Consider the following 72,089-nt stretch of genomic DNA (forward strand, 5'->3'; position numbering starts at 1 on the left):
CAGTCTGACAGCAAAATGACATTTCAAAGGAAAAAAAGTCATTTAAAACTACTCGCGGTTAGTAATGAATTGCTGGTCTGACAATACACATAAAAGTTCATTGATAAAAACGGCATGGGAATTCCCCACAGGGGAACCCCAAACCAAAATTAAAGAAAAAAAATGACGTGGGGGGTTCCCCTAAATTGGATATTAAGGGGAACCCCGGCCAAAATGTAAAAAAAAAATGGCGTGGGGCCCCCCTCAAAATCTATACCAGACCCTGCAGGTCTGGTATGGATTTTAAGGGGAACCCCGTGCCAAAATTTAAAAAAAATGGCAAGGGGTCCCCCCAAAAATCCATACCAAACCCTTATCTGAGCATGCAACCTGCCAGGCCGCAGGAAAAGGGGGGGTGAGAGAGTGCCCCCCCTCCTGAACCGTACCAGGCCACATGCCCTCAACATTGGGAGGGTGCTTTGGGGTATCCCCCCAAAACACCTTGTCCCCATGTTGATGGGGACAAGGGCCTCATCCCCACAACCCTTGCCCAGTGGTTGTGGGGGTCTACGGGCAGGGGGATTATCGGAATCTGGAAGCCCCCTTTAACAAGGGGACCCCCGGATCCCAGCCCTCCCCCTGTGTGAAATGGTAAGGGGGTACTTTACCCCACCATTTCACAAAAAAACTGTCAAAAATGTTAAAAATGACAAGAGACAGTTTTTGACATTCTTTTATTTAAATGCTTCTTCTTTCTTGTATCTTCTATCTTCTTTCTTCTATCGTCTATCTTCCTTCGGTTTCTTCCTCCATCTTCTTCTTCTTCTGGTTCTGGTTGCCGCGAACACCCCAAATTGTTCGCTGTTCATTGAACTGGCAAACAGCCAATGTTCGAGTCGAACATGAGTTCAACTCGAACTCGAAGCTCATCCCTAGCCAAGACCCTGAAACTGAGCTTCAGCATGGTGGCCAAGACCATAAAGCATGTTTAACAAGACAGATTCCACTCAGAACAGGTCTTGCCATGGTCAACCAAAGAGGTTGAGTGCATGTGCTCAGTGTCATATCCAGAGGTTGTCTTTGGAAAATAGATGTATGAGTGCTGCCAGCATTGTTGCAGAGGTTGAAGGGGTTGGGGGTTCAGCCTGTCATTGCTCAGACCATACGCCACACACTGCATCGAATTGGTCTTTATGGCTGTCATCCCAGAAGGAAGCCTCTTCTAAAGAAGATTATTTTGAGGGGACAGCAAATTTACACTGTTATAAAAGCTGTACACTCACTATTTTACATTGTAGCAAAGTGTAATTTCTTCAGTGTTGTCACATTAAAGGATTTAATAAAATATTTACAAAAATGTGAGGGGTATACTCACTTTTGTGAGATACTGTATATTACAGAGAAGGAAGGTTAGTCCCAAAGTGGCACAACAGGTAGACCATATACACAAAAGCATAAGTACCAGCAATACAGTTCAATGTATAATGGACACCCAGAGGAAGGTGGGGGGTAACCAATAACGTTTGGGGTAAAGACTCCTTTCACAAGTCAGATCCCACCTGTCACAGTATGGCAATATGTGTGTTAAAGTGCACCCCAAAGGTGTCAGAACTCCTTAGCCTCTTACCTTTGACTGGAGTGATGTCACATCCAGTGCTGGATGTGGCTCAATTGTGATGTCACTTCTAGTTCGCACTGCCTCAATTGTGATCTTCCATATACAAGAGGAAGTTGCTATCCTTGGGTAGAGAGACTGTTTGACACTAAAGCCACGTACACATGATCGGACTTTCCAACGGGAAATGTTCAATGACAGGCTGTTGGCGGAAAATCCAACTGTGTCTATGCTCCATCGGACAATTGTCGGATTTTCCATGAACAAATGTTGGCTAGCAGGTTTTCAAATTTTCCTTGGACAAATGTCTGTTGTCGGATTTTCTGAGCGTGTGTATACAAGTCCGTTTGACAAAAGTCCAAAGTACAAACACGCATGCTCGGAAGCAAAGACAAGCCAGAAACAGTCAGTCTTGTAAAACTAGCGTTCGTAATGGAGATGTCACATTCGTGACGCGGCAAATTATGAAATCTAGAAATGCAGCGCACCTTCTCTTCTTCTTTATAATGGGATAATAATGAAGCTGCTTTGCTGGGGATATTGACAGAGTTCTGCCAAACGTATTTCAAATGGCTTTTTTTTCTAGTGATATCCAGAATAATATTTTTTTTTGTTTTATTTTGGGACAAGTTACCACAACACCATTATTATCTCGTAGTTTTTAAGCTCAAAGATACAACTATGTTGCTGTCCCTTGTTAATTTGACATTGTATTTTTGAAATGTACCTGCCTACTTACAAACAAACTGTCCTTTCTTGCTGCAGCTTCAAAACGGTCTGGTCCAGGATGGAAAATTGCTGAGCAAGGGAGGTGAACATCTTGTACATCTCTGCGGACTCCATGAGTGTCAGTTCATTATGTAAGGGCTTACCTTGGTTGGAGTCCATAGTGCAGAGATGTATGCTCACCCTTGCAAATACACACAGCCCACAGTAACAAGGTAAAAAGCTACCTGGGCTGTGAATCTGTGCACGGGGGCTTGACAGGAATTTACCAAAGGATTGTCAAGGTGAAGTTGTAGTCAAGGATAGCAGAAGTCAGAGTAAACGATGAACAGAGCCAGGGCCAGAAGCCGGGGTCAGCATTTTGACACTGCAACTTGAAAACAAGAGCACAGGAACCTTTGGCAATACAGGAGACAATGAACTGACACAGCCCTCAGGGTGAGGCAGTGTTTTATACCCAGCTGATTTGATAAACTGCCTCAGCTGAACCAAGAGTGACAAGTCCTAATTGCAAAGCAAGATCCAGAGTATAGCCCTCAGTGCTGCATGCAGGGCAAGGCATAGCTGGAAACCAGGCTGAATAATGAGCCGAGGTGTGGCTCAGAGGCAATACAGCAGGAGCAGTATACAGAAAGTCACGGGTTCAATATCTCCTTGAGCCACTTGGGGCATGGCCATGCCTGGCCGTTTGCATGGCATGGTAGGAACCATGACAGATCAGTAACATTTTGTTGCAACGCCACTGCCCCACTACCTACAAAGTAGTCAATATAATGTTGCCGGACATCTTGGGCAGTTTGGGAGGGCAACCCAGCACAGCCACTTTCCAGAGCCATCATCACAGCAGGATCAGCTGGGCCAGACACAGAAAAGTCAACCTCACTTGGAAGTGAGGCAAGGTAGCTGCTTGCATTCCTGCGTAAGTAATTGTGCAGTATACAGCAGCACAATAGTACATAGTTTAGCTTGTATTTGGCCAGGTTAATTGCTGTTAGAAAAAGTCTGAACTGACTTGACAGTATTCCAAATGCGTTCTCTACAACCCTGCATGAGACAGCCTATAGTTGTATATCTTCTGCACTGGGGTGAGGTTCCTCATGGGAAAGGGCCTCAAGAGATGTTCGAGCAGAGCAAAGGCTTCATCTGCAACAAATACAAAATTGAGGCTCTCGACATTGTCCTCAGGAGGTGCCATTTTGTAGCAGATGGTAGAATTCGGTCTGTGCAATCACTCCTCCGTCTGAGTTGCGGACATTCTTTCCAACGTCCAGGTACAGGAACTGTAATTTGCAGACACTACTGCTAGCATCACTATGCTGCAAAAGCCCTTATTATTATAATAATAAAAGCCCGAGTTGGGTGGTGGGACAATGCAGACATTCCTGCTGAAGGTGGATTTGGGTTGCAACAGCCTGCCATTCCTGTGAGTTGGAGGGAAACTGTGGAGTCAAACAAGAAAAAAAATACTACTTTTGCACATAACATTGCAAGCAGATTTGACACAAACATTCTTGGCTAACATAAGTATAACATTTATTTAAATGAGTATTTAAAGACAAAAGTATAAGGTCAACTTATCAGATTCCTCACCCCCTCAGATTCCTCACCCCCTCTGGTGGCCCATTCTTAAAATGTTATTGTGGGGGGGAATGGGTAGATGTTTTGGGCAGGTAACCCTCTCTACCTCCATGAGAGCTGAATGCCTAAATAATGTGTGATACTTTGGCCAGCCCCTCCTTACTTACACTATTGGAAGTCCACTGGACAGGTAAGAAGTGTCATAATCCAAAAATATGGATACACACTGTCCAAATTGAAGCATATTTTTACATTCATAAATTACCTATGAAGCTAATAGGAGACAAAAACTTTCAACAGTAAGATTTGAAGTTATTGAGGCAGACCCTTGCACTACATGCTTTGGTGAATTCATCCAGAAATATGACCACAAAAGAGGTATAGTGTGTATGGATTTTGTAAAGTCAGCAGATAGAGTATTGGTATCATTTGACTTAGCATTTGGGGGTGTGGGGTTCCAAATGAGTTTGGGTCCCAAAAAAATGGCCTTTTGCCTGAATTTTAGGACAGCAATAACATTTGTACACATTTTAGGGGTGTTTAGGGTAAGCATAAAAATTAAGCTGACAAAATACATTGTTACGTTACTAGGCTAGGTGTGTATGGGCCCAGGATAGCATGCTGGGGAGGTTAGTGAAGGTAAATATGCATGAAGGACAAAAAATGAGCATTAAAAGCTTACAGCATGCATGAGGATAAAGAGGACATTCACAGCATATTACAATAATGGTAATTATGGAATGAAGAAATTAATACAATACATTAGCAAACATTAAATACATGGAATTTGATGTTAGAGGCTAAAACTTACCCAAATATAGTCCTTCTGCAGGACTTGGATGATGGCAGAACAGGTCTCTGGAATAATGATTCCCAGAGCCTGAGATCTCAGTTGTGAACTTCAGATCCTGGAGACTTCTCCCCATGGCCAAGTACCTCAAGGTGGTGACAAGCCTTTGCTCGGGAGTAATGGCTTGCCGCATGCATGTGTCCTGCTTACTAATATAGGGGGTAAGCAAAGCCAATACACGGTGAAAGCAGGGGTCCATCATCAGGAGATAATTCCTGAAATCATCAGGATTATTCTTCAGGAGCTCCCGCAATAAAGGCATATGACAGAATTGGTCACGATTAAGCAACCAATTCTTGGCCCAAGAACTCCTCCTCCCCATGTTGCTGGACTGTACTTGGGTCAAAGCAATAACTCCAAGCCCAATAATAGCATGATCTCTTTGATGAGAATGCCACATGGCTAGTAGATGAACGGCTGTCCAGAAAAAAACTGAAAAAAACACACTTAAAATCAGAAACGAACTGACAAGCATGCACAGAAAAACAGAAACAAACAGACAAGCATGACCTGAAAATCAGAAACGAATTGACAAGCATGAGCTGAAAAGCGTGAATCGACACTCACCAAACTTCACTCACTTCTACTAACATGAAAGTAGAAGAAGGAGCCCAAAAGGTGGCGCATGATTATTGAACTTCCTTTTTATTGGCTCGTAGTAGGTCTAGTACGTCACTACGTTTGTAATTGTTGGCCAACAATTGTGTGGCCGTGTGTATACAAGACAAGTTTGAGCCAATGCCCTTCAGACAACATTCCATGGTTTTGTTGGCCAACAATCCGATCGTGTGTACGAGGCTTAAGAGAGGCAGAGTAAGTAATCATAGCAACGGTAAAGGTCACAGTGAAACAGAGAAGTAAATCTTGAACACAAATCATTTATAATCAGGGAAGAGGTCTTAGACCATGCCAAATAAACCTGAAATAGAAAAAAGAGCATGGTAATAAGGGTGTGCATTCTCCCACTAACCTCACTCACTATCCATGTCTTTCTCATTACTGGGTGATCTTTAGGCTTTTTTCTCTGCCTATTTCTGTGTACAGTATCTAAGCAATAAAATTATATACAATTAGAGTGTCTATTGTAAACCATTTGAAACCATGGTAGGAATGGAACTGTAAAGGCAAAAGGTTTTTTATCTTAATACATTCTATGCATTAAGATAAAAAGCCTTCTGTGTGCCCCCCCAGCTCCCCCTAATACTTACCTGAGCACATATTTATCCAGCGATATTGCAGGAGAGACTCGGCTGCCCAGGACTCTCCCTCCTCATTGACTGAGACAGCAGCGAAGCACCATTGGCTCCCACTGCTGTCAGAGTCAGTGAGCAAATGAGGAGAGAGAGGGGACAGGGCCGAGCCATGGCTCCATGTCTGATGGCTTGTGTACCCCATAGCAAGCTGCTTGCTGTGGGCACTCGACAGGAGGGAGGGGCCAGGAGCACCGAAGAGGGACTGGAGATGAGGAGGATCTGGGCTGCTCTGTGCAAGGTACAGTAGGTGACCGCGATATTGTGTCAATCTCGCCGCACTTCTCGGCGAGATTTGACACCTACAAGCCCCATCGCAGGAGCCAGCGCCGAGATGGCTCACTCATCGGGAAAGGAAAACTTTGTTTTCCTTTCCCGATGAGTGACAGGCAGTGCTGACAGCTGTCTAGTATGAATCCTGAGGCGGGAACACCGCGCCAAATTTTAAATGAAAAAACCGGCGTGGGTTCCCCCTCGGGGGCATACCAGGCCCTTAGGATTGTAAGGGGAACCCCCTATGCCGAAAAAATCGGCGTGGGGGTCCCCCCCAATCCATACCAGACCCTTATCCGAGCACGCAGCCCGGCCGGCCAGGAAAAATTTGGCGCGGTGTTCCCGGTGTTCCCGCCTCAGGATTCATACTAGACAGCTGTCAGCACTGCCTGTCACTCATCGGGAAAGGAAAACAAAGTTTTCCTTTCCCGATGAGTGAGCCATCTCGGCGCTGGCTCCTGCGACGGGGCTCGTAGGTGTCAAATCTCGCCGAGAAGTGCGGCGAGATTGACACAATATCGCGGTCACCTACTGTACTGTAAGTGTACAATGTTTGTTATTTTTAGGCAAAAAAACAAGACTTTAGTATCATTTTAAGCTAAGTCCCATAAAGATTCCATAAATTGGTACATATTTAGGAACAACAACAAACAGTGTGCTGAACAACAGTGGTCAAATTTGCAAAGAAGGTATGAGGAAAATATAAGACATACCAAAAAAACAATGTAAAGGAAATAATTGCATGGAATTCAAAGAATCAACGATTTGTAAGGGCATCTTGGTTTGAATGGTAACCTGTCACAAGAAGGGGAATTGGGGAAATTGTGAATTAATGAAGTCATGGCTGGATAAGGTCATGTGCCTCCATCCCTATCATTACAAGAAAAAAGCAGCAAAAAGGGTGGGACTTTATATGAAGCTCATGATAGCAAATGAATAGAAGGTGGATAATAAAATATTTACTAATCCATAAATACATGTTTACATACATTAAATTTCATATATATAGAAATGCACACTTTCATAGTGTCAATTTCTGAAACAGTAATATCTGGCAATATTATATTTATAAATATTAATCACATGATAAGTTTAAGGGATCCAACAGGATAGCATTTGCATAGTCTATGGTCTTTCTGATCCCTATCACAATATAAAATTGTATATACAAGGGCACATATCTTAAGCTTCATATAAAGTCCCACCCTTTTTGCTGCTTTTTTCTTGAATGGTAACCTGTCTGGGAAGAAGTAGATAACAGAAGACACAAACCTAAAAAGGTAGTATGTTTCTGATAGGCTTCATAGAAAACCCTACATTATCCTTTCATGACCAGGCTTGATACCCAGGCCAATTTTACCAACATTAACTTGTGTCAGTTAATTTGTCTATTAATCATTTGCATACCTAAACATTTTTTTGAACATATTTTTAAACTACCACTATACCATTGTATTGTATATATAAAAAAAAAACACAGAGGAGGTGGATGTATATTTTTGGAGATTTTAGGGGTGGAAGAGTGGAGGCAGTTGCTGCCACTTGCCTAACCACACGTGCACTCCTATAAGTTGGGAGTTGGGACTATCTTGGCACCCATTAGTAACAAGCAATTCAGGGAAATTATATAAAAAACATATAAACTTTAATAATTACAAAACACATTTGCAAAAAATGCTATACATGGAATGGAATGCTAAAACAAATTAATACACCACACTTAACACAAGCATAAACGGGTATAACCATAAGATTTCTTGTGGAGAGGGGTATCTAAGATGGTTCCTCAACCGGTTTCGCGGTTAAGACCACTTCTTCAGGAGGGATAGGTCTAAAACAATAATCTTTAATTTAGACAATTGAACAAAAACAGCAAGTAAAGATAATAAACACCATACAGAGTAGTAACAAAATAGAAGACTGGCTCACCAACTCAAACTGGTTGAAAGGGATAGTGGAACCCCACACAAATCCCCCCACGGCGGAAAGGAAGGAATATCTCAACCAACCTGGACATCAGGTAGTGAGGACGTACAACATTAAAATAATTGTATAAGCCAGTGAGCACTCACCAACACGTTGGCTAGTCAATGATACTGCATGAGCTGCCTAGCTCAAATATAAGATATAGTATTGGTAGGTAGTTGAGATGGATCCCAAGAAATAAGATTGGATAATACAATTTGGGGATGCAAAAAGCAAACCCATGTACCATAAATATGACTCCCAGATAACCACCAGATCTGTAATATAAAAGAGGATATGGTATGAAACCTCTGGAGGTCAGCAGACAGCAGAGGGGAATGGAGCAGAAAGGTAGAAGTAAGGAAATAGGACCAGAGAGCAAAAAATAATAAAATAAAAGACAGGGAAAGACCCCTGATTCTAACCAGAATGAGTGAACACCTGAAAGAGAAATAGCAGCAGAAGGAAGGAGATAAATTGTAATTGGAGGGACAAGGAGAGAGTGTGCGGGACGATAAGACTCATCCCAGTAAAGTAACCAGCCCAAGATAACATGCAGAGTAAAGGAATAGAGCAAGGTGTGGAGATGACATAGAGTGAAGGAGTCCACAGCCATAAGGCAACCGACCTTGAGAGGGAGGAGAATCACATAAGGCACCCCAGCAGAAGCGTCCATTAAGGCTCAATGAGTGGTCCCGAATAGGGCCGCTAGAAGAGCTCCCCAACCCGGAAGTCAGACGCACGCTGCCGCTGGCGGCGTCTGACGTAGCCGGATCTGTTTACCCACACTGCGCAGGTGCACAGGGATCTGCTACTGCGCAAGCACGCGCTGACGTCACAAGGATCTGAGCGATCCAAGACTGTACAGTGCAAGCAGGCGATTGAGCCTGCCAGGGTAAACACGTGTCCGCCGGGGGGAGAGAAGGCAAAGGATATCACACCATACCAAGGCCGCTGAGCAGAGGGGGAGGGAAGGGGGGGAGGAAGGGGAGCGAGTCTTCTGTACAGCAAACATGTACAACATAGATTGAAATAAACATAACAAAAAACACTAAATAAATTCGTAGTATATGAAGTTCTGGAGGTAAGGGAAATACCAGAATGTCACCAATCCTAGCATACATGTGGATCATTAACCTGGATGAAATGCCCAAAAGAGGATACCTGGATGTGAAATAATAAGTGGTGTGAGAATGGGGGCAGGGGAGAGAAGGGGAGGGGGGGAAGAAGGGTGGGGGAGGAAGGATGGGGGAGAAGGAAGGGGAAGGGGGGGAAAGAGGGGGGAAAAAAGGGGGGAAGGGAACAAGAGGGTAAAAAGGGGGGGAAAGGGAAGGGGAGGAAGGGGAAAAGGAAAAGGGAAGGAGGGGTAGACCACGAGATCATAAAAAAGATCTGTAGGATATCATTTAGTTGAGGCCAGGGGGACAGGTGGCATTCAGCCGTTCTATCCATAAGGTTTCCCTCTGAAGGACTGTACGATCCCAATCACCTCCCCTAGGATTGGGTTGCACCACCTCAAGAACTACGAATTGTATGACAGAATTGTCAAATCTATGGTAGAGTCCAATGTGTCTACCAACTGTCGTCAATTTACCATTCTCGGAGTAGTAGAGGTGGTCACCAATCCTCTGTCTTAGTTCTCGAATGGTCTTTCCAACGTAAAAGGCTCGACAGGCACATAGCATCAAGTAAACCACACCTCTGGTACCACAATCCGCAAACGCTCGTGGGGTGAAAACTTCTCCATTTGGTAAAATAAATCGTTTCCCCTCACGAACCCAAGGACGGGGGGGAAATCACCACATCTAAATGTACCCTTCGGTCCAGTCCTAGGAGATTTTTCAGAAGTGTAATGACTGGAAGTAAGTTGGTCCCGCAGGGAACATGCCCTGCAGAACATCACTTCAGGAGTGTAACGAAAATATTTACCAAGGATGTGATGTTCGGTCAGGTGATGCCAATTATTAGATAGGATATTGCGGAGTACATTATGATGTGCTGAATATGTGGTGATGAACCTCACGGGTTCGTTGGAAGATGGAGATTTTTTATGATTAAATAATAAAGAGTTGCGGGATTATGACCAGGCTCTATTGAATGCCTTTCTAAGATTAGTGGAAGAGTATCCTCGCAGTATAAGACGTTCACATAACGCCTTGGCCTGAATTCTGAAGTCGCTGTCCAGTGTACAGTTTCTACGTAAACGCAGATATTGTGCGTAGGGTATGCTACGCACTAGAGAACTGGGATGGGCGCTAGTAGCATACAGTAGGGTGTTACCAGCCGTAGGTTTACGGTATAAATCCCTGCCAAGGGTGCCGTCTTGTTGTTTAATGATATTAAGATCTAAGAATGAAATCTGATCGGAGTCAATTTTGAAGGTGAACTTAAGATTAAGATCGTTATTATCCAACTCATGGAGGAAATTCAGAAGTTTCTCTGTAGGTCCTGTCCATACTGGGAATAAATCATCTATGAAACGATACCATAGTAAGATGTCATCTAGAAATTGTGTGTATCTATCGTCCGAGTGGACCAGCCTCTCCCAACCCCCTAGATAGAGATTTGCGTAAGCTGGAGCGCAAGATGTCCCCATGGCCACTCCTTGTATTTGTAGAAACAATTGGTTGTTAAAGACAAAGTAATTTTTAGTTAAGATAAATTGTAATAATGTAAGTGATTGAGAGGCCATGTGGTGGTACCCTGCTCAAAAAGAAAGGAACCAGCCGTCCGTACGCCCTGCTCGTGGGGGATACTGGAGTAGAGCGCCTCAATATCAACTGCCACGAGCAGGGCGCTCGGAGGGATCTGGATTCCCTCGAGGTGCTGCAATAGATCGGTGGTATCCCTAATGTAGGATGGGAGGCTGCGTACGTGAGGCATCAAAAATGCATCAACAAACTTGCTGGCATTATCGGTTAAAGAACCTATCCCCGAAACAATGGGCCTTCCTGGGGGGGGTATGAACATTTTTGTGGGTCTTGGGAAGGGCGTAGAAGGTGGGGACATGGGGAAATTTGGGGATCAGGAACTCCAACGTGTCTTTGTCAATGAGGCCTGAGAAAAAGGCCTCAGTGCAAAGACTCTGGAGTTCCTGTGCAAAGGATGACACATGGGATTGGGTAATAGATTGGTACCAAGTGTGGTTATTGAGAATGGCCAAACACATGGATTGATATTGATTGTGTGTCATGAGGATGATGTTACCGCCCTTATCAGACTGTTTAATGACGACATCGGGTGTCTCCGCAAAGATTTGAGAGCTTCAATTTGACTAGGGCTAAGATTAGAAGAGAATTTGGGCCATTGTTGTTTTTTAAGGTCTCTGATAGTAGCTTGAAGGAAGGCCCAGATCTCTGGACAAGTGTTCAGATCAGGGAATCTACGTGACCGTAAACGAAAGGATTTCAGTTGTAATTCTTGATTGCGTGTGACGGTAGGCCCCAAAGCCTTGGGAGGGAGAGTGTGGCGGGGGGGTCCCCAAAGGCAGAACTACCTGAGGGGAACCTGTGGAAGGTTGGATGGCCGGGGAAAGGTCTAAGTCCCCGGTATCCCCCTCGTCATACAGGAGCCCAAATATCCTCCATACTGAAGTGTCAGGTGCGCTCCATGAGCTCATGCTCCAAGGTATGGTTAGTGCGGTCAGTGTCAAAAATGAATTGATGCTTGAGATTGCGTGCAAACAAATAAAGGTCCTTTATAGTCTCGGTGACTTTGAGAGCATCAAGGGGGCAAAAGCCCAGACCCAGTTGTAATAGTGAAGTTTCCTTATTAGTCAACATGTAAGGACTGAGATTTATAATGTTGAAGTTGGTGTCACATGGTAAGTGTTTTGTGAGGTTTGTGTGGGTTTCAGGACACAAGTGTCTAGATTGCCCTTTTGCTTCTTTATATCTAAAAAAATTAGATCTTTGTTGATCTTTGTATATTTGTTTGTCATAAGGGCTGAATTAAGAACTTTTGGAATGGTACCATGTAGTGAAGAGTGGCCCACAGCCCCTTCAAGAGGGGTAGTGATATCAGTGGCAGTGTGTGCGGGGGGGGGCACGTGTAGATTTAGGGCCCTTAGGGCCTTTCTTATCCTTTTTGGAAGTGGCTGGTGGAGTATCTCCACCAAAGCGTAGTCTATTTCGCGAAGAAGTATTGGTGGGTATAGCAATAGAACAGACATTACTCTGGAGGGAAAGAGTGGAGGATAGGGATGAATCAGATTCGGTATCCACAGTGGAGTTCCTAGAAGTATTAGTCCGGGGGGGCCCCTTCTACCTGGGTTTCTCCCGGACCAACGGTACGCACGGCCCTCAGTGAAGGCTGTTCTATCTTTACTAAGTTTAGTTTGTTTTTTGACAATGATGTCTTTATTCATTATCTCTAGACGTTCTTTAAGCTCTTTCCACTTAGTTTTAAATACTGTATTATCAGCTAGATGGGAATAATCAGAGTTGAGACGTTCTATGTCACTATCGAGAGTAGTCATATCCTGGGTGTACTGGGTAATAAGTAGTCTGATTAAATCAAGGCTGCATTTAGTTAAAGTATTTTCCCACATTCTTTTAAAATCGACCGATGGGTCTTTTATAGTGGGGAAGATTTGCCTTCTCAGGCCAAGAGGGCAGATGTTTTCAGTGACATACATTTTGAAGTATTCAATGTGCCAATGCAGGTGCGACTTACGTTTGAGCAAATTGAACATCTTGGCAAAGAACATTTTGATGTCATCCTCAATTTGTGATCATTTAAACAAGCTGTTTTAAGATTAGTCATAAATCCTACTCAATCGGTGCCTCCACACCTCCACCCCTAAAATCTTTAGTTGTTCCAACCGGGATGATGGCACTGATTACTGAATTCTGTCATTATTGATTTAATTGAGGCTATACTCACTTTATATGGTATATTTTTGGAGTGTAGTTTTTAAACAGCAAATCAGAAAAAAACACTCAGGCAGTCAGTAAATGACTGTGATCTGTATTGTCACAGGGTTGCTCAATTCATAGTTATGATGTACAATCTGAGGCAATCAGAGTGGCACTGTACCTACTCTGGTGCAGTGTGTTCTGGGTTCCTCCTTGTGCACAACAATACCTGGCCTCACGTGGCAAGAGTATGCAGCCAGTTCTTGGAGGGTGAGAAAATTGATACCATTGAATGGTCCCCATGTTAGCCTGACCTAAATCCAATAGAACATTATGTTTTGGTCCATCCAACGCCACCAGGCTGCACCTCAGTCTGTTCAGGAGTTCAGTAATGCCCTGGTTCAGATCTGGGAGGAAATACCCCAGGATACCATCCGTTGTCTTATTAGAAGCATGCCCTGATAATGTCAGGCATGCACGTGGGGGCCATACAAACTACTGAGTACCATTTTGAGTTGCTGCAATGAAATTTTAGCAAAATTGATTAGCCTACTGAATTATTTTTTCACTTTGATTTTCAGGGGGTCATTGAATTCAGCACTCTAAAGGTTCATAATTTTCATTTCCATCAAACGATGTGGCATCCTTTCATATTGCCCAGTCCATATCAGTATAGGTATCCAGCATGATATTTTTCCCCATTGAGGTCTTATGTGTTTTCAAAGTGTTCCATTAATTTTTTGGAGCAGTGTATGTACAGTGCCTTGAAAAAGTATTCATACTTCCTAAAATTTTCCACATTTTGTCATATTACAACCAAAAACAGAAATGTATTTTATTGGGATTTTATGTGCTAGACCAACACAAAGTGGCACATAATTGTGAAGTGGAAGGAAAATGATAAAAGCTTTTCAAACTTCTTTATAAATAAATATCTGAAAATATTGTGTAAGTGAATCTGCTCAGGTTTAGATCTCCAAGGGTTCAGTGAAGCCTGTTTGAAATTTGGTGAACTCAAATGTAGCCATAAAAACATTGTTGTTGTATGACCTCTTCAATTAGCCAAGTTAAACAGAAAATGAATTGGTTTCTCTCAATAAGACAGGACAGAATTCCTCAAAGACTCTGCCTCTAAGTTCAAACAGATTTGGATGCCGTGGGTTGATCATTATGCCCCATATTGTTTTGATTGCATGCTGTTGGAACTCTGATGAAGTAGTTATTAATCTCAACAACCACCCAACTAGGATCCAACTAAAACATGCACCCCTACATCACCTGTTTTTAACATTCCTAGCTAGAACCTTCTATAACTCCTAACTCTCTTCTGTAATTTTACAGTCCCTCCCTCCTCCTTTTTGCTCCCTCAGGAACCTCTTTGATTAACTGATAATTGAATTCCACAAAATACATGCATACATGACAGATGATCATTTATAATTGTTTTATTTTTAAGGTGGGTGATTTCAATCTTGAAATAATTCTCAACAAGAAGCCTGGAATAATGTACCAATGTATTGTGCTGCTCTATCTCATTGTATGTTTAGAAAGAATCTTCAATAAAAAATTTGTGAAACAAAGATACACTAATGCTTTAAATAACATAATTGGATTAGGCCTTTAAGATGTATCTAGTATTATTATGGCTCAGTGTGATTTTTACTGGCAGTCACAGAGACAGCACATGTTTGGCTTTGGAACTGATTTTTTTCTTTTAAAATAAATTGGGGTTATGTATAACTGCAGCACCCCAGTATGGTTCATTTCTCCTTTATAGAAAGGTTTGTTTTCAGATAGTTTTAGCAGCAATATCAAGCAGTAATAGGTCTACTATGACTGACAGACAAAACATTTCCACTAACTTGCTGAGGCTGTCCCTGTTCTGACTGATGAAAAACTGTCCTGCCACTTGACAATTTCTATCAAACTCTCAGTAAGAATTAAAAGACTATAGATGGAACAGTAGTGCATAACTGGCCAGCAGCAATACATTTTAATGAGGCAGAATTGGCCAAAGTGAACTAGAGACAAAGAGTACTGGCAAGGGTTTTAGTAGAAGAATTAAAAAAACTTTAGAGAATACAGGAGTGTAAAATTGGCCAGTAGCATGAAAGTTTTAATTAGGCACAATAGGCCTAACCACTGTAAGCCTAACTTTTATTTTATCAACTGGAATAGAGGTATGTAGTGTGTGTGAGATAATGTCAGGAGGTTTGGGTGCACACTGTTCTTGCACTTAGTTTTATTTCTTTCAAATGATGCATCTGTGTACTGAAAAAATACAACAGCTCTACTAACAATGTTCAGTAAATACTACTACTACTACTACTAATAATAATAAGTAAATGGTGTACTTTAGGCACTCCAAACTTATAAGCAACTACCAACATAAAAGAAAAATCAAGAAAATCCCTAAAAATAAAACACAAATTTTTTTTAACAAACCTCACTTTTTAAAAGAAAACATTTGGAGAGTGTGCATGTGTGGGACTTCCAGGAAGACGCAATAGCCGGGAACTCTGACCTTCTCTGGCCTCACTAAAGCCCCCACACCAGCAGACACGAGTGGGACCCCCGAGACTGACCTCCCCAAACACCGGACACTATAGAGCATCTGCCCGCATGTCGGGCGATCACCCCAAGAAGGAGGTCAGTCGCCACTCAGATTCGGCCTATCCACCCCAGAGCCTTTCAAGATGGCAGCTGCGGCTCCTCCATGCGGAGACACAGGAGACCAGGACTCGATCGCAGACGCACCTCCAGCTCTCCAGCCAGCATGTAACACACTGGCAACTCCTGTGAATAACATCTATAGCCATGCTGTTTCCCCAGCTGCCACCAAATCACTCCTAGGCAGGACTATGGAAGCCCTCCTCCATACCCCCATGATGAGCACTCCTCTCAGCCAAGCAGGCTCTCAACAGGCCTCACCTCTGCCTCAAGGCCATCTCCCTGACATGGCCCAGTTGTTAAATAGCTTCTCTGAAATTCTGGCTGCAGGACTAGTACAACATGCTATACAGATCACATCTTCTATTAAGGACCTGCAGAGCCTTGGGGCTTGTATGGATGCCATTGAACAAGCAGCGGATCATACAGCCGCACATGCTAACCAGAACACAGCATGCATTCGAACGCTGCAAGACGAACTTGACATCGCACTTTCTAGATGATTTGGAGAACAGAAACAGGCGATACAACTTTCTCATTAGAGGTATCCCGGAATAGGTTCTGGACATCCAGGGAACTGTTAAATCGTTCATGAAAGATATCATACCAGACATTCCAAACCACAGGCTTGAACTGGACAGAGCCCACAGAGCGCTACAACCCCTTTGCCAGGTCGGGCTACCAAGGGACATTGTAGTTAAACCCTATTACAATGGGGTGAAAGAGGAAATAATGAGAGAATCTCGTAACCTGGACAACCTCTCTATACAAGGAAATAATATCCAAATATTTCCAGATAAATCCCCGGCCACAATCCAGAAGCGGAGATCCTTTAAACCTCTCCTAGAAATATTATCCCAGAAATCAGTAAAATACCGATGGTTCTTCCCTTTTCGCCTACAGTTCCAGTACAGAGACAAATCGTATGGATTCACAAGCTTCCAGGACGGTGAATGATTGCTCCTTCAGCTCTGGTTTATCTCCCAGGAATTTTCACCCCAGCAGACAGCGAATCGTCCAAATTTCTCCAAGAGGCCACCTCCAAGCAGCCCCTAACACCGCTGTGGAACAAACAGCAAACGAAGAGGCACTGAGACTCCATCCCACCGAGATGAGACCCCCAGCTGATTGACCCATCAGGGATTGTTGTCTCTCTTTCTTCCGACGGTCAATTCCTCCAACTGTGTAGTTGATTCTTCTACACCTCCTTGGTTCTCTGTTCAGCCCATTGGACTATTTTTCCTACTCCACCCTTACCCCCCAACCTCTTATCTGACTCGCTTGAGGTGCAACCACTTCTACAAGTTATTCTCCCTCATGGGCTTACACCCCACAAGCCAGTGATTGAGATTAAATGGTATGGTAAGGTTGTGCACTTTGGAAGCTCCCTATGGGGCGCACATAAAGCGGTAATGAGGGGGAAAATTATCCAGTTTGCCTCACGATTGAAGCGTGAACAGTAGGTGGATGTAGCAAACCTAGAGAAGGAATTTAAATCACTTAGCATGGTGCACAAGCGCAAACCCACGGCGGATACAGTGGCTAAACTGGAAACTGATAGAATAGCTCTAAACTTGGCTCTTACCTCTAGTGCAGAAAAACATTTAAGATGGGTGAGTGGCCGGTTTTACCTTCGTAGTTGGTTCACAACTCACAGCCAAACTATCCCCTAATAGCTGTTGGTATTCAAGTTAAAACAATCCGCCCCTACTTAAATTCCATGAATAAGTCAGTTTATGACGAAACATGTCGGGGGCGTGGCTGTATGACATTCTTCACCAGTGACATGTGATACTTGAAGCCGAACGAGGAAGTGCTGATTCGATATAGTGGCCAGGCACTGAGGAGGGGGTGAGAGCTGAGACTTAACGCCTGGGTCCGCTGTGACCGTATCCCTACACTGTGTGATCCATTTGTTTAGCGTGCTGTGATTTGTAGCTGTTTTTGCTGGCTTGGATTTTGTGAAATGTGAGTGGAAAGGTTGAAGATTGGTAGTGTTTACAATAAACTGGTTTATACTGTTTTACACTATTGGAGCACCTTTATTATTTTACATATGGAACAATTTCTGCATACACAATTGGATAGCGTTTCATCGATTTAACCCTTTCTGTATGGTTTTAAAAGTGCTTCAGCCTTGCACGCAAGTGTAGGCATTTGGAGTCAGTGAGTGCATTTCTTAAGGGAGTGGGATCACTAAACACTTTGGTGTGGTGGAAGAAATAAGAAGACACAACTAGTCAAGGACTCTTTTTGAACATCAATTTATGGACTTTTTGTTGATTTATTCACATATGAATTTCACTTGTCACAGGGTGATTTAATTGTTTCATTATAATATTTATACACATTTTTTTCAGTGTTGTCTAATTTTGGACAATTCTGTCTTAGTTTAGCGCCACTGTTTTTTCCTTTTTTTTTTTTAGTCACTATATAGTTATTAATATAAGGATAAAACACCACTTACAAACTATCCCCTAAGCATCGGATTTATTCCTTACCCAAAATGAAATCCCTGGCCGGATCTCTGACTCAGAACCCCAAACATATTCTAGAAGCCTTCCACTCATTCTACTCTAATCTATATACCGAGAACAGCCTAGCAAACCTCATAAACTAAATACCTATTTAGAAGACATTCCCCTCCCTAAACTCTCAGATCCCTATCGCTCCATATAGACTCCCCTATACTAGAAAATTAAGTCCATGAAGTCATTAAAGACCTCAAAAAGGGCTCGGCCCAAGGCCCAGATGGCTTTTCAATGCACTACTATAAGACGTTTGCTGATGTCCTCTTTCCTTATCTGGTCCAATTCTTTAATTCCCTCAGAAAGGGTTCTCCCTTAGACTCTTCAGCAAATTTAGCATATATTTTTGTGAACCCCAAACCTGGCAAAGACCTAAGTGAAATAAGTAACTACAGACTGATCTCAATAATGACTTGAAAATAATTACAAAAATTATATTAAATCGGCTAGCATCCTTCATAGGGTTATATGTTCATAAGGACCAGGTGGGATTCATTCCAGGGAGACAGGGTCTGGACCAGATAAGGAGGGCAGTAGATGTCATCTCCCTCACGAAGACAGGCTGAAATGGCGGGCCTCCACAGGAGGGCTATCTTCCATCCATAGACCTCCAAAAGGCATTCAACACTGTCACCTGGCCCTACCTGTTCACTACACTGGAAAAATGGGGCTTTGGTCCTAACTTCCTCAAATTCTTGGAGGCCCTCTACTCTCACCCTAAGGCACAAGTCAGATTTCAAGGGCACTACTCAGACCCCTTCCCTATAACAAAAGGAACAAGGAGGGGATGGCCCCTCTCCCCTCTCCTTTTCGCAATTGCCATAGAAACCTTAGCTATAGAGATCAGACTGTACGCAGACATTCACGGAGTCCAATGTGGTCATGTGCACTATTTGCAGATGATGTCCTTCTATTTATGACATCTCCTCTTATTTCGACCCCTAATATTCTCCAACTATTAAACAAATTTGGACGAGTCTCTGGCCTTCAAGTCAATATGCCTAAATCTATAGCCCTCAATGTGTCAACCCCCAACCCTGGTAGACAGACTAAAAAGTCACTTTCCATTCACTTGGAGCAATTCCTCCATACCGTACCTGGGTATTCACATTGCGGCCACTATAAGCATAATTACCCGCCCATGTTCAAAAACTAGCGGCAGACCTTGCTTAATGGTCGCTGTATAGAATGTCATGGATAGGAAGAGTAAATGCGATCAAGGTGACCCTTTTACCGAGAATTCTTTACCTATTCCACTCCCTCCCTATCCCAGTCACCAAACTGCATATAAACAGTCTACAGTCAGCAATAATTTGCTTTATCTGGGTTAAAACAGGTCACTGCCTCTCCAAAAAAGTCCTATTTATACCTAGACTGAAATGAGGATTGGGACTACCTAACCTCTGGTGGTATTATTTAACCTCTTCAATACAGGGCATTTTCACCCCCTTCCTGCCCAGGCAGTTTTCAGCTTTCAGTGCTGTCGCACTTTGAATGACAATTGCATGGTCATGCAACACTGTACCTAAATGAAATTTTTATAATTTTTTTTAGACAGATAGAGATTTTTTTGGTGGTATTTAATCACCGCTGGGTTTTTTATTTTTTGCTAAAAATTTTTTAAAAAGACCAAACATTTAAAAAAAAAAGTTTTAAAATAACAGTTTTTAAATAACAAAAAAAAAAAACAGGAGACGTGAGGGAGTGAGGGAGTATGGTCTCGGGTGGGGGGACAGGGGGGGTGGTGGGCGGTGGTGGAGGGTGGCTAGTAAGGAATTAATGGTTTATGTTGAAATAATGGGGGGGGTGTAATTCTCGAATATGTGTGTTAAGAAATCTCCCAATCAATGCAATAGTTTAAAGCCATAATGATGTGACGGAAAAAGGGAGGTATTTTTCTTGATCGTCAACTTGAAAAAAAAGTTACTCCCATGGTTCATCCCTTCGCTGATGTGGCAAAAAAAAAAAAAAAAATAAAAAAAAAAGTTTTTCTTAGTTTCTGTTAGAAAATTTTGTAAATAAGTAATTTTTCTCCTTCAATGATGTACGCTGATGAGAGGACACTGATGAGGTGACACTAATATGCAGCACTGATGGGCACTGATAGGTGGCACTGATAGGTGGCACTGATAGGCACGCACTGATATGTGGCACTGATGGCACTGATGATGCAGCACTGATGGGCACTGTTGAGGCAGCACTCATGAGGGGGTAATGATATGCGACTATGATAGGTGGCACTGATGGGTGGCACTGATGAGCAGATACTGGTGGGCACTGACTGGCATCACTTCTGGGCACTGTTGGGGCTGCACTGATCATCAGGGCACTGATGATCGGTGCCCTGATAATCTGTGCCAATCTTCCCTTTGAGCAAATGCCGCTTATCGGCTTTCCTCACATGCTGTCGGCGTGAGGAGACGAAAGCCGATAACTGGAATTTCCTTGTTTACATGTGATCACAGCTGATCACATGGGTAAAGAGCCTCATTATTGGCTCTTTACCAGGCTGCGTGGTGAGACTGAAACAATGTCATATGACTTCATCCCAGAACGAGAGAACCACTCTGCCACCATCATTATACAATACGGCAAGTGGGAGGTGGTTAAAAGTAATTTAATTCATAAATAAATATGACCCTAATATCTCCCTATGCAGTTTGTCAGCTTTCAATATCCTTACCCTAACACAGTTACATAAGCATTGACACTCTGACTGATCTGTTAGAAAAAACGGCAAACAAAAAACTATACTGTATGCTGCACACTGGTAGTCACAGGGTACCCATAAATATTTCAAAAGTGGCTTCTAAGAAAATAATAGAAAACATTTATTATGTAACCAAAAATAAAAGTACACAGTCACAATAAGAATCACAGTTATTGCAAGAAAACACACTCTTATGTGGATACCACACAGGTCTCTTCCAGCCTCTGTACACTTGGATAAACCAGCACTTGTAATGAGGTTGTAGGTGTGTAGTCACATACTAGCCGGGAAATCCAGAAAGACACGCCAGGGAATGGCTGCTGGTGTCATATGAGGAGGGCAGCCCTCAATCCTGTGTGTGGACGAGTGGGAACCCACCAAGCTGATGGGCACTCAAGGGATCTACACGGCCCAGAAAATATGTAATCTGTAGAGCTGCTGGCCAAAGAGATGACACTGATATGCCAGCAGCTGTCTCAGGAGCAAAGGAGAGGAGAGGAGAGTGTGGACCACGGTGTGCTTATCCACCAATAGGATAATGCATTTCACATATGTGAATAGACAATAATATTTTCACAGACCATATATTCTATGGTAATAAAAAAAGATAGGAAAAGGGGGCAGGAGGCGGAGCCTAGCAGAGCAGACATGCATTGTTAGAGCTCCACACCGCTGAGGAGAGAAGAGAAGGACAAAGCGGAGACCGCAGGCTCAAAAGGTATCCATTTAAACCTTTTTGCCCCAGGGAACAAACTGTGAAAGTTTGGGCAGGAAATATGGTACTGGGAGGAAACCGTGGCAGAAATAAAAATCACCTCACAAAGAGCTCACAGGCACTCACTGCAGCTGAAGCAGCTCCAGTCACCTCACAAGATACAGCATCAGGGCGCTCTCACAGACAGAAAATGTCACAGCAAGACTCTCCATTTGAGTCAGATACAGAACAAATCCTCTCACAAACTTCTCCACAAGCCTCCTCAGTATCCCCAGTAATATTATTACAATTTGAAAAGATGCTTCATAAGGCTTTAAAACAAACCTCAGACCAAATAACAAAAAGCCTAACCAAAGAAATAAGAGAGCTGGGAAACCGCACCGCAGCTTTAGAAATAAAAATGGATGAAATTGAAATTACAACCCAAGAAAATATAACAGAATTGGAACAATTAAAAAAAGAGAATTTAATACTTCAAACTAAGCTCGAAGATTACGAAAATAGAGCCAGACGTTCAAACTTACGCATAAGGGGAATACCTGAAACTGTGACAGACCTGCAATCTACTATTACTGCTCTATTACAAGAACTAAAGCCAGATATCCCTATTGAACGTTTAGAACTGGACAGAGTACACAGAGCCCTCACAGCCAAAAAGAAAGATGGACCCCCACGTGATATAATCACAAAATTTCATTATTACAGAACGAAAGAACAAATACTAATTGCTGCAAGAGAAAAAAAGGAACTTAATTTTCAAGGACACAATTATCAAATTTTTGCTGACCTATCCCAACTTACTATTACTAAAAGACGATCCATGAAACCCCAACTAATGGAACTGCAACGCCACAACATTATGTATCAATGGGGCTTCCCCTTTTCAGTCAGATTTAACTACCAAGGTACAATTTACAGAAGCAGATCAGCAGATGAACTACAACAAACCCTTTTAAAATTAAATCTGACAGAACCCACAAGCAGCAACACTCCCACACGCAGAAGAATGGCATCATCTTCACCTTCAGGCAGCACCCAGAAAATTTCAGAACAAAATGGGAATCATCATTCTCACAAAAGAGGCCGTTATGCCACATCATCCATGGACCAAGAAGATTCAATGGACTGACATCCTAATTCCTGATATCTCTTCATTTATTATACTAAGAGATGGTTCTCTATAAAAAACCTATATTTATAACTGAATGTAAATGCATTCTGATAGTCACACACTGTGTGGGATCATGTTACATTCCAGTTATATTTCTTATTACTTCTGATTCATATAGCCTTAGAATATAAAAGTGAAATAAGGAAATTCTTGTTCAGTTATATATTATCAGGTAATAACAATAGATTTATTACTTTTTAGGACAAATATGTTCAATAATCCAGAAGTAATGGAAGCTTTTTCTTTCTTTTCTTAAAACAAATATATTATTACCTAACTAGTTCCTAGAATTATGTTTTTGTTTATTCTAATCTGAAGCAATACAACCTCAATTTTATGAGTTAACATATCTAAACAGTTACATATGAATAAAATATGTAATTGTTTACTCTAAAAGGGTTAAAATCCCAAAATAATTCAAACTATCTTCATCAATACCAAAGTTATTAACAGTACCTTTCTAACTGAATTATTTAGCCTAGGGCAAGACTAACCATATACAACCACCCTGGAATAAATAATTTCAACAAAAACTATATTCTGCACTCCAATTAATGAAACATCATTTTGATGTCTTTTGACATAGCACTTCTCTCCTGTAAGCGGAAGATCCGTGTACCCCCATTAGCCCTCCTCATTCTCCCAACCATATTATGTGGGAGTGTGACGAAGGCACTTATTCCCCTGAGAGAGATATTTATTCTCTTTCACGGGTAAATTGTGATTACTTGCAAAAAATAATTTATACAATGTATCATCTAATCTCGTATGTTTTTTGTTTACTCTTTACTCCAGAATTCACTGGTTTCTTTTCTATCTATTCATCTCTTCAGTCCACACAGGTTGATCTGCGCAGTCAGCTCTGCATAACAAAAAGTAAGTCAAAACTATATGATCTATTGCCATGGCACCACTGAATATACTTTCCCTGAATGTTCAGGGAATAAATGTCCCTCAAAAAAGGACCAAAGCCTTCCGTACTTTCCATAACAAGAAGGCTCACATAGTATGCCTCCAAGAAACACACTTCACCAAAGATTCTACTCCAAAATATATTTCTCCTTTTTATCAACAAATTTACACGGCTTCTGCCTGTACCAAGCAAAGGGGAACTCTAATTGCATTTCACCGATCCACACCATTCACCTTATCATCAGAAATTAAAGACCCAGAAGGTAGATACCTGATACTCATGGGTTATATAATGGATACAGCAATCACGGTGATTTCCTACTACGCTCCTAACAAACAACCTACACCATTCCTCTCACATATAGTGATAATGTGTGGGGATTCGAACCAGGTCCTCCTCCCATTTCTAGATAAATCACCTTTTACACCATCCAAAATAACCTCTAGTTTACCTTTTTCTCAACTTCTTTCCAAATACAATCTGGTAGATTCATGGAGAGAAAGTAACCCAATGAAAAAGAAATTCACTTATTTCTCGCACCCTCATCAAACTTTCACCAGAATAGATCATATTTTTCTAACAATAGGAATGATACCAGAAATTATTGCATCAGATATAATTCCGATTCCGTGGTCTGACCATAATGCAGTATACACTACTATAGCCTCAGCCATACCAAAAGCGCATGACCCAACGTGGTACTTACCGGACATAATACTCAAACACCCACTACATCAGATGGCCATTGAACAAGCTTTAAAGGAATACATATCAATTAATAATACAACAGACATCTCCCCAATAACACTGTGGGAAGCTCATAAGCCTGTCTTGCGTGGTACAATACAAAGACAAATGGCACTATTTAAACGGGAACGCAAAAATCTAGCAAAAAAACTAGAACTCAATTTTAATGCAGCCTACATATCATTTCAAGATAATCCATCTCAGAGTACAAAATCTCATCTGGAAAAATCTAGATTGGAATACGATCTATTTCTCACGGAGTCAGTTGATAAATCCCTCAAACGCTCCAAACACAATTTCTACATGAATACAAACAAACCAGGTGCATATTTGGCTCGGGCATTAAATTCAACTAACAAATCTTTCAAACCAATACGTTTGAAATTATCAAAAAATGTTTACACTTGTAATCCAGTTAAAATAGTCCAAAAATTTCACTCACATCTCGCAACTTTATACAAGACAAACAATGAATTTAATCCTACAGAGGCTGAATCCTTCTTCTCAAAAATAACCTTACCTGAGTTATCTCAAAATCAAAAAAGCAGTTTGGATGAGCCTATAACTATAGATGAAGTTGCTAACGCCATAAAAGACCTAAAACTTAACAAAAGACCAGGCCCAGACGGCTACTCGGCTTTATACTATAAAACATTCTCAGAAATACTCTCTCCCATTCTCACTGAAACTTTTAACAAACTTCTAGATGGACATTCTTTTCGGCAAGAAACACTAATGGCAATTGTTTGTATGATCCCAAAACCCCTTTCTGATGATACTTCCTGTGTGAATTATCGGCCTATCTCTCTGTTAAACCTCGATATTAAATTATTAGCAAAAATAATAGCAAAACGCCTCAATAGCATTATAGGAAAATTAATACATAGAGATCAAGTAGGCTTCATGCCAAATAGACAGGCAGGCGATAATATACGCAGGGCAGTGTTATTGGCACATATTGCTAAAAAACGGAAAATCCCTTTATGTTTTCTATCTCTCGATATTAAGAGGGCATTTGACACAGTATCCTGGCAATATATGCAATATTCATTACAAAAATGGGGTTTTGGACCCCACTTTTTAACATGGATCAAAGCATTATATAATAAACCCAAAGCCTATATAAAATATGCTGGATACAAATCTGAAGCCTTTAATATCGAAAGAGGTACCCGACAGGGTTGCCCATTATCTCCCTTATTATTTGCCCTTATACTCGAACCCATGGCCCAATACATCAGAACAAACCAAACTATAACTGGCATTGAAGTAGGAGGTATTACACACAAATTATGTATATTTGCAGACGATATATTACTTTTTCTATCATCACCACAGGTCTCTGGTCCTAACTTAATACCAGCTCTTGATGGATTTGCAGCTCTATCCGGCCTTATGATTAATCCTAAGAAATGCCTAGTGCTTAATATTTCACTCACAAACATGGAATTGATCCCGGCTAGGGCTGCACTCCCATTCACATGGGCAGAAAAATCAATCCCATATCTTGGAATTCATTTAACAGCATCTCATTCTGACTTATTCTCAACCAATTATCCTCCTGTATTAAGACAGATCACAAATCTAATAAAACAATGGTCGCAACTTCCTTTATCCTGGATAGGGAAGATTAATGCAATCAAAATGACTATTCTACCCAAATTGCTTTATCTATTCAGAGTCCTCCCTATTCCAATTCCTTCCTATTTTTTGAGAATAGTACAAAAAAGAGCAACTTCGTTTATATGGGGCTCTTCTAAACCACGTATACCTATACACACACTACATCTTCCCAAAAATAAAGGAGGCCTGGGATACCCTAATTTTACTAACTACTACAGAGCAGCACATTTGGCCAGTCTGTCCAAATACCATGCAAAACAGGAAATCCCATTATGGGTATTTATAGAGGCTTCAGAAAGTGACCCTCTATTAATATCAAATTTATTATGGCTTGATCCTAAAGACCGCTTTAAAATTCATAATCCCATAACTAAACACTTCTTATCTCTCTGGGATAAACTAAAAACCAAATATCAGTTACAATCTCCACACAATCCTCTCCTTTCTTTTATCAGAAATCCGGCCTTTTATCTGGCATGGATCTACCCAAATTCTTTTAAAGCTTGGACAACATCAGGCATTCAGACACTAAATGACTTCATAGCATCTAAATCATTCCTTTCATTCCCATCGCTTAGAGAAAAATATGATCTACCAAACTCTGAGATATTTAGATATCTCCAAATCAAAAATTTCTATACACCATTCCTAAAGGGGGATACATCATTATCCCAATTATCCATTTTTGAATCAATCTGTACAAAAGATCCATTTGCTAAAGGTACAATTTCATCACTTTATAATCAATTATATGGAGTAGCAAATCTTAATAGACCCTCTTACGTTCAGAGGTGGGAGGAGGACCTGGGACGAACTTTAGAAGACACGGACTGGTCCAACATATGGCTCACATCTAAGTCATCTTCACCCAACATCTTAGCACTGGAGACAAATTATAAAGTCCTAACTCGCTGGTACCTTGTACCCGCTAGAGTGGCAAAATATTCACCTAATACCTCAGCTCTTTGTTTTCGAGGATGCCCAGAAATCGGCACACATTTACACATATGGTGGACGTGCCCAGTAATCCAAACCTTCTGGAAGGAAGTCTTCGTGATTGCATCTAAAATATTTAAAAAAATAATACAACCAGATCCATATTTAACTTTACTTAATCTAAAACCGGAATGGTTAACACTCTCTCAATTCAAACTTATGATCCAACTAATAACGGCTGCAAAACAAACAGTGGCCAAGGCATGGAAATCTCCTACATTGGTACTAGCAGAAACAATTCACAGAATGAATAATACAATGTCCCATGCTAAGATGGTAGCCATCGATCAAAATCAAATTCCAAAATTTGAAAAACTTTGGCATCCTTGGATAAAACAACAGTTCCTGTCAAACTTCAGTGACTCTGTCCTGTTGCCATGGTAACAGATTAAATGACTTACAGAGTCACCCATTCTAAGGATTCAAAGAGAACTAAAAAAAATAATAAACTGACGAGCGGGACAACCTTGTGGACCATACCTCTACCTTTCAACCCTTTTTCTTCTTTCTCTTTCCTTTTCTCCACCTTACGATTAAAGCTCATTATCAGAATTGATTTGACCTATATACACTCTACTTGTAAACAATATGTATAGTAGGTATAAATCATTTAAATACCTACAAAAGTAACTAAGGAAATGATATATATCTTTAATTTAGGTTTACGTGAACCCAATGTTTAATATTTGAAATTTCATGATATTTACCTATATAAACCCTACTGTAAAACAATGAGCTTACTTTATAGATCCTTGTAAACTTACTTTATGTATCTTTATAACATTGTATACTCAATAAACTTCTTTTGACAAGGAAAAAAGATAGGAAAAAATGAGAAAAAAAATCAGTTCATATATAAAAAGTCCAAGGTGAAAAGTTCCAATGTGATCAGAGTGGTCATGAATAACAATGTTGATAGTCCATATGTAACACCCATATATGAATATCCACCACCAAGAACGGGTATTGCGCTTACCGAACTGTGTGGACTCAAATACCACAGTACTGAGTCAACAAAGCATGTGTAATCCAAACATTGATTATGAAAATTATTTCAATGGTCTCACATCACCATCTCAAGATAGGATTGCCACTCAATTCATAGCTTTATGCTTTCCCAAGGACCATAAAAACACAAAAAGCCTCCACAAGTGTAAAACCATATATGGTAAATTTATTAAAAACGTAAAACACTTAAATCATAGAGAGAAGTAAACAGCATGTACACGCAATGGCCTGGATAGAATGTGGACCCTATGTGTTTTGTCTGCTAAGACATCATGATACACCTCATACCACAAGCACGGAAAGATATAGCTGACACAGCAGATAAAGATCTGATGATTGCTGCACAGTGGCAAATACTGTGAAAGCGAGATACCCCTGTGTGGGGTGAGTTGTTCAGGTGAGTCCAATACCTATAGGGGATCTATAAGTAGCACGGAGCACAGATTTGAAGAGCACCTATCACTTTTTTCATTTTTTTAATTTTTTTATTTTTGTACTTTTATATTTTACTATTTTGGAATGAATTATGGACTGTTCACAGCATATATTTTTTTTTTTGCATGAAAAATGTTTTTATATTTTATGTTTTGAAGAGCACCTGTCACTTTAGTAGTTTTTTACTTTTTGATTACAACACAATCATTTACTCTTGCATATGTGCATTGACAGCACTTGCACACACTAGTATTTGCACTAAGCATTTGACACTTTAAACACGTTTTAATAACCCTGATTTGTATTATTTTTAGTGGGAGTATAATATAGGGATACACAGAGTGTCATTATTGCACCTTAGAACAGTGCCACACCTACCTTTTCTTATTTAACACTTGCACATACAATCCATTTAGGTGGTTGTACCGGTAGGGGCAGCAGTTTATTTTCCATCCCATTCATTGCCATAAATGCAGGGCCACCAAAATATTTTACATTCGCTAATAAAACATATTTATTTCCATATAAAAATCCACTCACATTTCAGAAGTAAAAAACTGACATTTCACAATAAAATTTTCAGCATACACAGCTCCACCTAGTCCTAGAGTTATTACGTTGCCGCCCACCTCACACATAGTGTCCAATGGGCTTTTTCAAAGGTTCAGGCCAGTGGACTGCACACATTTCCTGTTTCTATGCAGCCCAGTTCTCATGGTAACTGCCAAAACAGATGCAGCCATGATACTAGAGCCTCACAGATCTTAATAAAATTGATACAAGCTATCCAGGCAGACCATATACCTATATTTAACCCCTTCCTGACCAGCCGCAGTTATACTGTGGCAGGTTGGCTCCCTGGGCAAGCCATCGTAGCTGTATGTCGGCTCTTTAAGACACTGTAGCAGGCACGCGCATGCCTGCGGCGTGTCTCCGGAGCCGATGCGTGTGCCCAGCGGGTGCGATGACCGCCGGGCACTTGCGATCACTCATGACAGAGTGAGAACCCATTTCTGTCAGGGGAGAGGAGAGAGAGTGTGTGTTCCTACTAAGTAGGAACAATGATCTTTCTCCTCCTCTAGTCAACCACATTCCCCCCAAATTTTGAAACACACATAGGGAACACAGTTAACCCCTTGATCGCCCCCTAGTGTTAACCCCTTCCCTGCCAGTGACATTTATACAGTAATTAGTGGCTATTTTTAGCTCTGATTGCTGTATAAATGTCACTGGTCCCAAAAAAGTGTCAAAAGTGTCCAATGTGTCCATCGCAATGTTGCAGTCCTGATAAAAATCGCAGATCACCGCCATTACTAGTAAAAAAAGAAATAATTATAAAAATGCCATAAATCTACCCCCTAACTTGTAGACGCTATAACTTTTGCGCAAACCAATCCATATATGCTTATTGCAATTTTTTACCAAAAATATGTAGAATACATATTGGCCTAAATTGATGAAGACATTTTATTTATTTTATTTTTTTTGGATATTTATTATAGCAAAAAGTACAAAATAATGTATTTTTTTCAAAATTGTCACTCTTTTTTTGTTTATAGTGCAAAAAAATAAAAACCGCAGTGGTCATCAAATACCACCAAAAGAAAGCTCTATTTGTGGGGAAAAAAGGACATAAATTTTGTTTAGGTTCAACATCGCACGACCGCGCAATTGTCAATTAAAGCAACGCAGTGCCGTATCGCAAAAAATGGCCTGGTCAGGAAGGGGGCAAATCCTTCCGTGGCTGAAGTGGTTAACATCCTACAAGCTGATAACATTACTGCTAGTATCTAAAAACGCAATTCCGTATCAATATGTGAGCTATCTATACACATTGAACTTCTATCACATGCTCTATATAATGTGTGTACTAGCCCCATCTTGTGGTTACATTAATAATAGTGCATAGCTCATATACTCCATATATACCTCACATAGCTTCTAAATGAAGCGTAGAAAAATAAAAATGAAATAAAAAAAAAAACATCTAAAACAGGTATCCCCACCACATAATATTATACCAATACTGACATATTTAAATATTTTAAGATATTTTAAGAGGGACAAATAATAATTACTCCAGACAAATTTAATTGCTAATAAAATATTTCAAATAAAATTCTATGTTAAGCCCGCCAGCGGTAAGAACTTTTCCTGACAGACTCCATGGCAGCCAACGTGTGGGTTTAGTCCCGCCTCTACTACCCTATAGGACACTACTCCCATAAATCTTTGCTCCTCACCAGCAGCCGTGTTCTTTTTTTGTCCTCCTCCAAGGACCTAGCTAAGATGGTCTTTCTACCTGAAGATTATTTCTCCCTGCGGTCAGATCTGGCGAGCGATTCCTATGCAAGGGTCGCAGTATTCCAATAAGCCCTAGCTACTAGCAGGGTATGGAAAGGGCATATGGAAGAGGCGCTGAAGATGGTGTATTCCTAGCCACTGGCAGGCAAACCCCACACTGGTCATACAGCCTAGCTACTAGCAGGTGACCCTTGTTGCCCAGGAATAAGTCCGGTCTGTGCTGTCTTACCTGACCCAGGTCTCGATCACAGTAGGAGTGGTGAGTCCGTTCCGTTTTCTTTTCATGGCAGCAGTTTGTGTTAATCTTTCCCTCTGTTTTGTCTGCTTGTATTCTGTGCCTCCCCCGCACTGTCGGGTACAGTGTAATTGGCTGATATGGCGGCTGGTTCCCTCTGCGTTCCAGCCGCCGTTCACTTCCTGGTTTCGTTTTTGCGGCCGTTCTGCGCATGCGCGGATCCGGCACGAGAACGAGGCTTGGTTCGCGCACGCGCATAGCGGTAACTGCGCGTGCGCACTAGGGCCACGGAGGTGACGTCACAGGGGCGCCAGTTTAAATTCGAGAAAATAGTTTGCAGGCTTGGGAATGCTTGCAGTCTGTTAGCAGTATCTCCCCTGGCTCTGATTCTGCTGTGTCAGGTGAGAGGGCTTCTGAGGACAGATTTTGTGGCCTGCCCTTACTGCTTCTCTAGTTCCTAACTGGTTGCTTGTATTTTCAGCCCTGATGGATCCCTCCGGGAGCATGAACGCTTCACCGCCTGCCTCTGGCCAGCCCTCTCGCAACAGGTACTTGGTAGGGGGTTCCTTCCTGGGTGTTGCGGGGCGGGGTTATGGAGCATCAGTGATCTGTTTGTCTCCATTAACACAGAAGGCTTTGTTTTTCTTGTCAGCCCTTCTAGGTCTACTCAGCAACCTAGCTCGCACAGAAGTGGTTCATCTAGATCACAGCACCGGCATTCCTCTTCCAGATCTGGTCATCACGGTTCCTCCTCAAAATCGAGACACCGTAGCCGGGAACCATCTCGCCCTTCCAAGTCTCACTCCAGTCATGCAGCCGAAGGATCCTGCTGGGGGTGTAGGGCAAAAGTTCCTATAGGCAAATCCCTCTGTGGTACCTGCTATACAAAAGCAACAGGTGAAAGAGGTGGATCGGATCAGCAACTCAAGTCTCTAGTGGAGAAGATCGTGAAAGAGAATCTAAAGGAATTGGGGTCTAGCCAATCCCATGTTTCTCCTGCAGAGCCTCCAGACCCACCAATGAGGGATACCCAGGCTCAGGACACTTGTGAGTCCTCTTTACCCAGTCATCTGTCTGCTGTCTCCTCAGATAGTGATTCTGAGGGAGAAGACCCTTATACTGGATTTAGTTTTGACTTACTTCCTCCTCTGATTAAAGCCATAAAGGAAACTTTAAACTGGGAAGAGCCAGTGACGGCCCCTGCAAAACAGAGGAAGTTCTTCAAGCAGCTGAAGAAGGAACGTGTCAGCTTCCCCTTTTTCGCTGAATTAGGGGAAGTTATCACGGATGAGTGGGGAAAGGTAGAGAAAAAGAACTCCCTTCTCTCTAAAATACAGAGGCTTTATCCCTTCAAGGAAGAAGAGGTTAAGCAATTGGAGTCGGCTCCTCTAGTAGATGCAGCTGTGATGAGACTGGTCAGGCATGTGACTCTCCCTCTGGAAGACACGGTCTCGTTCAGAGACGCCTTGGACAGACGGATAGACTCGGATTTGAAGCGAGTCTATCTCACAGCTGGTATGGCTTGTAAACCAGCCTTGGCTCTGGCCGCCATGTCCAAGGCTATGGAGACGTGGTCAGACAGCGTGGACGAGACACTTAGAGGTGTCTCGGAGGAAGTGGCCAGGAGTTCGCCCGTCCAGGAATTAAGATTAGCCTCAGCCTTTCTGGGGGAGGCCTCAATCGACATTATCCGTTTGGTGGCTAGAGTTATGTTGTCTGCAGTTACCGCCAAGCGTGCCCTTTGGCTTCGCCCTTGGCTGGCAGATCCAGCATCAAAGCAGGTTTGGTGCCGTATTCCCTTCGATGGGTCCTCTCTTTTCGGAAATAAATTAGACAGCGCCATAACCCGTGCCACCGGGGGTAAGTCGGGGTTCCTCCCTCAGGACAGGCGATTACAAGGCCAGAGAAGACCGTTTCCAAGGAAACAGAATCAGGATCATGCCAGGGAAGCACGTGGATACAGGCCGGGCCGTGAGTTCTCCAGATCTTGGAAGGCCAGACAATCATCTTTTAAGAAGTCTGCTAAGAGTAGTATGTCGGGTGAGAAGGAACCGACCAAGTCTTTTTGAGATGGGGCCCGCCCAGGCAGGCCAAGTGGGGGCTCGCCTCCTTCGCTTCCTGCATGTTTGGGCGGCCTCGATCCAGGACTCTTGGACCATAAGAACGATTTCCTCAGGCCACACCTGGGTTTTCAGCAGTGCTCCCAGGTTCAGGTGCATCCCCACATCTCTTCCAGCCACAGAAGAAAAAAGAAAAATCCTTGTAGCTTACGTGAGATCTTTGTTAGATCAAGGCGCGGCCATTCCTGTCCCAGATGACCAACGTGGCATGGGGATGTATTCTCCTCTTTTCATGGTCCAGAAAAAGAATGGTGCATGGTGACCTGTCATAGATTTGACGCACCTAAACAGCTTCATCAAAAAAGAGAGGTTCAAGATGGAAACCCTGTCCACAATTCAACAGTCAGTCCAACCAGGAGACTGGCTCATTTCTATAGACCTCAAGGACGCTTATTTCCACGTTCCAGTGGCAGCAGATTTTCAACGCTTTCTCCGTTTTTCCATAGGCCAACTACACTTACAATTCACATGCCTTCCCTTCGGTCTGTCCACCTCTCCAAGAGTCTTCTCGAAGGTCTTGTTGGCCGTTGTGGCCTTACTGAGAACCAGAGGGATCCGTCTTTATCACTATCTGGACGATCTCCTCCTACTGGCCCAAGACAGAGATTGCCTCCTGAAACACAGAGATATGGTCATCTCAACTCTCCAAGAATTTGGATGGCTCCTGAACCGGGAGAAGAGCCAACTGGAGCCTTCTCAGTCTCTCGTGTTCCTTGGGGCCCTATTCAATACAGCGAGAGGCACAATTTCCTTACCCGAGGAGAAGATCACGATAGTTCGGGACAGGATTCGCCTGGCTCTCTCCTCTTCTCATCTCCGGGCCCTCCAGTGTCTGAGGGTCATAGGCACCATGGTGTCCACAATACCAATGGTAAAATGGGCTCAGTGGAGGATGCGTCCTTTTCAGAAGGGATTTCTTCTTCAGTGGTCGGGCGACAAGAGTCAGCGTATTTGCATCTCTCAGACCATGAGAGGTTCCCTCCTCTGGTGGCTTCAAAAAGAAAATCTACGCAGGTGTCACTCCATCCTTCCCATCACTTGGATCACTGTGACGTCAGATGCCAGCGAGAGAGGCTGGGGTGCTCATTGCCTAGCGGAAGTGGCTCAAGGCTCCTGGGATTTCCCAGCGCGGAGATTGGTGTCGAATATTCTAGAGTTACGTGCAGCCTTCCAGGCACTGCTGGCATTTCGTCATCTGATAGCAGGGACATCTGTGTTACTCAGGCTGGACAATACGACGGCAGTAGCCTATGTAAGGAAACAAGGGGGTACCAAAAGCCTGTCTCTTCTACAGGAGGTGGAACCAATAATGGTCTGGGCCCAGAAGAATCTGATCAACCTAACGGCAACTTATGTTCCAGGGATTCTCAATGTCCAAGCGGATTTTCTTTCACGAGTCCACCTGGACAACAACGAGTGGTCTCTCCACGAGGATGTGTTCAAATGGATCCTAACACTGGGGATCTCTCCAGAGGTCAATCTCTTCGCTTCCCCGTACAACAAAAAGCTAGTGAGATATTACACAAGGTTTCGGGATCCACAAGCCTACGGGATAGATGCACTGACAGAACGTTGGTGGTTCCACAGAGCATATGCCTTCCCTCCGACACCTATTATCTTCCAGTTCCTGCGGAGGCTCAGGTGGGAGGAGGTGGAGATAGTAGCCATCATTCCTTACTGGCCCAACAGGCCTTGGTTTCCTCTCCTATCACTCCTCAGCTTCCGAGAGCCAGTTCTTCTACCGACCAGAACGCATCTACTCTCCCAAGGCGCGATTCTCCACCCGTGCCCAGCTCACCTACAGTTGAGGGCTTGGTTCTTGAGAGGAGTAGGTTGGAAGCATTAGGTTGCCCTATGGAGGCTATTCCTACACTTCTGAATGCAAGAAGACAAAGCACTAACAAAGTGTATGAGCGTATTTGGTCAAAATTCTCGACCGGGTGTGTATGGCGAGTTATTTCCCACACGTTGGCTGCCATGGAGTCTGTCAGGAAAACGGAAAATTCCTATCAAAATACTTACCGTAATTTTCCTTTCCTGATGGACTCCATGGCAGCAGGAGTTCCCTCCCAAATGGCTGGAGTAGGCTAGTTATCGAACACGGCTGCTGGTGAGGAGCAAAGATTTATGGGAGTAGTGTCCTATAGGGTAGTAGAGGCGGGACTAAACCCACACGTTGGCTGCCATGGAGTCCATCAGGAAAGGAAAATTACGGTAAGTATTTTGATAGGAATTTTCCGTTTTACTTACATCTTATGGATCCATCATGATTCTCTCTTCGCACAAAATTCCCCCCTCTCCAATGTCTGCTCACTTTTTCTAGGCCACAAAAAGCCACCTGACTGGGATCCCGATTATGTATCTTTAAGTGCTGTGAGACACTATGGGGGTTATTTATGAAAGGCAAATCCACTTTGCACTACGAGTGCAATTAAAAGTGCACTGAAAGTGCACTTGGAAGTGCAGTCGCTCTAGATCTAAGGGGTAGATGTGAAATGAGTGGAAGCTCTGCAGATTTTATCATCCAATCAAGTGCAAGCTAAAATGCTGTTTTTTACTTTCCTTGCATGTCCCTGTCGGATCTACAGCGACTTTACTTCCAAGTGCCCTTTCAAGGGCACTTGCAGTGCAAAGTGGATTTGCCTTTAGTAAATAACCCCCTATGTGTTTCAAAACCTGCTCTGATGTTTTGCACATATTTGCAAATTCTGGTGGCTAGGCTCCTAGATGTGGGTCCTATATGTTGTAGTTCACAACTACACTCTATCATGCAGACCACACCTTCGGACACACAGCAAATAAAATCCTTGACCTTATTTTCTTCTCCTGTGGACTTAACAGTTTAAAAAAAAAACTTTTCCTTCTCCTTGAATTCACCTTGGACGGTCTACATGCATAGAATGTTCTGTAAAAGCTTTCTATCCTACAAATTTGGAGTGTAAATCACAGATTTTACCACTCTACTTCCCACTGTGGGGACTCTTTTGTATATGAAGTTAGGGTGTTCTGGAAGAACAGTTGATAATATGCAATCTTTTTTCAGCACATGCCAGTGCTTTCTCACAACCTTTTCTATTTTCTTATATTGGATGTTATAATCCAGTAGAATCGCTGTATTTATGTTTCCTTCTGTTTTTTCCAGATTTCTTTCCTTTTATCCTTATTTTTCACAAGATCTTCTCTCCTTATCCCTTTTGCTTTTCTTAAGTCCTCCTCTATATATCCTTTGTCATATCCCTTGTCAATAAATCTCTTCGCCACAAAACCAACTTCTTGCTCAAAGGTTTTTTCTTCCGTACAGTTTCTTTTTTATCGATCATTGTCCTCTGGGGATATGCAATAGCCATAACTTGTGATGACAGCTATCTCTAGTTATGTAACCATTTCAATCACATGCTTTAAAGAATGCACATGTGTTAAATCCTCTCCACTCTTTTTTTATCTGTAGATCCAAAAACTCCAGTTCCATGTCACTCACTTTCCAATCCAGCATGATATTTTTCTAGTTGGCATTAAGCCTTTGTAGGAACTCTTCAAATTTGATCCCCTTCCCATACTTACCAACTGTCCCAAATTTGCCGGGACATTCCCGGGATTTAGACTCTTCTCCCGATTTTATTTTTTTCCGGGAAATGTCCTGAGAAATCTGTTTTTTCCAGATTTTTTGCCACCATCTGCCGCCGCTAGAGGTCAAGGAGACCTGCCGGCCGCCATTTTTAAGAAGACCATGAACACGGCTCGATGGCTACAATAAAAACAGAGCTCTTGCATCGCTGTCCATCCCCCGCTCCGCCCCACTCCGCCCCTCTGCCGGTCTGTTATGGAAAGGGGCGGGGGCTGGGTGGTGGTTCCATTATATCCACACAGCCGGCGGAGACACTATTTTGTTCCCCCTTGGCCTCTGTTCTGTAATGGCGGTGGAGACACCACTACTAGGACACCTGATGTAAGGAGGAGCACTGCTGGGGACATCTGATGTAGGGGGGCACCGCTGGGGACATCTGATGTAAGGATGGGCACCACTGGGGACATCTGGCGTAAGGGGGGCTACACTTGGGACATCTGATGTAAGGGGGCTCTGCTGGGGACATCTAATGTAAGGAAGGGTACTGCTGGGGACACCTGATGTAAGGGGGCTCCACTGGGGACATCTGATGTAAGGAGGGGTACCGCTGGGGACATCTGATGTAAGGGAGGCTCTGCTGGGGACATCTGATGTAAGGAGGGGATCCGCTGGGGACATCTGATGTAAGGAGGGGCACTGCTGGGGACATCTGATGTAAGGGGGCTCCACTGGGGACATCTGATGAAAGGAGGGGCTCCGCTGGGAACATCTGATGTAAGGAGGGGCACCACTGGGGACATCTGATGTAAGGGGGGCTCTGCTGGGGACATCTGATGTAAGGGGGCTCCACTGGGGACATCTGATGTAAAGGGGGCTCCACTGCGGACATCTCATGTAAGGGGGGCTCCACTGGGAACATCTGATGTATGGGGGGGCTCTGCTGGGAACATCTGATGTAAGAAGGGGCTTTGCTGGGGACATCTAATGTAAGGGGGCTCTTCTGGGGACATCTGATGTGAGGGGGGCTCCTCTGGGGACATCTGATGTAAGGGGGCTCCGCTGGGGACACCTGATGTAAGAAGGGGCGCCGCTGGGGACATCTGATGTAAGGAGGGGCTCCACTGGGGACATCTGATGTAGGGGGGCTCCCCTGGGGACATCTGATGTAAAGGGGGCTCCACTGCGGACATCTCATGTAAGGGGGGCTCCACTGGGAACATCTGATGTATGGGGGGCTCTGCTGGGAACATCTGATGTAAGAAGGGGCTTTGCTGGGGACATCTAATGTAAGGGGGCTCTTCTGGGGACATCTGATGTGAGGGGGGCTCCTCTGGGGACATCTGATGTAAGGGGGCTCCGCTGGGGACACCTGATGTAAGAAGGGGCGCCGCTGGGGACATCTGATGTAAGGAGGGGCTCCACTGGGGACATCTGATGTAGGGGGGCTCCCCTGGGGACATATGATGTAAGGAGGGGCATTGCTGGGGACACCTGATGTAAGGAGGGGCACCGCTGGGGACATCTGATGTAAGGAGGGGCTCTGCTGGGGACATCTGATGTAGGGGGCTCCCCTGGGGACATCTGATGTAAGGAGGGGCTCTTCTGGGGACATCTGATGTAAGGAGGGGCTCCGCTGGGGACATCTGATGTAAGGGGGGCATTGCTGGGGACACCTGATGTAAGGAGGGGCACCGCTGGGGACACCTGATGTAAGGAGGGGCACCGCTGGGGACACCTGATGTAAGGAGGGGCACCGCTGGGGACAGCTGATGTAAGGAGGGGCACTGCTGGGGACATCTGATGTAAGGAGGGGCACCGCTGGGGACATCTGATGTAAGATGGGCTCTGCTGGGGACACCTGATGTAAGGAGGGGCACTGCTGGGGACATCTGATGTAAGGGCTTTGGCGGAAATTGGCAGACCAATGGGTCAGGAACAGTAGCTGTGTTCTGTAGTCTAACCCAGGTTAAAGTAGCACTCTGCTTGTGCTGCAAATTCAGGATGTGTGGCTTGTCAGAGCTCTCAGTAGACTTGAGGAAGGTACACTCAACAGTGCACAGAGCTTGTACAGCAGACAGCCAGGCAGGCACTCAAGCAGGACAGGAAGCCAGGATCAGAGACAGTAGTGTGGTCAAAGGAATAGCCATGGTCATCAACAGGCAGGCAGTGAGGTGCCAAATCATGAGCAGAGCCGAAGTCAGGAACAAAGCCAGGTCAGAAACTGGCAACAAGTCTGGAGCAGAATCCAAGACACAATGCAAGCTGGGTCAGCAACAAGGGAATCATCATACAGGATAAACACAGGACACAGGGGACAGCTGAAGATCAGTCAGCATTAGGGATGAGCTTCGTGTTCGAGTCGAACCCATGTTCGACTCGAACATCGGCTGTTCGATCGTTCGTTGAATTGCGAACGATATGGGCCGTTCGCGCCAAATTCGTGTGGCGCATCACGGCCCATAATTCACTGCGGCATCGCAGTGCATTGCTGGCTGATGATTGGCCAAGCATGCACTATGACCCGCATGCTTGGCCAATCACAGCGCCGCCTGAACAGAGAGCCATAATTGGCCAAAGCCAAGGAGGCTTTGGCCAATTATGGCTCAGGGGATTTAGTACACGCCCCACACTATATAAGGCCGCCTGCACGGCGGCCCTGTGTAGTGTGTGTTCCGGCGTTTATTGAGAGAGAGAGAGAGACAGACAGTGACATTTGATTTGAGTTAGATAGATTAGGCAGAACAGTCAGTCAGTTAGCTGCACTTACAGTGTATTGTGTATATATATGCATCCCAGGTGTTGCATATATATATATATATATATACACTGTATTCAGTTTAGCTAGATCCGTTCTTGTTATCTTCCTACTGACAGGCAGGCTTGTCTTGTTACAGTATTTACAGCTACCTGAAGAAAATTACTGGTGTTCCTTTGATCCTATTAGTACCACAGTCAGGCAGCTAGACTATTTACAGTTAGTGCAGTGGGTCCTGCTCACAGTGTTCAGCTAGATCCATTCCTGTTATCTTCTTACTGACAGGCAGGCTTATCTTGTTACAGTATATACAGCTACCTGAAGAAAATTACTGGTGTTCTTTTGATCCTATTAGTACCACAGTCAGGCAGCTAGACTATTTACAGTTAGTGCAGTGCATCCTGCTCACAGTGTTCAGCTAAACCTACAAGTTAGTGTGGTGCGTCCACCTCACAGTGTTCAGCTAGATCCGTTCCTGTTATCTTCTTACTGACAGGCAGGCTTGTCTTGTTACAGTATATACAGCTACCTGAAGAAAATTACTGGTGTTCTTTTGATCCTATTAGTACCACAGTCAGGCAGCTAGACTATTTACAGTTAGTGCAGTGCGTCCTGCTCACAGTGTTCAGCTAAACCTACAAGTTAGTGGGGTGCGTCCTGCTCACAGTGTTCAGCTAAACCTACAAGTTAGTGTGGTGCGTCCACCTCACAGTGTTCAGCTAAACCTACAAGTTAGTGCAGTGCATCCTGCTCACAGTGTTCAGCTAGATCCGTTCCTGTTATCTTCTTACTGACAGGCAGGCTTGTCTTGTTACAGTATATACAGCTACCTGAAGAAAATTACTGGTGTTCTTTTGATCCTATTAGTACCACAGTCAGGCAGATAGACTATTTACAGTTAGTGCAGTGCGTCCTGCTCACAGTGTTCAGCTAAACCTACAAGTTAGTGTGGTGCGTCCACCTCACAGTGTTCAGCTAGATCCGTTCCTGTTATCTTCTTACTGACAGGCAGGCTTGTCTTGTTACAGTATATACAGCTACCTGAAGAAAATTACTGGTGTTCTTTTGATCCTATTAGTACCACAGTCAGGCAGCTAGACTATTTACAGTTAGTGCAGTGCGTCCTGCTCACAGTGTTCAGCTAAACCTACAAGTTATTGGGGTGCGTCCTGCTCACAGTGTTCAGCTAAACCTACAAGTTAGTGTGTTGCGTCCACCTCACAGTGTTCTGCTAAACCTACAAGTTAGTGGGGTGCGTCCTGCTCACAGTGTTCAGCTAAACCTACAAGTTAGTGGGGTGCGTCCACCTCACAGTGTTCAGCTAAAGCTACCTGTAGAAGGTTGGTGGTGTTCTCATACTACAGGCAGGCAGTTGATTTTGCTAGCTGCAGTATCAGTACATATATATATATATATATATATATATATATATACACATATCCCAGCTTAGTGCAGCTACAGGCCATTAGTATGTCTGGAAGGCCAAGAAGGAGAGGCAGACAGTCACAAGCCAATAAGAGAGGGCAAGCAGGCTCTGTGTCTAGTGCTGGTCATGGAGATGGTGCATCCTCATCAGCATGTGGCCGTGGGACACGCTTGGGCTTTTTTTCGGCAGCTGGCCGTGTTGAGCCACAACATGCGGAAGACTTGGTCGAGTGGATGACCAAGCCGTCCTCATCCTCCTCATCCTCTCTCACCCATGCCCAGGGTACTTTGTCTGGCAAAGCAGCGGCCTCTTCCCTCGGCTCAATGTCATCAGTGACTCCTTCCCTAGCCCCACCATGTCCTCCTGAGGAGTCCCTCGAACTGTTTGACCACAGTGTTGGGCACATGCTCCAGGAGGATGCCCAGCGTTTGGAAGGCTCTGATGATGATACTGAGCTCGATGAAGGCAGTAACATGAGCGCAGACAGAGGGGGTGCCAAAGAAGGACAACAATCTGGCAGTCATGCTCCCCCTGCTGCAGCATACTGCCAGGTTTGCTCCAGTGATGAGGAGGGAGGGGATGATGAGGTCATTGACTCAACGTGGGTGCCTGATAGGAGAGAGGAGGAGGAGGAGGAGGCGGCACATCACCAACGAGGCAGGATGCCCTCCAGGGGCCAGCCTAAGGGCAGCACATTGACTGCATCACACCCCAAAGCTCCACATATGCAGGGCGCTGCAGTCTCTGCGCGTTATTCAAAAAGTTCTTTGGTGTGGGCCTTTTTTGAGACGAGTGCATCAGATCGCACCGCTGCTATTTGCAACATATGTCTCAAGCGTATCTCGCGTGGCCAAAACATCTCCCGCTTGGGTACCACATGCTTGACCAGACATATGTTGACCTGCCATGCAGTTCGTTGGCAAGCGTATCTAAAAGACCCACACCAAAGAACAAAGAGGACCTCTCCTTGCTCCTCATCAGCTGAGATCTCCAACCCCACTATACCTTCAGTCCTCTCTGAGACCTGCACTGAGAGGAATGAAGGTGTAGAATTAGGTGTGTCACAGCCAAGTACTTGTGGGCAATCTGCTTTTGGTACACCGACGTCAGATTGTACCAGGCAAATTTCCCTGCCCCAGCTGCTGCACCGCCGAAAGAAGTTTGCTCCCAGCCATCCACATGCGCAGCGGTTGAATGCTAGCTTGGCAAAATTGCTAGCATTTCAACTGCTGCCTTTTCAGTTGGTAGACTCTGCCCCCTTCCGTGAGTTTGTGGAATGTGCGGTTCCTCAGTGGCAGGTACCTAAACGCCATTTTTTCTCACGGAACGCGATTCCGGCTCTCTACTGGCATGTGGAAGGCAATGTCCATGCCTCGCTGGACAGGGCGGTCAGCGGTAAGGTGCATATTACCGCTGACTCATGGTCCAGCAGGCATGGACAGGGACGTTACTTAAGTTTCACAGCGCATTGGGTGACTCTGCTGGCAGCTGGGAAGGATGCAGGACAAGGTGCAGTAGTGTTGGAGGTTGTTCCGCCACCACGCCTCCAAAATGCTAATGATTGTGACACACCTCTCTCCTCCACCCCCTCCTCTTCTTCTTCCTCCATGGCCTCTTCCTGTGCTTTGTCCTCGGAACCAGCGGTGCTCTGTAGCCATTCAAGGGGCTACGCAAGTACGCAGGCCAAAAGATGCCATGCGGTGCTTGAGCTGGTGTGCTTGGGGGACAGGAGCCACACTGGGGCAGAGGTTCTGTCAGCTCTGCAGGGGCAGGTTCAGAGGTGGTTGACGCCACGCCAACTTAAGGCAGGAATGGTGGTTTGCGACAATGGCACCAACCTCCTCTCTGCCCTCCGACAGGGACAAATGACCCATGTGCCCTGTTTGGCTCACGTCCTTAACTTGTGGTGCAGCGGTTCTTGGGCAGGTACCCAGGCTTACAGGATGTCCTGAGGCAGGCCAGGAAAGTCTGTGTGCATTTCCGCCGGTCATATAATGCCAGTGCTCGGCTGACGGACCTCCAAAAGGAGTTTAACCTGCCCAAGAACCGCCTAATCTGTGACATGCCCACCAGGTGGAACTCAACGTTGGCCATGCTGCAGCGGCTGCACATGCAGCAGAGGGCCATCAATGAGTACCTGTGCGACTATGGCACCAGGACAGGGTCAGGGGAGCTTGTTTTTTTTTCCCCATGCCAGTGGGCCATGATCAGGGATACATGCACTGTCCTGTCACCATTTGAGGAGGCCACGAGGATGGTGAGCAGTGACAGTGCATGCATCAGTGACACTGTCCCCCTTGCCCACCTGTTGGAGCACACGCTGCGTGGAATAATGGACAGGGCACTTGAGGCAGAACAGAGGCAGGAAGAGGAGGACTTCCTTAGCTCTCAAGGCCCCCTTTATCCAGACAGTGTTTCTGCATGCCCGCCAATCACACAGGAAGAGGAGGAGGAGGAGGAGGAGGAAGATTGTGTCAGTATGGAGGTGGAGCCTGGCACTCAGCATCAGCAGCAGTCTTTAAGGGATCAGTCCCAAGAAACACATGGACTTGTACGTGGCTGGGAGGAGGTGGCTGCGGACCATGTCGTCCTTAGTGACCCAGAGGACTCCGGACCGAATGCCTCAGCAAACCTACGCTGCATGGCCTCCCTGATCCTGCAAAGCCTGCGTAAGGATCCTCGTATTCGTGGTATCAAGGAGAAGGACCAATACTGGCTGGCAGCCCTCCTTGATCCACGTTACAAGGGTAAGGTTGCGGACCTTATCTTGCCATCGCAGAGGGAGCAGAGGATGAAACATCTTCGGGAGGCCTTGCAGAAAGGTCTGTGCAACGCGTTCCCAGAGACTGGGAGGTTACAAACTCCTGTTTCTGGACAACGTGTTGCTGAGGCTTCAGTCAGTCAAAGAAGGAGCAGTGGAGAAGGTGGCCATCTGACCGATGCGTTCAGACAATTTTTTGGTCCGCAGCCCCAAGGTATGATCGGTTCCAGCAACCATCGCCAGCATCTGTTTTACATGGTGCAGGAATACCTAGGGGCAAGATCAGACTTGCACACCTTTCCCACCGAAAATCCTCTGGGTTACTGGGTCTTGAGGATGGATCACTGGCCAGAGCTTGCACAGTATGCAATTGAGCTACTGGCCTGTCCTGCATCCAGCGTTCTTTCGGAACGCACATTCAGTGCTGCTGGAGGCTTTGTAACCGATCACAGGGTGCGTCTGTCCACCGACTTGGTCGATCGACTGACCTTCATAAAAATGAATCAGTCTTGGATCACCACCAGCTACCAAGCACCTGATGCTGATGTAACCGAATAATTTTTTTTTAAATCTCAGATCCCTTCAAAGACTGCCTAGGCTGATGCTGAGTGACTATCCCTGAGTAATTATCCTCTTCCTCCTCAATCATCACGCTGATAGCTTGAAAGAACATTTTTGGTTCTGGGCGCCACCACCAATGCCTAAGGCCCAATTTTTCAGCCCCTGTTTAACAGGGGCGTGTGATTACAATTTTTGATGCAATACTTTGCAGCAGGGCTCGTTCCTGCGTTCCAACTAGAGTGTCTGTGAGGGGTTGCAGTGTTGTAGCACCAGTGCCTAAGGCCCAATTTTTCTGCCCCTGTTTAACAGGGGCGTGTAATTACAATTTTAGATGCAATACTTTGCAGCAGGGCTCATTCCTGCGTTCCAACTAGAGTGTCTGTGAGGGGTTGCAGTGTTGTGGCACCAGCACCACCACCACCAAAGGCCCAATTTGTCTGCCCCTGTTCAACAGGGGCATGTAATTACAATTCTTGGTCTAATATTTCACAGCAGGGCCCATTTCTGCACCCACCAAGAGCGAGCGAGGACTTACAGTGTTGTGGCACCAGCACCACCACCACCACCAAAGGCCCAGTTTTTCTGCCCCTTTTCAACAGGGGCATGTAATTACAATTCTTGATCTAATATTTCACAGCAGGGCCCTGTGAGGGCTTACGTTGTTGTGGCCACAACAACACCTAAGGCCCAAATTTATGCTGAGTATATAGGGCAGGCCCCTACTTTCAAACATCTAACTTACAAACGACTCCTACTTGCAAACGGAAGGAGACAACAGGAAGTGAGATGAAATCTACCCCTAGGAAGGGAAATTCTCTCCTGTAAGTGTTAATATGGGAAAAACATTTCTCCTTTCCACTGATGCTTTCCAATCCTTGTTCCACAAAAAAACCCAAATTTTCAAAAAACATTTGTCATTGGGACAAAAAGTGAGGTGAAATCTTCTAAAGAGGAGGAAAGACAGCAAAACAAATGTCACAGGGGTGATAACCCTTCCCTATGTTTTCCAAAAAGCTTAAAAAAGATTTTTTGGCTGGAGCTAAACACGTTAAAAATGTACCCGTTCAAAATGACAAACAGATTCTACTTAACAACAAACCTACAGTCCCTGTCTTGTTTGCACCGCCTGTATACTGCTGTTCAGAGTATATAGAGCCTTGTGGCCCCACACCTTTCCTTATTTTAATTTGGGTGCGGAGTTCCCCTTAATATCCATACAAGACCCAAAGGGCCTGGTAATGGACTGGGGGGTACCCATGCCGTTTGTCTCACTGATTTTCATCCATATTGCCAGGACCCGACATTACATTAAACCCGCAAGCAGTTTTAAATGAGATTTTTTCCTTTAAAAATGACATTTGGTGCAGGTACTGTTCTAAACACGGGAAACACGCGCCACTTTACAGGCATACTATAGACACCCCCCAGGTACAATATTTAAAGGAATATTTAACTTTTTTTTTTTTTTTACTTTAACCATCATTAAAATCACTGCTCCCGAAAAAACGGCTGTTTTTAAAAGTTTTTTTTGCATTGATACATGTCCCCTGGGGTAGGACCCGGGTCCCCAAATAGTTTTTAGGACAATACCATGCAAATTAGTCTTTAAAATGAGCACTTTTGATTTCGAACGTTCGAGTCCCATAGACGTCAATGGGGTTCTAACGTTCGTGCAAATTTTCGGTCCGTTCGCAGGTTCTGGTGTGAACCGAACCGGGGGTGTTCGGCTCATCCCTAGTCAGCATGGAATATAGGCATGTGCATCCTTTAAATAGCCTGTCTGGCACCCAAAGGAATTGTGCTTGTGCGCGTGGGAACAAGTGCGCATTCTTGTAAGCATACAGGCACTTGGTCACAATTCTATGGGAAATACCATGCACATACTCATATCTGCGCACCAGACATTTCACAGGGATTCGCTGACAAATGACTGTTTAGTGCGCAATTTACTGTATTGATAATATGCAACCCTATCAATAAATGTATATTGCAGTTTAAACTACCTCTTTTGTTTAAAAATCCTCAGATCTAGCTGTGGATATGTAAATACTGATATAGTGATTGGAGTGTATTCACATATACACTTAACCTAGTTAACACTCTGGGGTTTATTTACTAATGGCAAATCCACTGTGCACTACAAGTGCACTGCAAGTAGACTTGGAAATGCAGTTGCTGTAGATCTGAGGGGGACATGCAAGGAAAATAAAAAACAGCATTTTTGCTTGCACATGATTGGATGATAGAAATCATCAGTGCTTCCCCTCATTTCAGAGCTTCCCCTGAGATCTACAATGACCGCACTGCCAAGTGCACTTGCAGTGCACTTGTAGTGCACAGTGGATTTGCCTTTAGTAAATCAACCCCTTTTGTGCCTCTATTTTATAGTGAAGGAACTGTCTTATCCAAAGGCTCCCTTATTGGTCCTTCTAAACTTGCTGGCCATAGTTCAAAGGTCATGCAGTGCATTATAGTTAAAAATTTTCTCCTGTGTGAATCTGCACATAAATTCACAAGGATTGCAAATTTCAAATTCTCAGGGTTTTCTCCCATGGTGAACCCAAACCTCATTCCTAGATAATATGTGACTGTACTATATTTAGTAAATGAGATACCTCATTAAAATCAAATATTTATATGCAACTTGTTTTATCTTTCATACAGTGTGTTTTGGATACCAAAGTGTTCAATAATGCTCAGTGGATAAGATAAAATTAGAGTTTATTAATTAAGGTTGCACAATAAACATAATTGTTATAATTATAAGTAAGCTGATGTAATAAACATTGATTTGTATAAGGATTAACATTAAAATTAATTTTGATATAAAGATTTAGAAGAATCTTTTTATTATGAATTATGTTACCCAGCTATATCAATATTTAATTATAAAATTTAGCACTAAATCTTAATTGTACATGTGACTACTTTCAGTCTGTTTTTTTTTTTTTTGTTTGTTTTTTAATAACTGGCATTCTGAAAATATCCCATATTGCTATTTTTTTAAGAACAAATGCATACAAAGTATAATAATTCATTCAGTTCCGGAAGAGATTATAAATTTGATCAAAACAGGATTTACAGTATATAACACAAATTAGGATGTACTGTGTTAAAAACATGTATGATTACTATTGATGTTATACTAGTCAAAAACCATACTGTTCAGTATGTGCAGAAGATGCAAAGAAACACATTTTTCATAGTGATGCAACAAGCCATCTGATAGATACAGTACCAAAGTGTGTAAGAAAGATCTGTGTGCGTACCTATTTTTATTCTGCTCTAGTCTGGATACTTAATTGTGCATTTTTCCCCAAATGCCCTCCCCAAAATATTAAAAACATTTAGGAATATGTTTGGTAAAAAATTGCTTAGCTCGAAGACAGTACACAGTCCTGATGCTAAGCAATTTTTTTACACAGACTACATAGAGACAATGCAAGTTTTGAGAAACAATAACCACAAATGTTGTACAGTGGCTGGACAGTATGTAAGCAGCATTTTAATGTCACAGTGTAGAGAGAGAGAGAGAGAAGGAAGGTTTTATTTTTAAATAAACATTGGGGGAGTGTTGTTTCAGAAACAATAGCTACAAATATTGTACAGTGGGTGGACAGTATGTAGGCAGCTTGGCAAGGCTGCAAAAAAGAATAGGAAAAACAGTTTTTATCTTGAAATAAACAATATTAGTGTGCGTTATTACAGAGACAACAGCCCACATAGCCCATACAGTTGTTGGACAGGATGCTAGCAGCTTGGTAATGTAGCAAAATAGGAAGCTGGAATAAAACTTTACATATTTAGCAGCTGAGGTCCAAGCTTTAAATAAAACAAATTTTACCCTGCAGCCAACATTGAAACTTTGGCAGGTGGGGTCCAGTTCTGAAAACAGCATGTGTGTCATCTTTACAGTGTCAGAACACTGTAATAAACCAGGAGAGGTGGCAGGAGCTGGTAATGGTGGCAGGTACTTAAAAAAAAAAAAACATGTAATGTGTGAAGAGAGCTTTATAAACCACTTACATTCAGGCACCATTCCAAATACAAATTGTCAGAAAAGGCATGGGTTCACCCACCCCATAGGACAAAACCCAGGGTACGGTGAGATCCCTATAAAAGGCAGGACTTTAAAGTGTGCCAGAATGAGAAATACACACGTACAACTGTATAAATTCACTATTTTAAATGTACATTTAAAAAAAAGATATTACGTTAAAAACCATATATGAGTTCAATAACAATATATGTCACAGCTGAACATTTTCCATGATCATAAGTCAATAAATTATATTAGCATGTAGGATTGACGTGTTTCACATAACTTGCTTCCACAAGATCCACTTTTGCATACAGATGAATAATATTGCTATAGTGAACTTACAAAAAAATCAACATTACATCTAATATACACATACTTTAAGCCTGGTTTCACACATGTGCGGTGCGAATTGAAGCTCAGGTTTCACTTGGGAGATAAAAATCTCCTGTTCAAAGGAATAACTGCGTTTTAGCTCAGGATCAGTGAGCAGGGAGAGGGGGAGGGAGAGGGGGGGGGGAGGGGGAGGTGTAGTGAGGAGAAGTAGAAAATCCATGTTCAGAACGCAATGCATCTGCGAAGCAGATGCGTTCCCATAGAAGATAAGGGGCTCGTAATTCGCACCGCAATGCCCAGAAAACGCACACGTTTTTTGTGCAATGCGCAGTGTGAATGCAACGCACATATGTGAACCAGATGCATTCATATGAATGTATTTTAAAATGTCCTGCGAATTAGATGCGGTGTAAGTCACATCTAATTCACATAGTTGTGAACCCGGGCTTAAACATTTTATAAATGGAGTGTTGTGAAGGTGGGAGAGAAGAGAAGAAAAAAAAAGAAGACAAAAACCCACATCCCAGGAAACCATCCCCACCTAGAGGGAAAACAGGCACAAATGCTTCTATTATCTGGGATTGGGCTTAAATGTTGAGGTTGTGTTGGTTAATTACCTGATTTAGGTAAAGTGATAACAGTAGCACACAGCATTTCCTAAAAAAGCTGATGTCACCGCAGTGTTATACTTCTTTACTAGATATGGACTGAGCAGAGAAGAATTTAGACATTAATATTCTGCTGAAAATCCATCAGGGACACTCTAATTATCATTTATTGATTACAACTTACTTGGTATCTCCATCTTAAACTTCAGCTTACTAAAGTTGCTAACATAGTGTGCATAGAATCTGTCCAATATACCTGTTTTTTTTGTTTTTCCTTGTGAAAATGAGCTCTAATTTGTATTTCTCAATTATAAATCTGGCAGCTTTTTCTCTCCTCGGTACCATCATCGTAAATGTGCTTACAAATATTTTGTCTGTATAATATTTTGTCTTGTCTCTGCTGTCTCTGATATAATTGATTATAATTTTGATTTACAATTTGTAATTACCGGTAATTACATTTTATCTATACAATGTCTTTTTTTTATCATTTACATCTTCACTTAGATCACATAAGTTGCTGTTGACAGTCTGGTCAGTCAGTTCACTGTCACCTTTGAATGCCCCAACCCCACCCACCAAAAAAATGAAAAACACTCTGCAGCCCAAAAAATACACACCATCACCCAGGTTACTAACAGTCACAAATTCACCCCACTGCATTGAAGGCCCTCTCTGATGCAGGATGGGCAGTCTAGTATCTAAAGTGCACCCAGTGGCATAGCCTGGACCAAAAGTTAATGAATGGGAAGAGTAAACAGTGTGCACCAAAAAAATTTGTACACTCACCCCTAGATTAATATAATGCAAATTCTTGTGACGTAAATTCACCCTGGTTTATTTAAATCCCTCTCTGAAATGACACATGCAGCAAGTTAATGACTAAAACTCATGATAGGTCAACTTCAGACAGGAGGGAAGCCTGTACTTCCAATAGTTCATGAATGTAAGCACATTGTCTTTGTTTGACAAGTGTAGGGATGTCCTTACAATGAGAAAACAAAAGTACATTTTGAAAAAATTGAACAATAAATGAAAGGGCAGCTTAGCCTTATTTGTGAACAAGTGATACACCAAAAGTCAGATTTTTTTGGGGTAGCCAGCCTAAAGCCTTGTACACACGATCAGATTGTTGGCCAACAGAGTGTCAGACTTTTGTCCGAAGGGTGTGTGCCAGGAACTTGTCTTGCATACTAACGGCACACAATTGTCGGCCGACAAATACGAACGTAGTGACGTAGTACGTGGAGTTTCAGCTCTTGAGCGCCACCCTTTGGGCACCTTCTGCTAATGTTGTGTTTATTAAGCATTGATTCCGAGCATGAGTGTTTGTACTTTGGACTTTCGTGTAACAGACTTGTGTACAGACGATACGAAAATCTGACAACAGACCGTTGTCCGCCGAAAATTTACTAGCTTGCCATCCAATATTTGTTGGCCGAAAGTTGGACAACAATTGTCTGATGGAGCATACTAATGCCCTGTACACACGGTTGGACTTTCCGACGGAAAATGTGCGATCGGCGCTTGTTGTTAGAAATATTTAATTATAAAATTTAGCACTAAATCTTAATTGTACATGTGACTACTTTCAGTCTGTTTTTTTTTTTTGTTTGTTTTTTAATAACTGGCATTCTGAAAATATCCCATATTGCTATTTTTTTAAGAACAAATGCATACAAAGTATAATAATTCATTCAGTTCCGGAAGAGATTATAAATTTGATCAAAACAGGATTTACAGTATATAACACAAATTAGGATGTACTGTGTTAAAAACATGTATGATTACTATTGATGTTATACTAGTCAAAAACCATACTGTTCAGTATGTGCAGAAGATGCAAAGAAACACATTTTTCATAGTGATGCAACAAGCCATCTGATAGATACAGTACCAAAGTGTGTAAGAAAGATCTGTGTGCGTACCTATTTTTATTCTGCTCTAGTCTGGATACTTAATTGTGCATTTTTCCCCAAATGCCCTCCCCAAAATATTAAAAACATTTAGGAATATGTTTGGTAAAAAATTGCTTAGCTCGAAGACAGTACACAGTCCTGATGCTAAGCAATTTTTTTACACAGACTACATAGAGACAATGCAAGTTTTGAGAAACAATAACCACAAATGTTGTACAGTGGCTGGACAGTATGTAAGCAGCATTTTAATGTCACAGTGTAGAGAGAGAGAGAGAGAAGGAAGGTTTTATTTTTAAATAAACATTGGGGGAGTGTTGTTTCATAAACAATAGCTACAAATATTGTACAGTGGGTGGACAGTGAGTAGGCAGCTTGGCAAGGCTGCAAAAAAGAATAGGAAAAACAGTTTTTATCTTGAAATAAACAATATTAGTGTGCGTTATTACAGAGACAACAGCCCACATAGCCCATACAGTTGTTGGACAGGATGCTAGCAGCTTGGTAATGTAGCAAAATAGGAAGCTGGAATAAAACTTTACATATTTAGCAGCTGAGGTCCAAGCTTTAAATAAAACAAATTTTACCCTGCAGCCAACATTGAAACTTTGGCAGGTGGGGTCCAGTTCTGAAAACAGCATGTGTGTCATCTTTACAGTGTCAGAACACTGTAATAAACCAGGAGAGGTGGCAGGAGCTGGTAATGGTGGCAGGTACTTAAAAAAAAAAAACATGTAATGTGTGAAGAGAGCTTTATAAACCACTTACATTCAGGCACCATTCCAAATACAAATTGTCAGAAAAGGCATGGGTTCACCCACCCCATAGGACAAAACCCAGGGTACGGTGAGATCCCTATAAAAGGCAGGACTTTAAAGTGTGCCAGAATGAGAAATACACACGTACAACTGTATAAATTCACTATTTTAAATGTACATTTAAAAAAAAGATATTACGTTAAAAACCATATATGAGTTCAATAACAATATATGTCACAGCTGAACATTTTCCATGATCATAAGTCAATAAATTATATTAGCATGTAGGATTGACGTGTTTCACATAACTTGCTTCCACAAGATCCACTTTTGCATACAGATGAATAATATTGCTATAGTGAACTTACAAAAAAATCAACATTACATCTAATATACACATACTTTAAGCCTGGTTTCACACATGTGCGGTGCGAATTGAAGCTCAGGTTTCACTTGGGAGATAAAAATCTCCTGTTCAAAGGAATAACTGCGTTTTAGCTCAGGATCAGTGAGCAGGGAGAGGGGGAGGGAGAGGGGGGGGGGGAGGGGGAGGTGTAGTGAGGAGAAGTAGAAAATCCATGTTCAGAACGCAATGCATCTGCGAAGCAGATGCGTTCCCATAGAAGATAAGGGGCTCGTAATTCGCACCGCAATGCCCAGAAAACGCACACGTTTTTTGTGCAATGCGCAGTGTGAATGCAACGCACATATGTGAACCAGATGCATTCATATGAATGTATTTTAAAATGTCCTGCGAATTAGATGCGGTGTAAGTCACATCTAATTCACATAGTTGTGAACCCGGGCTTAAACATTTTATAAATGGAGTGTTGTGAAGGTGGGAGAGAAGAGAAGAAAAAAAAAGAAGACAAAAACCCACATCCCAGGAAACCATCCCCACCTAGAGGGAAAACAGGCACAAATGCTTCTATTATCTGGGATTGGGCTTAAATGTTGAGGTTGTGTTGGTTAATTACCTGATTTAGGTAAAGTGATAACAGTAGCACACAGCATTTCCTAAAAAAGCTGATGTCACCGCAGTGTTATACTTCTTCACTAGATATGGACTGAGCAGAGAAGAATTTAGACATTAATATTCTGCTGAAAATCCATCAGGGACACTCTAATTATCATTTATTGATTACAACTTACTTGGTATCTCCATCTTAAACTTCAGCTTACTAAAGTTGCTAACATAGTGTGCATAGAATCTGTCCAATATACCTGTTTTTTTTGTTTTTCCTTGTGAAAATGAGCTCTAATTTGTATTTCTCAATTATAAATCTGGCAGCTTTTTCTCTCCTCAGTACCATCATCGTAAATGTGCTTACAAATATTTTGTCTGTATAATATTTTGTCTTGTCTCTGCTGTCTCTGATATAATTGATTATAATTTTGATTTACAATTTGTAATTACCGGTAATTACATTTTATCTATACAATGTCTTTTTTTTATCATTTACATCTTCACTTAGATCACATAAGTTGCTGTTGACAGTCTGGTCAGTCAGTTCACTGTCACCTTTGAATGCCCCAACCCCACCCACCAAAAAAATGAAAAACACTCTGCAGCCCAAAAAATACACACCATCACCCAGGTTACTAACAGTCACAAATTCACCCCACTGCATTGAAGGCCCTCTCTGATGCAGGATGGGCAGTCTAGTATCTAAAGTGCACCCAGTGGCATAGCCTGGACCAAAAGTTAATGAATGGGAAGAGTAAACAGTGTGCACCAAAAAAAATTTGTACACTCACCCCTAGATTAATATAATGCAAATTCTTGTGACGTAAATTCACCCTGGTTTATTTAAATCCCTCTCTGAAATGACACATGCAGCAAGTTAATGACTAAAACTCATGATAGGTCAACTTCAGACAGGAGGGAAGCCTGTACTTCCAATAGTTCATGAATGTAAGCACATTGTCTTTGTTTGACAAGTGTAGGGATGTCCTTACAATGAGAAAACAAAAGTACATTTTGAAAAAATTGAACAATAAATGAAAGGGCAGCTTAGCCTTATTTGTGAACAAGTGATACACCAAAAGTCAGATTTTTTTGGGGTAGCCAGCCTAAAGCCTTGTACACACGATCAGATTGTTGGCCAACAGAGTGTCAGACTTTTGTCCGAAGGGTGTGTGCCAGGAACTTGTCTTGCATACTAACGGCACACAATTGTCGGCCGACAAATACGAACGTAGTGACGTAGTACGTGGAGTTTCAGCTCTTGAGCGCCACCCTTTGGGCACCTTCTGCTAATGTTGTGTTTATTAAGCATTGATTCCGAGCATGAGTGTTTGTACTTTGGACTTTCGTGTAACAGACTTGTGTACAGACGATACGAAAATCTGACAACAGACCGTTGTCCGCCGAAAATTTACTAGCTTGCCATCCAATATTTGTTGGCCGAAAGTTGGACAACAATTGTCTGATGGAGCATACTAATGCCCTGTACACACGGTTGGACTTTCCGACGGAAAATGTGCGATCGGCGCTTGTTGTTAGAAATTCCAACCGTGTGTGGGCTCCATCGGACATTTTCCTTCGGATTTTCTGACACACAAAGTTTGAGAGCAGGCTATAAAATTTTACGACAACAAAATCCGATCGTGTCAATTCCGACCGTGTATGGACAATTCTGACGCACAAAGTTCCACGCATGCTCAGAAGAAATTCCGAGACGGTCTGGTAAAATTAGCGTTCGGAATGGATAGAGCACTTTCATCAGGCTGCAATGTTTAAAATAGTTTAATACAGCGCACTCTCTTCTACTTTATAATGCTAGAAGAATGAAGTAGTTTTGCTGCTGGTATTCACACAGACTTCTCACACACTTCTTTCTTTATTATTTATTGTGATTCCCTCAATATATTTTGATTTGTCACATCTGACAAAAAATATATATATTATTATTTTCTTGGTTTGTATTTTTTTCAAGGCTGATCTTTTTTGTTTTTATTTTTTTACTCCAGAATATTTTTGTGTGTGTTTTGTGTGTCAAGTTACCACAACACCATTATTATCTAGTATTATTTAATCTCAAGGAGATTGCTTGGTGTTGGTGTCTAGGGATGAGCTTCGAGTTCGAGTTGAACTCATATTCGACTTGAACATCGGCTGTTCGCAAGTTCGCCAAACAGCGAACAATTTGGGGTGTTCGCGGCAAATTCGAACACGCGGAACACCCTTTAAAAGTCTATGGGAGAAATCAAAAGTGCTAATTTTAAAGGCTTATATGCAAGTTATTGTCATAAAAAGTGTTTGGGGACCTGGATCCTGCCCCAGGGGACATGGATCAATGAAAAAAAAAGTTTTAAAAATGGCCATTTTTTCAGGAGCAGTGATTTTAATAATGCTTAAAGTCAAACAATAAAAGTGTAATATTCCTTTAAATTTCGTACCTGGGGGGTTTCTATAGTATGCCTGTAAAGGGGCGCATGTTTCCCATGTTTAGAACAGTCTGACAGTAAAATGACATTTCAAAGGAAAAAAAGTCATTTAAAACTACTCGCGGCTATTGCATTGCCGGTCCGACAATACACATAAAAGTTCATTGATAAAAACGGCATGGGAATTCCCCACAGGGGAACCCCGAACCAAAATTTAAAAAAAAATGACGTGGGGGTCCCCCTAAATTCCATACCAGGCCCTTCAGGTCTGGTATGGATATTAAGGGGAACCCCAGCCAAAATTAAAAAAAAAAAATGACGTGGGGGTCCCCCTAAATTCCATCCCAAGGGTCTGGGATGGATTTTAAGGGGAATGTCACGGGCATGGCCAGAGCGGAGGCTGTTGGAGAGGACTGTGTGCAAGCCTGTTGCCCACCGATTATGGGCCCTAGCATTTGAGGTGAATGAGAAATCCAGTCTGAACTGTATTAATCGGACTCAGTCATGTATATATTGTATAGGGACTCCTTACTGTATATTTGTGTCCCTGAAGAGGGAGGGGGGATTCCTCAAGCAGCCCCCTGCTGATAAGACTGATTCATTCTGCTGGGACACATCCTGTGAGGAGATGCTGGTGTTATCAACATGTGTTTATGTTAATCGAGAGAGCTGATCACATTAGCCACCAGCCCTGGCTAATAGACGAATGGTCTAGGCTGAGGAGGGGGGAGATTGTTGTTTGTATTGTTAATTGTATTAATGTGTGAAGCTCGGTGCCCACAAGACTGTCATCTGGTCTGGGTACATTTTGTAGTAAATTAGGTCATGTTAATTAGGTTAGCTTTGAGTCATCCCTGCTGTATAAAGGTCTGTGAGATCTCAAAATAAAGAGTGTTCTGATGTACTCCAAGACTGGTGTTGTCTAGTTCTTGGGGTTCCTATAGCCAGATCCATTGGACTCGTGTTCCAGAACTTAGGAAGCGGTATATGACGGAAGCACTCAAGCGGAGTGTGGGGCGTTCCATGACATTGGTGGCAAGCAGCGGGAAAGCTTCCTGAAGTCTGGGACATCCAAACTTCCATCTGGATCCAAGGTCCAGATAGCAGAAGAGGAGAGGTACAGATACCAGCCGCCATGGATGAGGAATTCAGAAGGAGGTTGCGAGAGATGCAGATACAGCACAGAGGACCAGTATCGGAGCAGGTCCTGCTGGGATGGTGTGATTCTATTCGCTGCAAACTCTGGAAGGAAGCGCTAGCCCGGGAGCAGCGACACCAGGGAAAAGTTCTCCCCTCCATCGAGGAAAGGTACTGGTCGCAGTACGGACTGCGGGTGCGGTTTTTGGGAGAAAAACCACACAAGAAGCAGACAGCTGAATTAAGCAGGCTGGTCTGGGCAGAGATAAAGCTGGATGAGAGCTACAGAGCCCTCCAGTGGCATGTATCCCAAGCATGTCCCTGGATAGCGGATGACAGCCCAACGGAAGGCTTAAGCTACGGCGGCTTGGGACTGTTGTTTGTGAAGCTGACAGGGGACTCTAACTTTGGGAGTGATTTGGAGCGGCGGGTGGACGAAATCATGGATTTCAGAGAAGGGCTACTGAACATTTCGGAAGTGCACTGGGCACAGGAAGATTTGGAGTTTCTGGCCGTTCAGGAATGGGAGCTAGAGATCGCCTACAGACGGCTGCTAGACATTGCTCAGTGCCAGGGCTGGGCTCCCTTTGCCTGGGACTATCAGGAAATACCAGCTGACAACCCTGAAATCCTGGCTGAAGAGTCGGCAATGTGGCAGAGCGATAGTGTGCTTTGCCAACCTGCCCCCACAGCTATGGAGGCGGAGGTCTTATGGCGGATGCAGCAAGTGCTGACTGACCTTGATGATCCTGTTTCTGCATGGGATGATCTTGGATGGAGGAATGTGCCTGTCCAGCAGCATGCCAGAGAATCTGCAGTGGAAAATCTGGAGATTGCCATCCCCAAAACTGAAGTGCTGACAACAGGGCAGAGCTCTGCTAACCTCTGCCCAGCACTGATAACATCTTCTGGGTTCCATGGACAGGAGATGGTGAACCTCCATCCCCAGACACCAGTTGCAGAGACAGGGGATTTGATAGACTTTTCTGCTGAGGAAGAACCATCGGGTGAGCCCCCAGCAGAAGAGTTGGGATTAGGGCCAAACTTCATTGCGCTCTGCTCAGCACTGATGGCATCTTCTGAGTTCCACGGACAGGAGATGGTGAACCTCTATCCACAGACACCAGTTATAGAGGTAGAGGATTTAATAGACTTTTCTGCTGAGGAAGAACAACCTGATGAGCCTCCAGCAGAAGAGCTGCTATCATTGCCAAAGTTCACTGTGTTCTGCCCAGCACCAACAGTGGCTTCGGCCTTCCTGAGAGAAGAGGTAGTCGGCCTTTCTCCCACAACACTGACAGGGACATGTGATTTTCTGCCAGCAGCATCTATGGAGTTAAAACAAACTTCTCCAGGTGAAGATCTGGTAACTGAACAGAGGGTCCAAGACCTCTGTCCCACACTTTTACCAATTCCAGAGACTGGGGATTTAATAGACGTTTCTGTAGAGGAGGAACCACCTGGCAAACCCCCAGCAGAAGTGCTGGCAACCGGACAGAGGGTCCAAGACCTCTGCCCCACACCTGCAGCAATTGTGGAGGCCCAAGGTGAGGAGGTGGCAGTCTATCGCGAGCTGCAGATCAGGATCCAAGGAGAGAATGCAGTCATCACCTCACAACTGCAGCTTGATCTGGTGTCAGTTGATGGGGCTTCAGTCCCCACCTGTATACCCCAGGGATGCTGGGCAGTCGGCCCAGATCCCCAACAGCAGGATGGAGTGAGCCCAGTCCCCCTGTCTTCTCTCCAGCGGCAGAAAGGATTCCAGGGAGAAGGGTCAGTCCGGGCCTCTCCCCAGCGGCAGATATGTTCTCTGAGAGAGGCAGAGGATGGCTGGGTGAGTAATACACTGTTTGGAATGATTTGTTTGGGGTACTGTGTGGGTACAGGCAGTAGAGGACTGGAGCTGTGGACTAACTTCGGAGTCAACCCATCTGGGGTCTCCTCCTATGTTAGTCTCCTGCCGAAAGGGGAGAAATGTCACGGGCATGGCCAGAGCGGAGGCTGTTGGAGAGGACTGTGTGCAAGCCTGTTGCCCACCGATTATGGGCCCTAGCATTTGAGGTGAATGAGAAATCCAGTCTGAACTGTATTAATCGGACTCAGTCATGTATATATTGTATGGGGGACTCCTTACTGTATATTTGTGTCCCTGAAGAGGGAGGGGGGATTCCTCAAGCAGCCCCCTGCTGATAAGACTGATTCATTCTGCTGGGACACATCCTGTGAGGAGATGCTGGTGTTATCAACATGTGTTTATGTTAATTGAGAGAGCTGATCACATTAGCCACCAGCCCTGGCTAATAGACGAATGGTCTAGGCTGAGGAGGGGGGAGATTGTTGTTTGTATTGTTAATTGTATTAATGTGTGAAGCTCGGTGCCCACAAGACTGTCATCTGGTCTGGGTACATTTTGTAGTAAATTAGGTCATGTTAATTAGGTTAGCTTTGAGTCATCCCTGCTGTATAAAGGTCTGTGAGATCTCAAAATAAAGAGTGTTCTGATGTACTCCAAGACTGGTGTTATCTAGTTCTTGGGGTTCCTATAGCCAGATCCATTGGACTCGTGTTCCAGAACTTAGGAAGCGGTATATGACGGAAGCACTCAAGCGGAGTGTGGGGCGTTCCGTGACAGGGAACCCCGCGCCAAAATTTTTTTAAAAAACGGCGTGGGGTCCCCCCAAGAATCCATACCAGACCCTTATCCGAGCAGGCATCCTGGCAGGAAAAGAGGGGGGACGAGAGAGCGCCCCCCCTCCTGAACCGTACCAGGCCACATGCCCTCAACATTGGGAGGGTGCTTTGGGGTAGCCCTCCAAAACACCTTGTCCCTGTGTTGATGATGACAAGGGCCTCATCCCCACAACCCTGGCCGGTGGTTGTGGGGGTCTGCGGGCGGGGGGTTTATCGTAATCTGGAAGCCCCCTTTAACAAGGGGACCCCCAGATCCCGGCCCCCTCTGTGTGAAATGGCAAGGGAGTACAAAAGTACCCCTACCATTTCACTAAAAAACTGTCAAAAATGTTAAAAATGACAAGAGACAGTTTTTGACAATTCCTTTATTTAAATGCTTCTTCTTTCTTCTTTCTTCTATCTTCCTTCATCTTCTTCTTCTTCCTCTTCTGGTTCTTCTGGCTCTTCTGGTTCTTCTGGCTCTTCTGGTTCTTCCTCCGGTGTTCTCGTCCAGCATCTCTACCGCGGCATCTTCTATCTTCTTCTTCTCGGGCCACTTCACACCCATGGCATGGGGGGAGGCTCCCGCTCTTCTCTTCATCTTCTTCTCTTCTTCTCTTCTTCTCTTCTTCATCTTCTTCTCCGGGCCGCTCCGCACCCATGCTGGCATGGTGGGAGGCTCCCGCTGTGTGACACGTATCCTATTCTGACGGTTCTTAAATAACGGGGGGTGGGGCCACCTGGTGACCCCGCCCCCCTCTGATGCACAGGACATGACGGGACTTCCCTGTGGCATTCCCCGTGACGTCACAGGGAAGTCCCATCAAGTCATCATGTGTCAGAGGGGGGCAGGGTCACCGGGTGCCCCCCCATTATTTAAGAACCGTCAGAAGAGGAGATGTGTCACACAGCGGGAGAACCCCTCCCTGCCAGCATGGATGCGTAGCGGCCCGGAGAAGAAGATGAAGAAGAGAAGAAGAGAAGAAGAGAAGAAGATGAAGAAGAGAAGAAGATGAAGAGAAGAGCTGGAGCCTCCCCCCATGCCATGGGTGCGGAGCGGCCCGAGGAGAAGAAGATAGAAGACGCCGTGGAGGAAATGCTGGACGAGAACACTGGAGGAAGAACCAGAAGAGCCAGAAGAACCAGAAGAAGAAGAAGATGAAGGAAGATAGAAGAAAGAAGAAGCATTAAAATAAAGGAATTGTCAAAAACTGTCTCTTGTCATTTTTAACATTTTTGACAGTTTTTTAGTGAAATGGTAGGGGTACTTTTGTAACCCCTTACCATTTCACACAGGGGGGGCCGGGATCTGGGGGTCCCCCTGTTAAAGGGGGCTTCCAGATTCCGATAAGCCCCCCGCCTGCAGACCTCCACAACCACCGGCCAGGGTTGTGGGGATGAGGCCCTTGTCCTCATCAACATGGGGACAAGGTGTTTTGGGGGGCTACCCCAAAGCACCCTCCCAATGTTGAGGGCATGTGGCCTGGTACGGTTCAGGAGGGGGGACGCTCTCTCGTCCCCCCCTCTTTTCCTGCGGCCTTCCAGGTTGCGTGCTCGGATAAGGGTCTGGTATGGATTTTTGGGGGGACCCCATGCGTTTTTTTTTTTATTTTGGCGCGGGGTTCCCCTTAAAATCTGGGGGAATTTAGGGGGACCCCCACGTCATTTTTTTTTAAATTTTGGCAGGGGTTCCCCTTAATACCCATACCAGACCTGAAGGGCCTGTGGGGAATTCCCATGCCATTTTTATCAATGAACTTTTATGTGTATTGTTGGACCGGCAATGCAATAGCCGCGAGTAGTTTTAAATGACTTTTTTTCCTTTAGAAATGTCATTTTGCTGTCAGACTGTTCTAAACATGGGAAACATGCGCCCCTTTACAGGCATACTATAGACACCCCCCGGCTAAAAAATTTAAAGGAATATTACACTTTTATTGTTTGACTTTAAGCATTATTAAAATCACTGCTCCTGAAAAAACGGCCTTTTTTAAAACTTTTTTTTCCATTGATCCATGTCCCCTGGGGCAGGACCCAGGTCCCCAAACACTTTTTATGACAATAACTTGCATATAAGCCTTTAAAATTAGCACTTTTGATTATTCATGTTCGTGTCCCATAGACTTTAACGGTGTTCGCGTGTTCGAACGAACTTTTTTCCTGTTCCCATGTTCTGGTGCGAACCGAACAGGGGGGTGTTCAGCTCATCCCTATTGGTGTCTATGGTTAATTTCACATTGTATTTTTGAAATGTACCTGCCTCCTCACAAACAAACTGTCATTTTTGAAGGAAAACACACATAGGCAAGTATAATTGAAACAAAAATTCCTTTATTAAGAGCTCAGAACCAAACAAAGAGGGAGGCAACGCTGAAGAAACATCATAAATTGGCGAAGCCTTTGACCCCCAGGACAGACATCAATTATTTTACAGCAAAATTGGTGGCCTGAGGAGTCCATATCTAAGGGAGTGCAGTCTGATCCAGAAGTCCCAGAGATCATGAAAGCAGCAGATGACATGTATGTCCCCAGGCTGTGGTCATACAAGAGCCTGCATCTTTTGTCAGACCAGACTGAACCCAGGTCATCACTTTCTGGTCTTCCTTAGATGCTTCCTTCCATGCTGTGGATCTGGTGTTAGAGGTGTGGCAGGAGGAGGAGTAAGACCTGGAGGAGGAGGACCTGGAGGAGGAAGACTATGGGTGTTAGAGGTGTGGCAGGAGGAGGAGTAGGACCTGGAGGAGGAGGAGGAGGACCTGGAGGAGGAAGACTATGGGTGAGCTGACACATGTGGGTTGCACATGTGATTTGGCCCCTCAACCCCTTATTTACAGCTTCCAAAATTAAAAACTCACATAGGAGTCGCTGGCCCTCTTTCATCTGCATCATTGTGCATGCAGTTAGCTCTGCAAAATCATCTTCCACACTGTAGGGTGTTCTGAGGGCCTCAGTAGCCTTCCAAAATAGGCCTATTGCAGCCTCCTACAGGTTACTCCTCTTACTGCCACTTTTTCTTTGAAGGCGGAGGGAAGGGACCTGGGTATTGGGCAGCCTGCTTGGCCCGGTCACCTCCAGGCTGAGACTTCCCTGTGTATGAAAAAGGGACATGGTTTTAGTTTTTGGTTCATCAATCACAATCATAAATTAGTACTCCAAACTAACATCTATTTAACATCATTGATTGGACAACCATAAATATTTTGAAGAATGCTATACCTGGCTCAAGCTGGGCTCCTCCACATGTTGCTGCCTGGAAGGCCCAGGTTGGACATAAGAAGCCTCAGCTGGGGAGGAAGGAAGCATGGAAGGAAGAGTGGAGAGTGTTGGCCTGGGTTCAGTTTGACCTGCCAGAAAATGCAGCCTGTCATAGTATCAAAGCCTGGGGACGTAAATGTCATCTGCTGCTGCTGATCTCTGGGAATCATGGACCTTCTTGTGCTCCCTTAGATAAGTGCTCCTCATGCCACCAATTAGGATCTTCAAATATGTGATGTCTGCCGCGGGGATCACCGGTTTCACAAATTGCAGCAAATTATCCAGCGCTGCCTTCCTCTTTGTTTGGTTCTTATATTCGGGGTGGTTTACCTGCCACAGACAAGGCAGCTCCCTGAACATATCTATGAAGATTGGCATAAAGTCATAATCCTTCAAGATATCCATTTTCACTGCAAGACACAACACAAGACAAACCCTAATGTCAGCCTAAAGTCTTCTAAACTTGTCCAAATACGGGCCTCAATCTAGAAGCAGTATAGGCCCAATTTTAAATCTTACCTTCGTTATCACGAACGGCGCCTCCGATACTCCTTCCTCCGCTCACAAATGGTACATACTACGCACCCGTGTTACACTTTATAGACACTGCACATGCGTGAAACTCCACCCTGATGTTCTTTCTAGTCTATTCCCCACCCCTTCTCATTCGTCGCAGTGGGGAAGAGCACATGGCGGAGGCAGAGCAGGTGTCTGATAATTACACCAACGAGGAGGAGGAGGAAAGCCCGGAGCCTGAAACATCCCGATCCAGAAGGAGATGATTTAAGGCATCAAATATGTCCTTTGTGGAGATGGTGGAGATGGTCGACATACTGAAGAAGGCTGAATATGACGGGAAGTATGGACCTTACCCCAACCCAAATGTCAGAAAAGCCAAGATAATGGCAAAAGTGGTCAAGAGTCTGCACCGGAATTTTGGGGTACGACGATCCAAGGATCAGCTCAGGAAGTGGTGGTCGGACCTCAAAATCAGGGAGCACGAGCAGTACAGAAGGATCAGGAGAGCGCTGCAAAAAAGTAAGTAGTTGTGCTGTGTTCCTATTCTTTATTTTTATTACATTCGTGCTGCTGCATGTGCTTTTCTTTACTGTTGTACAGTAAATGGCAACTTTCATATTCATGGGCACATTGTTCATTCGTATGAAACATTGTTCATTCGGCTTAGAAAACACCATTGTTTTTGCCATATGCATTTGAATACATTTTTTATGGCCTACTTCTCTTAAAAAAAATTTGATGTGTAGATGGGTTTGTAACTAGAATGTAATCTTACCTTCATTATCACGATCTGCGCCTACGATACTCCTTCCTCCGCTCACAGATCGTACGTACTACGCATGCGTGTTACGCTTTATATACACTGCGCATGTGTGAAACTCCGCCCGCTCCTGGAGTTCTTTCTAGTCTATTCCCCGCCCTTTCTAGTTCGGTGCAGTGGGGAAAGAGCACATGGCGGAGACAGAGCAGGTGCGTGCTAATTACAGCAACGAGGAGGAGGAAAGCCCGGAGCCTGAAACATCCAGAAGGAGACGATTTAAGGCCTCAAATATGTCCTTTGGGGAGATGTTGGAGATGGTCGACATACTGAAGAGGGCCGACTATGACGGGAAGTATGGACCTTACCCCAACCCCAATGTCCGAAAGGCCAAGATCATGGTGAAAGTGGTCAAGAGTCTGCACCGGAATTTCGGGGTACGGTAATCGAAAGATCAGCTCAGGAAGCGGTGGTCTGACCTGAAATTAGGGGAGCACGATCAGTACAGAAGGATCAGGAGAGTGCTGCAAAAAAGTAAGTAGTTGTGCTGTGTTGCTATTCTTTATTTTTATTACGTTTGTGCTGCTCCATGTGCTTTTCTTAACTGTTGTACAGTTTAAAATGGCATCTTTTATGTTCATGGGCACATTATTCGTTCATATGAAACATTGTTCGTTAGGCCTAGAAAACACCATTTTTTTGGCCATATGCATTTGAATAGATTTTTTATGGCCTACTTCTCTTAAAATAATTTGGTTGTGTAGATGGGTTTGTAACTAGAATGAAATGCAAACTAGATTCCTGGTAAGGAGAGGACACTCAGCAGCAGTTTTCACATCTGGACGCTGGAGCACTAGTGTGGGACACAAGAACACCCTTTTTATTAGGGGGTCCCACACAGGTGCTCCAGTGTATACTATAGGGGTATCTCCATCTGTGAAGCTTGTACAAAACAGATAAGCATTCAAGCTTGACAAAGGACAAACATTTTTCTTCATCTTGGAACTCTGCCAAAATAGACAATTGTACCCCACTTCCATGCAATGTTTCATATTCCTATTTCTGCCATCAAATATCTGTGTGCTAAGTATACCTATTTTTTTGTTTACATGGGGAGAAAAGACTCAGAGGACACCACTTACCCGTGGAGATCACAGACCCCCCACCTCTGGAAGAAGTGGAGACCCACCAAAGACAACAGGCGGAGGAGGAGGAAGGAGATGTGGTGGAAATTGTCACCACAACAGGTGAGTGTCTGCGACCACAGGCTCAGGTAAGAGATGAATGCCGGCAGATTTATAATACATGGTGTGTTTTTGTTTCTATCTTTTTAGGTGATCGTGATGTTGTGGATCCAGGTCCATTTCACCTCTGAAAGTGCACAGATCCTGATCAGTGAGATCATGGGGTGTAATAGGGACTTGGAAAACATCCATAAAAACATCAATGATGTTCAAAAAAAATGAAGAACATCACTGATGTTTTAGGGAGAGTTTAAAACCCCTCCAAATCCCTTCCCTTTTTTGTGCTTTTTGGGATCTAAAAATGTCTCACATTTTTTTGACATATTCGAGAAAAGCCAAATTTTGAAGATGCACACAGTGTGTCAACATGTGCTATCTGCCATCACGGGAGATCAATGTATGCGTTTTGGGGGTGCAACCCCTTCCTCGATAACAAAGTAGTTGGGAGGAAGGGGTTGCACCCCCAAAACACATCTCTTGATCCCTCATGATGGCAGCTAGCATATGTTGACATTCGGCAATTTGTGTGCATCTTCAAAATTTGGCTTTTCCAGGGGTGACTTCACCCCATCTGAACGCAACATCAAACACAGTTTATAAATGTCTGTCTGATATTGCCTTCAATTTCTTTAAAAGTTGAACTTTGTAAGTTCCAGATTTGTGTCTTTATTGTTGGTTTTAAACATGTCCGTTTTACCTTAAATGGACATTTCTACTTTTAGTAATGTGACCCAAAAAATTGTTATACAACAAACATGTTGGTTTGTTTTAAAAACCTTTTCTAAATGCACATGTGATTGTGCTGGTATTAAAAAGATTGATAATCAAGAATGTGTGGATTATTGTTTCAACGCTCCAAAACTTTTGTTGTGCTCAAATTGGTGTTTTCTGTGACAATGGGGGTTATTTCCTAAGGGAAAATCCACTTTGCACTTCAAGTGCAGTTTCAGTGCAGTTTCAAGTGAACTTGTAGTGCAAAGTGCCTTTGCCTTTAGTAAATAACACCCAACAGTGCTTTGTAATGTTACACAATCACACCATTTTCAGGACTCACCACATTTCTGTCAGGGTCAGTTAAAAGAAACACAAGCAGTAAATGTGACCAAAGATTTTAGTAGTAAAAATGATTTTTTTATTTTAAAAATGTTTCAGACATTGTCTGGCATATTGATGGCCCCCCTACCCGCAAAGTAATCAAGGTATCTTAGACGGACCTCACGGGCACTCAGGGGGGGCAAGCCAGGACGGCCACTTTCAAGCGCCGTCACATTTGGTTCATTATGAATTCCAGCCTCAGGCCCAACTGAGGCAGCATAGTTGGCAGAATTTTGCCTTAAAAAGTTGTGTAGAACACAGCACGACAGGATGATATGATTCAGTTTGTACTCCTCCATGCGTATGGGTGTAAGAAATAGGCGGAAGCAGCTGGCCATGATTGCAAATGTGTTCTCCACCACTCTTCTGGCTTTGGCCAGCCGGTAACTAAAAACCCTCTGGTCCGGGGTGAGGGTTCTCATAGGGAATGGCCGCATTAGATGGTCCCCCAGCGCAAACACTTCATCAGCAACAAAGATGAATGGGAGTCCTTCCACACTGGTCTTCTGGACAAGTCCAAGCTGCCATTCTGGAGATGCCTGTAGAACTCCGTCTGGGTGATGACTCCACCATCTGACATTCGGCCATTCTTCCCCATGTCCACATAAAGAAACTCATAAGTAGCCGACACCACCGCCAACATCACAATACTATTGAACCCCTTATAGTTGTAATAGTATGACCCAGAGTTGGGTGGTGGGATTATGTGGACGTGTTTCCCATCAATTGCCCCTCCGCAGTTAGAAAAGTCCCACCGATGGGCAAAGTGGGAGGCCACAGTCTGCCATTCCTGTGGGTTGAAAGGAAACTGTGGAGTCAAACAAGAAAAAAAAAAATCATTTTGCACCTAAACAGGGAAAGCAGATTAGACACAAACATTCTTGGCCAACATCACTATTTTAGGGAGTTTTTAAAAGACCAAGGTATAAGGTCCACCTATCAGATCCCCCCCTCATGGGCCATTTCTAACATTTTAGGGGGGGAGATGTTTTGGACAGGGAACCCTCTCCACTTCATTGAGAGATGAATGCCTAAATAATGTGTATTACTTTGGCCAGCCCCTCCTTACTTACACTATTGACAGCCCACTGGACAGGTAAGAAGTGTCATAATACAAAGATATAAATACACATTGTACACATTTTTAGCACATTTGGACATTCTGCTATTACCTATCAAGATAATAATAGTATACAAAGACTTTAAACAGTATCATTTGAAAGTATACAGGCAGGCCCTTGCACTACATGCTTTGGGGAATTCATCCATACATCTGACCACAAAGCTGACTTAGCAGTTTGGGAGGGGGGGTTTCCAAATGATTTGGGGACCCAAAAAAGCCTCTGGCACTCTGCCTGAATTTAAAGCACAAATCACATTTTTAAACATTTTAGGGGGTTTTTAGGGTAAAGCACTACTATGGAGCTGACAAAATACACTGTTAAGTGACTACATGAGGTGAATATAGGGCCAGGAGACCATGCTGGGGGGGTAGGTGAAGGCAAATATGCATGAAGGACAAAAAAATAATTACATAAAAATCCAACATGCATGAGGACAAAGGGGACATTCACTGCATATTACAATCGTGGTAATTAGGGAATGAGGAAAGAAATACAATACATTATCAAACATTAAATACAATAAAATGTGATATTAAAGGATAAATCTTACGTTAATATAATCCTTCTGCAGGACCTGAATGATGGCAGAACAGGTCTCAGGGATAATGATCCCCAGAGCCTGGGGGGAGATGCCTGTCGAGAACTTGAGGTCCTGCAGGCTTCTCCCCGTCGCCAAGTACCACAGGGTGGTGATGAGCCTCTGCAACCGGAGTGATGGCTTGCCTCATGCAGGTATCCTTCCTGCCGATATAGGGGGTCAGCAAAAGTGACTACATGAGGTGAATATAGGGCCAGGAGACCATGCTGGGGGGGGGTAGGTGAAGGCAAATATGCATGAAGGACAAAAAAATAATTACATAAAAATCCAACATGCATGAGGACAAAGGGGACATTCACTGCATATTACAATCGTGGTAATGAGGGAATGAGGAAAGAAATACAATACATTATCAAACATTAAATACAATAAAATGTGATATTAAAGGATAAATCTTACGTTAATATAATCCTTCTGCAGGACCTGAATGATGGCAGAACAGGTCTCAGGGATAATGATCCCCAGAGCCTGGGGGGAGATGCCTGTCGAGAACTTGAGGTCCTGCAGGCTTCTCCCCGTCGCCAAGTACCACAGGGTGGTGATGAGCCTCTGCAACCGGAGTGATGGCTTGCCTCATGCAGGTATCCTTCCTGCTGATATAGAGGGTCAGCAAAAGTGACTACATGAGGTGAATATAGGGCCAGGAGACCATGCTGGGGGGGTAGGTGAAGGCAAATATGAATGAAGGACAAAAAAATAATTACATAAAAATCCAACATGCATGAGGACAAAGGGGACATTCACTGCATATTACAATCATGGTAATTAGGGAATGAGGAAAGAAATACAATACATTATCAAACATTAAATACAATAAAATGTGATATTAAAGGATAAATCTTACGTTAATATAATCCTTCTGCAGGACCTGAATGATGGCAGAACAGGTCTCTGGGATAATGATCCCCAGAGCCTGGGGGGAGATGCCTGTCGAGAACTTGAGGTCCTGCAGGCTTCTCCCCGTCACCAAGTACCACAGGGTGGTGATGAGCCTCTGCAACCGGAGTAATGGCTTGCCTCATGCAGGTATCCTTCCTGCTGATATAGGGGGTCAGCAAAGGCAACAAACGGTGAAATACAGGGTCCATCATCCGGAGAAAGTCCCTGAAATCATCAGGATTATTCTCACGGATCTCACGGAGCAAAGGCATGTGACAGAACTGGTCATGCTGGAGCATCCAATTCTTGGTCCATGAACTCCTCCCCACCCTGTACGTGGACTGGACTTGTGTCAAGGTAAGGACCCCAACACTAAGCCCCCGCACAGCACGAGGAGTATGTATACGCAACATGGCTAGAAAATGGTCAGCTGCTCAGAACGAAGTAACAGAACGCACTGAAGAACAGCCAGGCCTGTGAAAAGCGACCACAAAAACAGCAACAAGCGGACAAGTATGCACTGAATAATCCAATACGAACTGACTGCATGCACTGAAGAGCAGATACAAACCCACAAGCACAAACTGAACAGCAGAAAGTGATCTGAAAACCATGAGTCTGAATAAGCGAGCATCATCTCTCACAAAACTTTTACTAACACTAGATTAGCAAAAGGAGCCCAAAGGGTGCCGCGCTTGGTTCAGAACTGCCCTTTTCTAGTCTCGTCGTACGTGGTGTACGTCACCGCGTTCTTGGCGATAGAAAATTCCGACAACTTTGTGTGACCGTGTGTATGCAAGACAAGTTTGAGCCAACATCCGTCTGAAAAAATCCATGGATTTTGTTGTCGGAATGTCCGATCAATGTCCGATTGTGTGTACAGGGCATTACAGGCAGATTTTAGGCAAACAGTCTGTCATTACACAATTCCCTGCCGAAAATCCAATTGTGTGTACGAGGCTTAAGCCCACTGATTTACCCCTGCAGCTGTGCCTCCACTGTGGTGGAATAAAACCATGCTCTTGGATGGTGGCAAAGACCCCTATCCCATTCTCCCCATGGAATGGGGAGGGGTGAAACTTACCCCTTGAATCTCCCCAAAATGTTAACCTCCTCAGTGCCAGCACCACCAACCCTCCTCTGTGCCAACAGAAGCACAACTCTACTCCTCCAAAATATACTTTCTAAGGGAGACATTTCTACTCTTTTATACATTCTATCCCTTGAATAGTATATATACCTGTTTTTTTTTATATTTGGTCATATTTGTCCAGGAATATGGACAGTTAAGAACTTCTGTTTTCATGCTATCCAAGGCTTCATTATCAAGATGTCCCATTACCTCCTGCCCTTTCAGATACATTTTACCAGACAACAAGTGAGGTAAAAACTTCAATAGGGAACCAAAGTACAATGAAAATGCAGAAAGGTATGTAATCATTCCACTGCTTGACTTTCAAAAAAACTTCTACTTGTGTTGCTGTTGGAGATGTACCTGTCACTTACCTGACTGTGTATCCTGAGATAATGAGGGTAGCCTCTTGCACAATTCCCGTCCAAGCACCCCTGGTAGTGGAGACAGAAACTGCTAGGGCAGTGGAAGGGTGCAGATGCCTGGAAGCTGTAGGAATGAGCTGTAGCTTGGAGACACAGGAGTCCTTCCAGTGGTGGTGTGGAGTCTGGTCACAAGTCTTGTTCAGCGGGAGCCAGGCAGAAAGGTGCAGAATCAGGGTCAGGTTCAAGGTCGGGAACAGGCAGAATTCGATAACATGCAGGTGGTGGGGTATCAAATTAGGAAGCGGAGGAGTAGTCATAAATCCAAGCCGAGTCGGTAGCATAAGCAAGAAGCAGATATAGCAGGCAGGGGTGAACCAAGAGAAGTGTCAGACGTAGCCTGGTGAGGAACAAGGTTAGCAGGCATGAATTAGAATCAGGAACACAGGAACCAAAGCTGTAGACAATCCAGCACTGAAGCCAGGAAGACTCTCAGTTTAAATAGGCTGCTGGGTGCCAGAATCTGTAAATTCGTGTGCACACCTACATGTACACACACCTGCCCACACGTACGCGCTAAATTGCATGTGCATTCCAGTCCTTGCTCATCTTAGTCTATGCTGGTGACTCTGCACATGCGCATAAGAATTAGTGTCTGCTGAACTAGAACGTGCACCTGCTGCATGACATCCCTGACAGTACTCCGAGTTCCTGTTGTACACCTGGGTCAGGAAATCTCTGTAACATAGTCCTGGACAACAGGAACAACTGATTGGGGGATAACCCTTCCTCACTCAATCCCAAAATAGGGCACTCATTTGGTGTATCGATGCACTTTAAATAAACCAACATTGTGAGAATAGCACATTTACTTTTCGCTTATATTTTATCTCCTCCTCTTCATCTTCCAGTTTTACAGGAACCTCCTTCTGCAACTCTTCATTCACATAGGGGCAGGAAGTCTGTGGGGGTAAAGGTCCTGTTCAGTTTTCTCCTCTTCCTCTGTGTAGGAGCCACTGCCTTGTAATTGCTTCAGCTCCTCTTCTTTACCACTGCTGACTTCCCAGCCACAGATGATGTGTTTTTGACCTGCTGTGGTTAAGAATGTAAAAAGACAAAAATAAACACTGTTCCCATGTAATGCTAGATTCAAGTTAGATGGAAAATGAGGTAAGAAAAACAGCTGGGTACATGGTGTAAGAAGCAGAGGAAAAAAAGCTAATTTCAACCCCACTCTCAAAAAATGTTAAAAAAAAGGTTACTTACAGGGAAGGTGACACTAATCAACATAGCAGAAGAAAACCCTGATCCCTCCACTTGAGATGACTTCAACAGTACTTCAACTGCAATTGCAGCACTGTTGAATGTCTGTTGAACTGCCTCCACATCCAGTCACAGAGGCATGGGACTGCACAAAGGACTATAAATAAAACATATTTAAAGAGACATACGCACAACCTTAATTTCAAGGGCTATAATGGCCACAGTGTTTATTAAAGGTGTAATACAAAATTAAATAATAATCCATAAACCTTCAACAATACATTTTAGGCTTAATGTTACATAACGATCATAACTCATTTTATTAATTAATAGTATCATATAGTCCATCCAGAACTAATCTGGATGACAAACCCCCACCAACAAACGCCATAAAGAATGCTTTGAAAGAAGGGAGTGATGGGATGAGCAGCAGTGCTCTGTCCTCAGAGCGGAAAAAACACAGTTTTATACTCTAATTGCAGCACAAGTCCATCCACACTGGCCAATGAGGTGCTGTTGCCATGCACTCCTGGCCTCTGCCCTCACCCAGAGCAACCTGTAAGAGAAGAGGGGAGGGGGAGAAGAAAGCCAGGAGCCCTTTGTACTGTTCCATGGAGCCCCACTTGACCACTCGGGGTTCAATCATTCTATAATTCCCCTTTGGGCAAACAC

The sequence above is a fragment of the Aquarana catesbeiana genome, linkage group LG05 (assembly GCF_042186555.1).
Source record: "Aquarana catesbeiana isolate 2022-GZ linkage group LG05, ASM4218655v1, whole genome shotgun sequence".
Classification (NCBI taxonomy): domain Eukaryota; kingdom Metazoa; phylum Chordata; class Amphibia; order Anura; family Ranidae; genus Aquarana; species Aquarana catesbeiana.